Here is a 71,415-nt window from a genome sequence, read left to right as displayed (position 1 = left end):
CAGAATCACCTACTGTTTACCCCAGGGCTTCATATCCACGACTAAGCACTCCAGCCCGTTCCTGCTGCCCATGCTAAGCATGTCTTTAAATTAGCTTCTCTTCCAGACGAGTAACACTGGACTGTGACCAAAGCCCTACCTGTCCTATAGATTTTCTCCTTCCTACAACACCTTTAATAAAATTTGTGTTATCAGAAAGTGATGGGCGCTTGATTTCACATTCCTCTTTCACAGCTGCCTTATTCCTGCTGAAACAGTGGAATGAAATTATGCATGGAAACTCTGCTGAAAATTTTCTTCATGGAAGAAGAAAAAAATGCCCAGCATGCTCAGAATCCAAATCGGAACCAGAAGGGCCCTGACTCCATATACATGTTATCAATATGGTACACATTTGAAAATTGCACAGTACTTATCAAACGTGAGGGTCTTCCCCTGGGAGGAAGAGGATTAAGATGCAACCTTGGGTCAAAAGAGGTTACACAATCAGGCTTTCCCATACCAACACTGAGGATACTAAATTCATGGTGGAGATGCTCACCTGCAGAAATGCAAGGGGAACACTGGAAGAAACTAAAATGATTAAAAAACATAAATTAATTACTTTATGCAGAAGAGCCCCAAAACACAGGTTTGGCAGGAATACTCCTCAGACTCACTTATTTATTCATTCATTTTAGTGGCCATGCTCTACTTTGTGAATTATTCTTGGTAATTCAAGCAGACATTTGAGAAAGTACCCAGTTCCCACATATATTAATATATATTATACAGCTTCAAAAATGAGTTTTTGAACTACATATCCATTCCTGTGTGTGCCTGTCTGTGTACATCTCCAAAGACGACAGCTGAAAAAGGGAATATTTGCTTTTCATCTCTTAATTAGGCTTCCCCTCCCCTCCTCTTTGGCTGCTTAAAGGTTTCTGCTCTCACTGAAGGGCGAGACAACAGAGCCTCTCAGAGCCCCGATTTTTGGCACCACCTCACTCCAACTTTATGCTTGAGGCTACTTCCCCTCTGACTGATTCTTAATTTGAACAAGCTTTCACAGAAGACTGTATCAGAACTGCAGCAAGTTAAGCTTATTAAACCACATGAGTTTTAAAAACTCAGAGCTTGATGTCAGGCAGGCTGTTTCCAAATTGGTATACTTAAGATCCTAATTCGATCATGAGCAAAATATTAAAATGCACTAAAGCTACTTCAGAGTGAATTCCACTTTCCAAAAGAAATTTCTGGACATTGGGAACCCAGGACTCGTGCCAGTTCAGCGGGAGTCAGGCTCCTGGCTGCAATGGGCACTTTTGAGTGTTTTAAGCCCTTAAATTGTAAGCTACAGAGAAAGGTTGTTAAGACGTAAAAGAATTTACTTCACCTATTGTCAAAACCAGTGAAAATACGTGGGTCCTTCTGAAAGGATACTTTCGTTATAGGAGGTTTCTGCTCCACTCAAAGTCTCCTGACACAAAACACCTTTGGCGGATGCTGTGTTAATTGGCACTGAATCTGTAAACTGATGAAACAGCGTGTTCTTTAAACACTATAGAAGAAAATCTCCACCCTCTTCCTCTCCCTTCACTCTTTATAGAGTACTTTTGGTTTTTAAATAATTGACAAATATTTACAATTTCAGTTTCACTTCAGCCACCCCTGGGCATAGAAAACTGCAGTGATCAGAAACGGGGGAAGTGGTGACTAGGATACAATCCACCCTTGGCTTGCCAACCCAATCACCTGCACAGTTTGCAGCGAAGTAGCTGGCTGCTTAGTTGCCCTTACGTCCCCTTGACTTCCAGTGACTTGGTAAGATGACCCACCATGTGCTTTTGCTGGCCTCGATGCCATCCACGACACACAAAGTTTGCAGAGATCTCATGGAATGCTTCTACCTCTGCACTGGCTTCAGACAGCTCCTGTCACATGCATGGCATTACACAAGCACCAATGTGTTTTCTGGATTGCAGCCTGACACAACAGACATTAGTCTGTGTAGCCTGGTACCTGGCTTTAACTCTTTACATCTGGCTACAAGTGCAACTAATCAACTGAAACTGATTTTCCAGAGCTCAGTCTAAATCCACTGCATTGAAGGTGACCTATATTATTTGTGTGTGTGTATAGGTAAGGGCTTTAAGTTTTTTTAAAGTGTCTCAGATATTAGATGTCTGTGTTCAGCTGTCGCCAACATTGCCAGTAATTCCAAAGAATGCCAAGGAGCAGTTCTGACACAGGCAGATTTTACAGGGTTCCTACAGATTTTTCCCCTGCTCCCCTAAATGTCAACAGAGATTACTCATCTGTCTCCACACACGCAATTCTCTGTTACCCATGGGAAAAATCACAACTTGAGCACACCTCCAGTCCACCAGCATCCCTGATAACAGCACGGTGCTCTGATATGCAGCGCGGTTAAGACCCAGGACATCTGCAACAAGCACTAATTTTTTTCCAGAATTAACCTTGCTCCCTCCAAGCTAATGGTTGCTTTTGTATTTTACTCCACACATTTGCTAGTACTAGCATCAAGGACCAAACTTTACTTTCCATCAGTGCTAGCTGGGCACCACTGTAATCATTTAAGTAGAACAATCTGTTCCAAGTGACCAAGAGAGCTAATTTATCAGGAACAGCACAGGCATTTTGGGGAAGGACATAGCTATATATTTATGCGGCTTGTAATATTTGAGTCAAATGGGACATTCTGCTTAATTCAAAGCCACTTTGGGGAAAGGAAGAGAGGAAGCAAGCTTTCCAAAGAGAAATGGCTCCAAACTCTCAAATTTATCATAAATTTATCATAAAGATCTTTTTTCTCCCTCTCCTGTCCTTTTGGTTTTGCTTAAAATAAAGAAAACCCTCAGCATTTGGAGTAGGCTTCACAGGGGGTGGGGGCAGCAAGAGCACATAATAATAAAAAAACAACATCTTGCCTTTATATAGGTCAGGATGCAGCCTGAACTGAAACACTGGTACAGCTCATCTTGCCTCAAACATGGCAATGTAGAATTCAAGGGTAACCAGGGAAAAACCAAGAAGAACCTTCACATACTCAATAAAAACTCAAAACACCACCCATAAGAAGGAATACTTGAAAGATCATAACTTTCTCCCTTGGAGAGCAGATAAGTTAGAAGCAACATGACGGATGCATACAAGCTAATGAACAGAAACGGAAAAGGTAGCTTGGATGCCTCCCTCTCCACAGTCTGAGGAGGGAAAATTAAAACCTGACAAAAAACCAATCATTTTTCACATGATAAGCTGTTATCCTGCTGGAAGTCATCATGGCCGGGGATTTGATGAGATTCAGAAAGGATTTGGCCATTTATGCGGACAGCAAGAACACCTAGCAATTGCAATTAATGCTAATAAAAAAAAAAAAAAAAAAAAAACCACCCTAGAAAGAGTATTAACAATTTTGGGCATTGGGGTGAAAGTCCCTCTCTAACTATGAGGGATCAGGATAAAAAAATGCATGGGAGTGGCAGAGGCAGTTCTTGCCCAAGGTGGGCACGCCAAGGCACAGCGGTAGCCCAGTGACTGCATGGGGGAATCCTGTTCCCATTCTGGCATCTTTTCTTCTGGCTAGCTCCAAATCATCCCTTCTTCCCTTGCATTAGTTTTATAGTTTTCTATGGTTTTCTTGCCCGTAACTCCATCTCCCACTCCTCAAAGCATCTCTGCAATAAACGTTTTCCTCCTTTGTCACCAGTCCTACTCTGGGTAAAAGCACGCAATACACTGTCTACCACAAACTGCAACTCTCATTAACAGACTGAATGCTGAGACCGTAATTCAGTCCAGAGGCTCTACCACTGCCCATAAACTACTTGCTGTCTCCCAGTTTACGATGTCAGCAGGACTCCAGCTGAATTAAGGCTTCTACTGTAAATAACTGACACCAATGTATTATCTTATGCATAATGCATAGAAGATGGCTCTAATCATAAATTCCATATCCTGCCCTTCCTTTACATCACAGATGCGGCCTGGCATCTCTTATGCACTCTGCTTACTGATACATAAACTCCTTCTCCTGAATCATAATGGCAGCAAAACCTTTTCTTGGGTCACTGCTCCTGATAATAGCCATTCGTTCCTTCTTTTCCTCAAAGAGGCTGAAATAAACTTCAGTTCATCCCACTAAAAAACTCACACCAAAATTTAAGGACCATGTTGAACTGATGATCCAGGAACATTGCCTGCATCAGTCCATATTTTTGACACTGGGAAGCAAATGACTTTTGCCTAATGCCCATCTTTTGCCTGTTTGCATTTGGTATCAGCAGAGTGGTTACACAAAATGCAAAGCTACACTGTGGATGCCAAAGTACAAACGTGCAGAGGTGAGTGAAGACTGCAGAGTGCATTTCCAGCCCCGCAGAGCAGTACAGAAACCCCAGGGATACACACAGAGAGGCTGTGGTATAACCCAGCACAGGTTTTACATGTCTTGGAATGGAATATGGAGTTCAAGCTCCAAAGATTCCACAAATGATGCAGTCAAAAACGTGCTGAATGCAAGCTTTGAAATATCCTGGAGAACAGACAATCCCCTCTGTATAAACCCAGTTTTGACCTCAGGCAAAGACTAACTGAGCTCTTTTGTACAAGAAGAAAGAATAAAAGCAAAATAAACTGATATAGATGCACTACTTCAAAGTCATCTTACCTCTCAGCCTTTTAGCCATTATTTCTAGCCAGAAGACTAACTGGAGAAGGAGCATGCATGTATCTATTTCCTGAAACTAAATTATTTCTTTGTTATCTTAAGACAGTGTAAGTCCATTTAGCCTGAATAAACTCATTACACTACCTTGCAATGCTCTAAATCAGTTTAAGCCTTGTGACAAAAAGACCAAGCACCTGAAGAACAAGCCCTGAGATGGCCTTGTAAGGCTGTCACATTCACGTGGACTGAAGATGTAGGAAGACTGAGCGGAAGCATCTTCAATGTTGACTGCTTCAGCAATTTAGGCAATGGACAGGAGGTACCATGGGCACCACGCAGATACTTGGTTTAAACTTTGCTTTTCAGGCATCTTGGATAATGCTTTTCAGGTACAAAATCTGTTTCAGCAAAAGCAGAGAACAGTACCTGAGGGTCTAGAGCTGCATCTTCCCCGACTGCCCTCCCTGCAGCTACAGGAAGGCTTTCTATGAGCTTGCACCTGCCTCCTGCAACGTAGTAATAAATGTAACACACGTTTCAAATGGTGGACACCACTGTCAGCAAGATGTCTCCATCTTTGCTCAACACCTCCTCCTTGGGTACAAATTACTAGCTGCTATTTTCAACAAGCCTCAAACGTTCAGAAAAAACAGATGACAGGAGCATGTTTCACATAGGCCTTCTCCCACTGGCAAAAGCTACACGCAGCGAGCTGCCAGGGGCTGGCCGGTCCCTTCCCTCTGACAGGCTTGAGCTGGCCACTTTCATACTCTTAAAGAAATGGATGGAGTAATAAACCTGGATTTTCCCTGCTTGGTTTTCAGCACACCAAAGTGTTCAGCGCTTCTGAGGCCACTTCAAGACAGGATTTATCCAAGAGATTATCCCATGCCTTCTCTTTGTCAGTTAAGGCCAGTGAGGGGGGGGGGGGGGGGGGGGGGGGGGGGGGAATGAAATTAACAAAACAAAATAGCCAGAAAACTTAAACAGTCTTAGAAAACAGCAATGATTAATTCCTCCAGCTTCCTCCAGCCTGTGCACTTCAGGGTGGCCTTTCCCTTTGGCCACAGAGGTCACCAGTTGCACATCGCTTTCCCAGTGCAAGCCTGGATCTTCTCAAATGATAGCAGATTGGAGTTGCATGCTAACAGCAACAAAAAGCGGCCATGGCACAACACAACTGTCTATTCATTTATTTAAGTGTGGTGGTTTATGGCAGACCACGGCTACCGGTTGGTAACCAAAGACGCCTAAAGCATTATTTTTGATCTACAGAGCCTTCCACGATTTGGAACCTGATTACCTTCAGAAACTACTGCCTCCTCATCTGTTACCATGGCAGCTGCAGTCAGCTGAGATGCTTGGACTGACAAGACCTGATTTACTAAGGTACCAGGGCAATTCCAGGGGGCTGTCTCAGAATTTACTCCTCTGCTCGGGTCTGACAGCATTTTCAGGAAAGGAAAAGGTGGGATAAATTAAGACTGTACAGGCTGGGAAGTACTGTCTTTTTTTACAGTGATACAACAGCTCAGTGCACGCTGCTCCACCCAGCACTTACCGGGTTGGTTTTTTTCTTTTTTATTTCTTCCCCACTCTTAGCAATAGTATATGTGCCCTTGTCCCAGGGTCAAAGTGCAAATGAGATCAGTATAATTTACTTCATTTTAAAATATCTTTCCACATGGTGAGAAAATAGAGTGTTTAATCAAGTCATGAGGCTAGTTTTCTAGCCTTTAGAAGCTAAATCCTGAGAATATGAGTTTCAGTATTCCCTATTAATTTCTACTGGTTACAGAAACTACTGCTTAACTGAAACATTAATATTTTTCCATATAGATGCTTTTCACGTGGCAATCTCAAAGCACCAGACACACTTCCCAGGAAGCGAAAAAAGCTTCCCATTGCAACAACTCAGTCCTTCAAAAATGTACTTCCCATGCCATCTGTGTGATAACGAATTTAGAAAAATGAGTAGTATCTTGGCAGTCTTTGCAAAATGTACTCAGGATGCAGGGGAAGGAGGAGGGGTTCCTACCAAATGGGACATTCAGTATGCAGGTCAGAGGTGATGACAACGTCTAAGCAGGGGGCTTTTTTTCTGAGAAATATGCCATTAATTTTGAAGAGCCTGACACAACTGTGCTGCAATTCAGCTGAAGTCTGCTCATTCAGTCCTACTGACAGGCATGCCATTACAGAACTTCCAGATCTGCAGCTCTCCTTGTCCTGCACATTTCCCCCCACGTACGCCGGGACAAGCTACTTTATAAAAAACTCTGCCAGAACATCCCAAAATTGGTACGATCAAAACCTGTGGCTATTTCTTGAATTATTGCAGTGAATTATCCTATCTGTAAAATACGCACATCCCTGCCTCTTATTTCCCAATGCAAGAGCTGCAAGGATTAACACAGAAACACAGCAAACATTTACTTTCCATACCCAGCCTAGGATTAAAAGCGGAACGACTTTTAGCAGCAGATTTTATCCATATGCTGTACTGAGATAGTTTCAGTACCATTGAGATATGATCTGCAGAAGTGAGGTCTGATCCCCAGTTTGCTGGCTGCCCAGAGAAATTACTTCTCCACTCAGTGGCTTGATTTTCTCATCTCAAAAATAAGCTAGCGATCTCCTTTGTTCTAAAGCTAGCTTTAGAAATACCCTATTGAATGAGGTAAATAGCAACTATGGCATTGTTATTACTTCTACTTACCAGGTGAAAAGCTAGTTGGCTTTGATATATAAAATTACAGACCTTTGTCGTACCTGATCAACCAGGGAAAATTTTCTGACCATGAGCAATCCAAGCACCAGGATCCCACCTGCTCAGTGAGATTGCTTCTGTCCTCCTGCAGATGTAACAGCATCTGCATTGCTCCTGGTACTTCTCTTGGTCCTTAGAAAACGAGCCTAATGGCTTTTGCTGTTGCCTGCAGTGTGTCGGGGGATGGTCTGCAGGTTCTGGCAACCATCCCAAAGTTTGGGCCCTGCAGTGATATTTTCCATGGAAAGGCCAATATATTGGACACTAGGTGATTAAAGTTTAGCCCTAGCTTTGCATCAGATCTGCCTGAATGTTCAATACTGGCACGTACTTGCAAAGTTAAAGATCTCTCAGAAATCTTACCCGTTTTAAAAGAAATCCAGGCTACAGTTTGCAAAAGAAAAAAGAAACACGCTTTGAGATGCTTTGAAAACAAAGCCCTGAATTATTAGTACATAAACTCACATGACAACAAGCAATAATATTTCCCGTTTTTACAGAGTCTTTGATTTAAAGATCTTCAACGGCTTGGCAAACATTAATGCATTAATCCCCCAAATACCCATACGAAGTAGCTATGCATTGCCTTTCTCGTCTCAGCCGCAGAAGGGTTATGTGGCTTCCAGAAGATCTCAAAGGAAATCCATGGTGAAACTGGGAATAAAATACTTCTTTTCCAGCCGAACACACCAGCTGCAAGCTGAAACTAAAGCTAGCCCCTTCCCTTCCTTATTACACGAGAATGAAAACTCACCCACACCAAAAGCTTTGCAGCTGCAGGGATGACATGCCCTTCTGGCTCCATGTTGTACTACTTCCAACCACAAAACAAAAGATAGAAACGAAGTCTGTATCTGTGTGATGGTCACAGAGCAGTCAGGGAAGTTTTAACCCTCTAACAGATTCAGGGCCCATCTGACACCAAGCATCTTTCAACAACTCACTCACCCTCAAGCACCATTTTAAAAGCCGCTATACCCTCTCAAAATCAAAAAAATCCCTTCCAAAACTCTGTGCACGGTACATGCACACCAACTTCGCTTATGGAAATAAAAGTGTACTGATAATACTCAGTATACCCCTTAACTCCATCAAGGCTGTTGCGTTTTTCTAGCAAGCAGCAATCCAATACGTTACTCTGACTTCTGTTAAGCCTTTTATTATTGTTGTCTCATTTAGAGTTGTATTATTGGACCTATAAGAATTCCCATCTCTGTAAATTTGCAGGGATTACTCTAATATCAGATTCTTACTGATGTGCCAGAGTTGTGGACTAATTGCCAAACTCCCAAGACAGACATGCATCTATTCTTGAATAATAGCTTCTACAATTAGCATAGACAGCTTTAGAGCTTGGATCACGTACGATGTCCTTCCCTGATATCGGAGAAACAGTTTTGCCCTGAGCTTGTATCACACCCTATGTTTGTGTAATGCAGTAAATTCTTACCACAAACAAGTTTTCCTATTACAGAAGGAAGGAAGCCAGGACAATTGTGAACCTCTGAGACACAATACCTTGTTCTTACCTGTGGCTTTACATCACTAAACAACAAGGTGAGCGGAGGAAGAACGGGACATAAAGTTAGAGACAACATTTGACCAAAGAGGTAAGCCTGTCAGAAAGGTAGAGTCAGCAAAGCCCAGCAATTTTAACCTGTCCTACACACGACATCAAGAGCTATTAACTCTGCTTAAAAGGATCTGTCTGCAGAAGCTTGCAGCAGCCCCTGCTCCGTGAAACGCCAGGCTCTGTGGCAACAGAGGGAGAGTTTATATTCGCCTGCATTACCTTTAGCATTCACAGGCCCAGTGCTGACTAGAAAACGTTTGATGCCAGGCTGCTGACTTTTCACAAGAGCTGTGGTGAGCTTTCTTTTCAAGCCTCTTCTGCACTAAACCTGAGCAGATTAGCGACACGGGAGGCAGAAAGTTTCTAGCAGCATTTGGCAGAACGCTGAGGCCAAGTGCCCTCCCTCCCTCCTGCCATGTGCTTAGATGACTCCTATTAACTGCCAAGGAAGCAGAAAAATCAGGTTTACAGTAAACATTAGCTGTCTGGGGGTATGGTTCAGTCCGGTTCTTGGGCAAATGGGATCCTTGTCTCTGGGAGGCTACCATAGACGACAGAAACAGCAAAGACGGTTGCTAATACTACTTCACAGTTCCCATTACAGAACACAAAACTCAAACCTCCAACCCAATTGCTTCAGAAAGTGTATTTTTGCTGTTAATTCCTATACATTTTTTTGCGGTAACCATCCTGTATTGTCAAAGAAAGCAAACATTCAACATATGATAGTTGAGGAATATCACGCTTAAAATCACAGAAATGAACTGTCTGGGAGTTCACTCATACAAACCTGGTGTGTTTCTCAAACAGCAATCCTGTACATATGCAGCTAGTCTTAACTCTCGTGTTTTGTTGGAAAGAAGACATTAGGATCTGCTAAGAGCAATATGGTTCTATTAAAATAGAACCTTATCTGAGGGCAAAGGTAGCATTTTCAATCTCACAGCAACTCTATCAACCATGACGATGCAGTACTTCAGGCTTCTGGTGGAGGATTTCACAGTTAATACGAAAATACAGAAGTTTAGTAAAAGCTTTTAAACAAATTTCTTTACCAGATTAGAAAGCACATTTATTGTACCTTGGGTAACTTCCCTGTACATGAGACTCTATGGCATTGATCTACTAAAATTGCATGAATGACAGTGCCTGGTGTCCCCCTAAAAACCAAAACCAACCCACCCACCCCTTGCCCCCAAAGTAACAGCTCACATTCTACTTCACATTGAAGAACTTCTGGACAGATGCAAACATTTCTAGATGTGGCTTTCTGTTTACTGGTATTCACCTTTTTGTTTCTCACATAATCACTTGACCGCTTGCCATTAGAAGGGCAGCTTTTACTTACGGGCACCCCACTGTGGAATCACGGAGTTAACATTTATTTCCTGGATATATGACATAAAGGAAATGGGACACTCTGGAGAAACCGTAGGAATAGCCGAACACTATAATAGAATATAATAGGAGAAAGCAATGGTGCATGCTTTACATCCTGCCATCCTCCCACAAATCAGTTGCTCTGCATGGCTTTTTTTCTACCCTGATAATCTGCAATAAATACTCCAAAGGGAGATTAGAGGTTGGCTGTTTATCTCCTTGTAAGCACATTTCTCGATGCTGTGTCCCTATATGATAATCTTAAACATTTCTACTAGTTCTCCTGTGAGAAGCAAAGATTTTTTGTTGGTTTTGCTATGAAATAAGATACATCAAAGGCCATCTGTGAAATACACAGCACAATTGTATTAATTCATTAATACACTTCTCACTTCCTTGAGTAGCTCTCTATCTTTGCAGTCTTTCACTGAGCTCCTTATTTAATCTCCTAAATAAGTGACCTAATTGTTGGCTTGAAGTCAAGAGGAGCTGATGGCTGCTCACTACTTTGGAAAACAGCTGTCTTTTTCCACGATCCTATGTGCAGACAGCCATCTAAATACAGATGACAGAACTTATAGATTTTGAAAAACACTCTTTTTAACATTTAAACGTGTGCCAACTTGAGTGTTCTAAGTGCAGCCATTTGGTTGAAAATCGTCCTCCTGAGCCTCTGCAGGGCAAAGCAAGAGCAGAGGGTAAAAAGGCAACAGATAACGACAGGATTTTACCTGAGCGATTTAGAACTTCTTTGTCTCTGCTGATTTCAGGAGCTGGAAAATTAAGTAAGTCATCAAAATCTTGTGCTTTTTCTCCCCCTTGCTTTTGACCTCGAACATAATTGCCTCTTGTCATGCCTGCAGGGCATGGGCTTGTAGTTATCACTGTGTGCTTAATCAAATGCTGAAATAGCCTTTAAATTACATGTCTTCTTGGCTGCTAGAGACTTGCTGAGCTCTGTTACATTTAGAGCCACGATGGCAGTAGATGTACTTTTAAAAGAAAAGTGTGGGATGATGGTATTAAATAGGTTTTATATGCAGTTTTCCCAGCAACATCATGTTCTGGCTCAGAATTTTGAGAGTGACATTTCGGTGCATATTTAAGGGCAGTGAAACAAAAGCTGGAAATGTAGAGATAATTATTTTCACAAGCTCTGCAAATGATTTGGTCTGCCCAGGTAAAAATCGGACTTACTGTTCCCAAAGGCAAATACAACATGCTGGCAGAAAAGGTTTCCCACTAATTTGGAGGAATGCTTCTGTGTTTGTAATTCCCCAGTACATAATATTCACACAGTTCACCTTCAGTCGGGGGTGGGGGGTGGCGGAAAATATCAGAAAGCAATAATGAAAAAATCCTTTACCCCCTCTTATTCTGAAGCCTACTCAGGTATGGGTATGAGCTGAAATCCCTTACAGTTCTTGAGTCAACAGGCCTTATGTGACTGTCACTCCCTAAAGAGAAGCAACACGTTTAAGTGATTTTCTAAATCAGGGCCCTGCTTTTCGCTATTAAGATATAAAGTCTCATTAATGCATTCATTTGCAGCATGCTGTATTGGGCCTGGCTGAGCCCCACAGCAGCCTTCCCAGCGCTGTGCTTGTGTTGGTAGCTGGAAAGGTGGTGATAACACACTGGTGTTTCGGCTGCTGCTGAGCAGCGCTCACACAGCATCAAGGCTGGCTCTCCAACCTCCCCACCACCAGCAGGCTGGGGGTGGGCAAGATCTTGGGAGGGGACACAGCCAGGACAGCTGACCCAAAGTGACCAAAGGGATATCCCACACCATATGATACCTGCTCAGATATAAAAGCTAAGAGAAAGGAGGAGGAAGGGGGAGTATTTGTTATTTACAGTGTTTGCCTTCCTGAGCAACCGCTACGCGTACCGAAGCCCTGCTTCCCGGGAGGTGGCTGAACATCACCTGCTGATGGGAAGTAGAGAATATCATCTTTTGGTTTCCTTACCTTCCATACACATAACTTTTGCTGTTGCTTCCACTGAACTGCAGTTACCTTGGCCCACAATTTTTTTCATCTTATTTTCTCCCCCCTATTCTGCTGAGGGGTGATAGAGCAGCTTGGTGGGCACCTGGCGTCCAGCCAAGGTCAACCCACCACACGTGCAAGCACAGCTCAGTGCTTCTTCTCTGTCTCCCTTTTCCTTAATCAAGTTATACCTGGCCTCTGATCTCATCATTATTAGTAGCAAACAAAAACTCAGGTTAAAGATCGTGAGAACAGACATTTGTCCAATGCACAATACTCCCATTCCCCAGTATTTTCACTGCTCACAAATATCAATCCAGTACCGAACAGCTTAAAATCCTCATTGGTCCAAAGTTCTCTGCAAACTCGGGATTGGTATACGAGTATGGAAATACTATTCTCTCCCACCCAATTTTCTCTACATACGCTGACAACAAATTAAACAGGATACAACACTGTGTCTTTTCTAGGGAACAGTTTTCTTCTACTCTCAGCCTGCAGAAGGGTTAAAGGTGCATCCTACAGACGGTGGCTAGTGCCAAGGCATTGCAGCAAATATTTGGAACAGTTCACATCCAGCTCCCCTGGGGAAGAAATGAAGACTGAAGGCAGCCAGCGTGGCCAAACAGCTGGAACCATCAGCAATGCAAAGGTGGAGCTCGACAGTGCCACTCTCCACTCCTGCCTCTCCCTCTGTGACTCAGATGATTGCTTTCTCAGTGATAAAAATGGGGATATTATCTGATCTCCTCCATTAGGGACTCCAAAATCTGCTAGAGAAAGGAAAAAGAGAACTAGATATAATCCTCCGAGAGAGGAGTGTGGCCTCAGCCTGCGTTTCCCCATGAGAATCAAATACCCACATCCCCCCAGGCTATCTTGGATTCCTATTTTATAGAAGATATTAAAAAAAAAAAAAAACCAACAAACAAACAACCCTGTGACTTTCCTTCAGGGACCTCCACCAGCAGTGATTCCCCTTACCCAATAAACACCCACCTACGAACAGACTTCACAAACTGCAAGAGCATCCTTTTACATGGTGGGATGGAGTATACCAGAAAGACAGAAGAGAAACACATGCTGTGCAACACCCCCGCCACGGCAACAAGAGAAAAGCTAAAAACACTCTCACACACTTCCATGTGCATTTTAGGTGGAGGCTGAGGTCAACTATCTTATGGTTCCATAAACTGCTCCATTATAACACTCAAGTGACGCTTGCTAGGGATTTGCTCTCAGGTTATGTGACAGAAAATACAATAGATGTTTGTCACCGTGTTTACATCTGACACCCTCCTCCACAATGAAGAGGAGACACAGGAGAAGGGTGTAGTAAACACAGAGAGAGTTTTCTATAGGGGTTGCCAAACCTACACACAGAAAACATTTTCCAAGGCAATACAGCCGAGGATGCAAACAGGAGCACAATGAAAAGCCTAGCCAAGTCCCAAACAGCACGTCTTTGAAGCAAGCCTCAGCCCCTAGGTACCAGCCTTCTGGAAAATACCTTTTATTTCCATGGAAGATCTCTTCCTTCCACATTTCTAGACACCCTAGAGGGTGATGCAGAAACAACTCTCCCTTTCTAGCACCCACTGGATGTCCAAGAAGCCCAGGAACAGCAGCCAGAGAACTAAGCACCAGACAGCTACATCCTTGGGCACTTCTGCTGCTCATACTTCGTACCACTGATATTCCTCATCTTCTTCCTATGCCCAGCTAGTAAATGCCCTTCTTCTCTCCCCTCACTCTTCCAAAACCCAGATCAAAGTATGGAGAAGCTATTCTCATTAGTAAAAATATTAGATTCTCTTAAACTCTCTAAGTATTACATTAGCTCTTCCTATAGGTGAAAAGAGAAAATAAATCCACAAATAATGGGCAAAGAGGACTGGTGGAAGATCACCAGAAAGAGGGAAGAACAGTGAATTCAATGCATTTGCACCCAAGGATGGGCATTCACAAGGGAAACGGGTCTTTGTGAGGCCTTATGAGGAAAGGACATGAAGTGATAAAGGAGCAAGACCACAGAAACTAGATGGTAACTACGAATGGAGGAGTCTGACAGTAGGAAGTGACTGAGGACATGTAAAGAGAGAGAGGCAAGGTGGCAGACTGCCTCAGGGAGACGTGGCATTGAACCGAACCAGACCTGCAGGAGAAAGCAGTGCAACAGCAGTACTGCCGTTTCTTTCTGGTTCTCCACTCCCAACTTTTGGGACTCACGGGCCGTTGCCTCATCAGTGAGTGATGAGAATTGCAACTAATGTTTCTTTGGACAAGCTCTCGTCTTCACAAATATCCCACTTACAGCAGTAAATGCCTCTGCTGCTAATATTTACACCGTTACAGCATACTGCAAGGCAAGGCATCACCGAGGGCCAGCCTCCATGCTGCTAAAGAGGCAGCGGTTCAGGGTAAGCTGACATACCAGGCCCACTGCTGTTGAAGAGAAAGTAGGTCCTGCTTCTCACCCAGCCAAGCCCTCCTATCTCCAGCCATGGTTCAGCTGCTGGACCTGCACTCAGTTCTGATGCTCACTGCATCCCTTCATGAAGAATGTCAACTTAGCAGTCCACCAAGAAACTAAACTGGGGGGGGGGGGGGGGGGGGGGCGGGGAGGCAGAGGAGAGAGAAAGAGAGATTCTGCTGGACTGGTAGAGTTGAATCAGCTCAGAACAGGTTTGCTAAGGTCACAGAAAGGAAGGAAGATTTTTAGGTGGCAGGAAAGGAAACTGCATTTAAGTGCTTTCCAAAAACACAGGGCCAACCTACCTTCAAATCAGAGGTCAGAAGTACAATCCCAGCCTGACCTGAACGTCACTTAAATGGTTTTAATTAAAGCAGAAGCAATCAGTTGAGAACAACAGACAAATGAAACGCTGTCTCCAACAGAAAGGTTGAATGCAAGTACATTAATATTTAGGCTCCATCATGGGAAAAAGCTATTCCCAAGTATCTTTTCCTTTGCAGTGTATCACCTCATTTGTAATGAGAGGCACGCACAAGAAGATACTTGGATATGACTGCTCTTTAAATTCACAGGCTTCCTTCATGTGAATTAACTTTCCAGTGTAGAAAAATGGTGCACAGATACAGAAAGAGTCCATGGTTAAAGCCCTGTACTGCAGTGCATAAGATGTATAACCAACCGTTAGGCTAAACTTGCCCTCCAACCTAACAGTGGCGTCACTTAAAATATCAGGATTTCAGATACTGGTCCATAACACTGAGATGCTCATGTTCTCGATAAAGGAAGCTTTAGGTGCTGTGCCAGGTGGACCAGTCCTTTTTACAAATTCACACTGCAAATCAGACTGGGGCCTTCAATATGGAAAACCACACCATTTATTACCCACCGCACTCAAAGTCATTGCTGTTACAATAGATACTTAACTGTTTCCCAAACAAAAGAACAAAAACCAATTAAACCCCCCCCAAAAGACCCAAAAAAACAGTGAACTCTGACAAACAACCTTGAAATCTCACATATAATGCAGCACAAATTGTGGTGAGGCCAGCAGAACCTGAGTAACAACAAAACTCACCCCATTTTTAAACTACTCTACTCTAGCTTTTTATTTTAGCCAGTAGTAAGATTAATTTTATGATCACTGGTAAAAAAACTTTTATAAACCACCATAGTAGATATCATCATAGAGGCGGTTAGATAAACGAGTATCAAGGGGTTAGCCTAAGATAAATTAAGGAAAAAGAATCTGTTTACCGTTTTCAGATTTCATATTAAATCATAAGTTCATTTGATATTGCACTTTAGTATCATTTCCATCTAAAACAATAACTTAAATTCTTAGCCTTGCTAAAATAATGCTGATCTGGAATAACTTTTCTGTTACCAGCAGAGATTTTTTAGGTATCTAATCAAAATGGGCTTCATTAGGATTAGTGGTGTCCCCAGATGGACACTGCCCAAACGCACAAACCAAACAAAAAAATCATTTGTATCGCTATAAACTGGGAAGCATCAACCGTGAGCTACAGGAAGCAGGACACGGATAAGCTGGAGGAGACTGAAACCCAAATGCATCCTCAAAAGTTAGAGATTGTCTGCCATGGAGGCTGGCTGAATGCCATAGAGGCCAGACTGACGTCTATCTCACCACAGGAGAAAAAAAAAATATGGGGAAACCAAAAAAGCAAACAACGACACAAACAAAACAAAACCCAAAACAAACCACCAAAACAAAAATACCCCCAAACCCCTCCAAAGTCAGGAAGAGATACAGTTCACTTAGCAGGTTCAGAAATTAGAAATTATTTTATGGCTGACCCAAATCGGACAAGTTGGATGTATTTGGAGTTTTGCTAAGGAGCATAGTGACTACAAAGAATAGACTCCTACTGAGTAACCCCTCCTCAAAGTTAGAATTTCAGTTCCCTGGAGAGCCTAGGAAGGAGAACATGAAAGCTCTTGTAGAAGTATTTGCATTGTTAAAGAAATTATGAACAGCAGAGTGAGGATTACTTTGTGCTGTTTATGGACTTGTTTGCCAGAGTAGTAAATCTGTTTTTAAGCTTGTATTGTCTGGAGTGTGTGAAACCTGAAGAACTGTCCAGAGAAAAAAGCTAGGCAGGCAAAAGAAAAGACTTTCTCCCTAAGTATTACAGCCTGTCATTCAAATAACTGTATAAAAATCTAGGGCGTCACATATTTGTTATTTAAACCACTTGCTTTACATCATCAAATGCCAAGAATTTAGAGTTAATTTTTCAAGAAATTACCCCGACCTTGAAGACTAGCCATCTCCAGCAAGTAGTATGGCTAAACTGTAGATCTTTGAATAAATAATTGTGATTTTTCTTGGTGTTTTGGACATCACAGCTCCTTTGAGTCTCTGCCATAAACAGCAACTGCCCATGACACATACATACATACATATACATATATATATATATATACACACATACTTCTATAAAAGCATGATATATATTAAACAGTCAAAATGGAAAGTGTAGTATTCTACATGACAAGACGAAATTTGGGGTCCCCTACTCAGGCAGGACCTACTCAGCACAACTTAAGGTCGGTCACTTATTTTTAGAAACCAGTGGGTGCTTATCAGCAAGATCTGTGAGTAAACTACAAAGAGAATCCACCCTTCAGCTTCTGGGCAAGGATTTCCATAGCATGACACTTATGAGCTCCATCTCTGAAACAGTGGCATGAGATCTAAGACCCTTTTTGGTGATATGCTGACAAGAATTACAAGTCGGCTGTGGCAAGCCATTCTTTGCAGCCCCCTGAATCATGACTCTCCCAAAAGCCTTTGACATAATTCCCCTCTGACCTCAAAAAATTAAGGATTTCACCTAAAATATACTAGCAGCTAAGAAGAGCTTTTCAGAAGCATATGCAGTCAGCTGAACAGTGGCCAACTTTATCTACACTCCCCACCCCACCCCCCACCCCCCATGTCTTAAAAATAAAAAATAATAGGAGATTTACATCTGGAGAATGACCTGCAACACGCACACTTGCTCCAGGTGGAAACATATTCCAAGTAGAAGCAGGTTTTCTGGGAAGTCACACGCCTGCAGATACACATTCTCCTCAGTGGAAATATAGCAAAACATTAAAACTAATGAACTAAATTAACTCCACAACATGGTCCACTTACTGGGATACACAACTAAAATCCTGAGTGATAAAGTTTCCTATTGTACTTACCTGCTCACAGCAAACACTGCGGTTAATTCTTTTTCCTCCTAATGCAGCCTGTGCAAACGTTGCTTCAGAAACAGTGTGTATGCAGATATGCCTGTATCTATAATACACATACACACACAATACTTCCCTTCTCAAGGTGAGCCACAAAAAATTCTGAAATAATGGTCACCTGTAGGCTCCCAGAAATGCTCTGAACAGATTCACTGCTCCCAGAAGAGTCAGGTGAACAGCTCTGCAAAATAGCTGCAAACTCCTGGGCTTCACACTAGGGAGGTGATGCTTATCCTGCAGCACCACCAGGACTGCCATCCCTAACCCAGCTTGCTTGGGGCTTGGCAGCCTGACCAAACTCGCCTGATTACATTTTTGTCTGCAATAAATGCTCTGAATCCTGCCCTCCACACCCCACAATTTCAGTTTAAAGTAACCAGGGTACACCAGAATACGTTTCCACTTACTTTCCACGCCAGCCTTCAAAAGTGGTTAACAATAGTCTAAAAAAGCATTTTAAAAAGCAGTAATAACACATATGGATATCCACAGAGGCATTGCACCCAGTAAGAAAACAACCCAGTACCAGTTAAAAGGTAACACTGTTTTATGGAAGTCCCTACGGCACTGGATATCATGATTTATTACTTGTCTTGTGGGAAAGCATAGGGCTCCATCACAGACACCCAATGAACCAAAAGAGTGTCAGGCCCACAAAGGACGCTTTAAAAAGAAGAGGAAATACATGCAGATGAGAGACAGGAACTACGGTAACACAGAAAAGGACAGCCATGCAGCACGGTTAACAAACAGATGCAGATACTATACTTGAGGGCATAATGCTCACCAGGTCAATGAAAATATGGTTTAGAAAAAAAAAAGTAAAATCTAACTTACTTCAGGAAACATAAAATCACCTGCAAACAGCTATGATGGGTGGAATACTCTCCCAGCCCCCACCCTTTTTTTTTTTTTAAACACAATCACTAATCTTGTTTCAATTTTCCTTCCTCTGAGAGACAGATGAAAGAAGTAAATCTTTTGCAGATCTCTCTGGCAAAAACCACCAGGACCTAATTGCCCAACAAAACCAGAGAGAGATATCAGGTCTAAAGGCAAAGAAAAGTTCTCAATGTCAGAACCTGATAAAGACTCTCTGACTCCTTCCCCTATAGTTAACAGGGTCAGAACGAGCAGAACTTTTTCAAGCCCCAGGCAAGACAACACTGATGGGACACAGAAGGTTTTCCGTGCAGCTCATTTTCTTCCCTACAGAGTGCTGTGTAAGCAGCCTTCCTTGTGGCACTAGGAGAGAACCCATAACTCTGCAGACACCCAAAGAGCTTGGAGGAGCAGCGAGGACCATGTCAGACTGGTTGGTTGGATTGTTTCTTACCAACTCCTCTATCTGTGTAACGAACTGCTTGTTCGTTAAGATTGCTGGAATCCAGGGCTACTGCCAGCTCCCGGTAACGTGTCTGATGGGCACATGCAGACAGGAGAAAAAGGAAGGAGCAGAAGAGGAGGAGGGGAGGAAAAAAGCAGTAATTAAAAAGGACAGCAAAATAAATCCTATCAAACTGTGATAACCAGATTCTCCAAACAAAACAAAAATCTGCCGTTTCAACAAAAGCAGCTGAGACATCAACACATTTTATCCATTCTGCCAAGGCTTCATTTTGACCTAACAGTGACTCAGAAATAAGAACGGCAGCTGCACGGAAGCCAGCTTATCCCCAGTCCCCAAACTGGAAACACCTCCGATACCTGCCTCCCAGTGTTGATCACAACTACCCGATGATAGCACAAGACAACACTAGACAGCAGTGAACGAGAACTGTGCATTCAATTAGGTCTCGCTAACACTGCCGAAAGCAGAGTCCCAGTAAGTTATCAACAGTAGCAAATAAGAAAGGGGGCGGGGGGGTGGGGGACGGGGACACTGAGAACAACCTCCTTCCGTTTCCTTAATATTTGCGGAAGAAACAGCACTTTCTCCATTCACATATGATGTAGACTACAAGCAAAGCAGTCAAGTCAGCCAGTTTTATTCCCCACGGCAACAAGTCACTACTAAGTAAGAACTGACTATCACAATAATACTCCTTATAGCACCTTTCACTCCAAAGTACCACACAGAGAAAACATCCTTTTCTGGGTAAGGATAGATGCAGACTCCCTCTGCGACAAGCTAATGTCAATGATGCAGGTTGATTTCCCATTCTTTTCCACTAAATCAAGAATACATCTTTCCACGAATACATGCTGTCCGTTCATCCCACTCAGCTTTTCTTCCCACTGCTGAAAGTTTACGTTCTAAACCAGGATTTTTTGCTTCTCAGTGCTTAAATATCATATTGTTCAGTAGGATGACTGCAGACACCGCTGAGATCCAGGAGTGTTTTCTTGAGCTGACTGCTTAAAGCTCCACATCAAATATCAAGAGAATTAATAGGACAAAAGGAATACAAAGGCAAATCAGAGTGAACTCCATTCCGTCTTGCAGGTTTCACTGCATCTATCCGGTACCCCTGGTGATTACTATAGTTACGCTTATTGATAAGAGACGCACGGATATGTAGGAAACAGGAGTTACTTTATGACAACTGAACTGAAACAATGGTAGGAAAATAAGCTACCAAAATGATGCAAGTGAAACGAAAATCAGAGCTTTGCCACAGCAACAGCGGAAGACAATTCTGGGCTACCAAATTTGACTTCCCTGAGCTTCTATCACAATTTGAGCAAGCCTTCCATTTAAATAAACTGCCTGAAAAGAATTGTTTTAAAAAGGCTGGGGGGTTATGTTTGTGCCTGAACACGTTTCTATTGCTTATCGGCATAGTTCCTGCCCTTTCCTCTTCAGAAGCCTGGCAACGTGAAGACGCTAAAGCCTGTAAACGCTTGACTCAAAGGATCCGACTTCCTGCCTAAACCTATTTAAACCCAGTACTGGAACTTGCCAGACTGTACATCCCCGGCGCAAGTTTCATCGCCTGTTGTAAAATGGGTTGGCAGGAATAACTAGACAGCTTCCTCAGGGCAGCTGCTTGCCTGCAGATCAGCAGAGTCATGCCCTTCAGAAACAAGGCCCTAGGGACTACAGCAACGACACGCACAGCGGGAGAAATACAGACCAAGAAAACACTACCTCTCCCTACTGCGCTTGCCCTCAGCAGTTCAGTTAGTTTATCGCCTCGCCCCACACTCCTCCTTTCCTCAAAGCTCAGCTGTCTCGCGGAAGAGGTTCCGACAAGGTTCACTTTTTCACACGTTCAGTTCGACACAAACCAGAAGGGCGCAAGCACTTTACGAGCAATGGCAACGCATGGTATCAACTAGCTCCATGATAATAAAAACAGCAACAAAACTCAAGCAACTGAGAGGGGCTATGTCAGGACAAGGCTCCACCCAAGAAATCGAGGCCAGCGTAAACAGAACCTGAAGCATGCAGTAGGGAGAGCGAGTCACTGCGAGGGACACGAGCACTGCCTCACCTTCCTCCTGTCCAATGAGGGTATGGCTACCCCATTGGAGCGCTTCAGGTCTGACACCGGCACCTTCAGAATGTTCAGAATCTGAAGGAGGTGAAAGAAAAGGGGAAACGGCTCAGAAAAGGACAGAGAGAAAGTGTCAATCGAAGGTAGCCAAAGAAACCGGCATCCTCCGGCTGGCCAGGAGCACGCAGCTCAAAGCAGCAGCTCTGGGCACACCCAGGGCTGCGTGACAGCACCGCACGATCAGACGCGGCTTTGGCACGTACCCTGAGCTCTAGTGTGCACCTTCCAGCAGCGGTAGCTGCTAACTATTGTGGCACGCTTCGTGTGCTGGCGATACAGGCAGCTGCGCCAGTCATCTATTACACCCGCATAACCATTTCCCGGCTCTAGTCACGTTGTTCAGAAAACCAAAGAACAAGGAGGTAGCAAGTGAGCTGGGACAAAGACCGAGGCACTCACGTTCTCTGGAGGCTGCTGGTCATCGCCCGGGGGAGTCTCAGGTCGACCGTCTCCGTTAGTTTTGCGGTTTTCCTTACTTGCTGCAGCTGCTCCAGGGCTCTTCTTCTGCTGATACTCCTTCAGCTGTGAAAAATAATAATAATCTGAAATCCAAACAGAACATGCCTTCTGTGAGAATGATGTCAACCCCCCAGCCCCAGCTCCACTGGGTAAAAAGACCAAGTGTAAGGACAAGAGAAACGCTCTTCAATGAGTTTGTCGCCCGGGGGGCAAGAAAAATAAAAATCAAAACACGTCCAAAAAAAAGGCTAAAGTAAGATCTAATGTGATGCGTTTACGACAAGAGGCTCAGAGCTGCAAACGGTCAACTTTTGTACACAGCTAAGAGTTGCTGGGAAACGACTTGACACTCCATCCTGCAACTAAAAGGAGATGAAAAGAAGTATCTTGGGGTGGGGTTTTTTTAGGGTTCTAACTAAGAGCATTGAGGAAAAACGAGTAAAGGGCAATGAAATCTGAATGTTAAGTGAAACATCAGCACCTGACAGTAAGATCTCCCACTCTGTGAAAGACTTTGAGAAGGAAAATTGCAGTCCTTACAGACAAATGCCATGTTAATACAAGCAGCGTAGTCACTGTGAACTAAGGGGAGAAGCAACCTACAACTCATTTTTCAATCACACCCACTTCACCCCGGAAAAGCTAGTCGGATAAGCCGTTCGCTTGAATTCGGCGAGGTCTTCCGAGCCGAATCGTTTGTGCTCCAGCAGGGTGAAGCCCCCAGGCAAGCGAGCCCCAGGCAGTTCGGTCAACCGCCCGCTTCCCCAGCCCGCAGCCCGCCCTCCGGCCCCCCGCCGGGCCGGGCCGCGCCGGGCCGCGCCGCGCCTCGGCCTCCAGGTGGGGAAAGAAGGATCCGTTATTGGCAGAATTCCAAAATGGAAGCCCGAACCGCTCCAGGACACTTTCCCCTCCCCAGGACTTTCACATACGCCGCCGACGCCGCGGCCGGGGAAATAAGTAACATGAGACCAAAAACCCCCAAAAAAGGGTGTGGGGGAGGCCAGGGGGAGGGAAAACCGCCAAACCGAACCCGGCGGACCCACGGCACCGCCGGCCCGGCCCGCCCCGGCCCCCGCCGCCCCTCACCTTCTCCCTGCCCGCCGCCAGCCCGCTCCGCCTGCTGCCGTCCGCCACGGCCGCCCCGCGCCTGCGCCGCCTTGGCTTCGCCCACCACCGGCGGCAGCAGCCAGGGCCCGCCCAGCCTGCGCTGCCGTCCTGGAGGCCCGGCCCATCGCCGTGCCGCGACGTGCCCGGCCCATCGCCGGGCCCCGCCTCATGGCCGGGCTCCACCGGCTCCGGCACGGCGCCGGGCTGCGGCTCGTGGCCGGGCTCCACCGCCTCGGGCTCGCGGCCGGGCTCCATCGCCTCGAGGTTGCCGGGCCCGGTAGCTCTGCTTTTACTGCAGGGACTGGAGGAGCCGGTGCCACCTTGCAGTGCCTGCTCCCCGTGTTGAGAGCCCGCACCGCCCGCTGCTCGGGTGACAGCCGGCACTGCCCGCTGCTCGGGTGACACCTGACTGGCCCGTCGTGCCCCACCCAAACCTCACCTGCAGCTTCACAGGAGACAGTTTGTTCCCCAGCGCTGACGGCACAGTGGGCCCTGTCGCTGGGAAACTCCACTTCCCAGCGTGCCCCGCGGCGCGCCCGCGCCTGCCGCTCCCGGCCGGCCCCGCGCGCACCCGGCCGGCCCGGCGGGCGGCGGCAGCCCTGGCCGAGCGGGTCCCGCCGAGCGCGGGTCGCAGCGCGCCCGCCCCGCCGCGGCCCGGGCCCGGGCGGTAGGAGCCGGGTCCCCGCGTTACAGATTTGCTAACGGTTAGATTTAACTAACCTTATTTGATTTTATAAAATCATTTCCACAGAACTATAGAGGAATAAGAAATATATTTCAGTGGAACTAGCAGTTGCACAACAAAAGCTGCTATGGAATCCTCCGTACAGCCCTGTACCAAGGCCAAGGACTGAGAGCAACCGAATGAAACAACTCGTAGCTACCTGCCAAGAAATCGTGAACTTTAATAATAGCGGTATAAAGAAATGGTATGGAATGGGGACAATCAGTTACGGGTAAATATATTTACGCAAAGAATGTCGGTCTAGTAATCAGGTCATGGAACCATAGTTTGAAAGAAATGATTAATGAAAGAGCTAGCGAAAGAAGGAGTCCGTTTCTCTAACTTTCTCTGACAAGGGGCCTGTTTATAAGTTATCTAGAGGGAGCGAGTAAAAGAAACAAGCCGAAGGACCAGATGGTCGACAGGGACATCCATTAGCTCGGGCCGATGAGAACACTGCAGACTTGCAAGACCATCACATACCAGGCAAAAGGTGAAAAGTACCCCGTGAGGAAGACCTACGGCCTTCCTCCCAGAGACCACTGCCCACGTCCCGCAGACCCCTGCCCACAATTCTTGGAAGGATTTGCGCAGGCGCGAAGGACTGAGAAGCTGATTAACATACGAAGCGAGAGTCTGTTAATGATTTTGGGGAAATAGTATGTTCATGCATGAATACTTACTGCAGATGCATGACTCAGTCCTGGATGAGGTGTACGGTGTCGAAGCTCGGTGTGCGTTGATCGGGAGAGGACTCACTCACGCACCCGGCCGTCCATAAAGAAGTGTCTGCTTCTCTCCCTCACATCGGTGTCGGGAAGTTTTTCATTCCGAGATTTCGGTACCCCCCGCTGCCCCGCCCCCGCCGCGGGCCGTGCCTGCGCTGAGGCGGCGCGGCCCGGCCCCTGACGCGGCGCCCCCCTGCTCTGCCAGGGCCTCCGGTGGCGGCCGGCGGAGCGGCGCGGCCGGCTGCAGGTCCGCGGTGAGGCCCTGCGCGGGCTGGGGGGAGCGGGCCCTGCTCCAGGGCTGCCCCGGCCGCCGTCTATGGCCCGGCACGGCAGGGCCCGGCACGGCTCGGCACGGCTCGGCAGGGCCCGGCACGGCACGGCACGGCACGGCACGGCAGTGCCCGGCCCGGCACGGCACGGCACGGCACGGCACGGCAGTGCCCGGCCCGGCCCGGCCCGGCACGGCACGGCACGGCCCGGCACGGGCCGGGGTGTGTTTTCTTGGGGGGGAGCTGCCGGCCTCGCCCCCCGGCGCTGCCTCGTCCTGGCAGCGCCTCTGAACACCGAAATTGTGGGGGTTACGGTCTTATTGTCACCTGACGCTGTAAATCTACAAAACGCCGTAGAATATGATGGGGGGCGGGGCAACGTTACAGAAACCCATCAGTCTTTTACCTGAGCTTCCCCCCTCCCTGCCCAGGAGACACGGTGTTTTTTCCTTTCCTTTTTTTCCTCCTCTTTTCTCCATTTCTGATTAGCGCCCCCCAGCACCGCAGCATCTTCCCCTGGGCTGAGGTAGCGTGAAATGTCTCCTGTGCTCTACAGATGCCCCGTCCCGCGTCCTGCCAGCCTAACGGAACGAGCCAAGAAGCCCTGCAGTATGAAATCGAAGAGCTGAAACAGAAAGACCTTGCTCTAGACCAGGAAACTGCACAATTATTGTCCGAGTACGTCCTTGGCGAGCTCAGTGGCCGCTGTGATGCCTCAATTATTTTTGTTTCAAAAAAACCCAGCGGTCTAGGGCTTAGAGCTAAAAGCCGTCCTCTTACGCCACCGTTTTTATCGTGGCGCTGTGCAACGTTGATTACAGCGTTGTCTTGATTTATGGGACCCGTTAAGAGAGAACTCTTTCCACTTTATTTGGTAAAGCAAACCCAGGTTTTACTAGGAGCTCGGATAGGAGGATTTTAACTTTACCCCAGGTGTTGCTGAGGCAATTACCTGTAAACTGGGAATGAACGGTTTTAACCGTCGTGATGCTATGACACATCATGCTACCAGAAGGCCTTGCTCATGTGAGAATTAAAATGGAGATTGTGGCTTGTATGACCTGCCCGGTTTAGCCCCGGATGAAACGGTTTCCTTGTTTCTTCCATCCTGATCAAGGGTTTATTTATTTCCTGTCTGAAGCAAGTGGGTTAAACGTTTGTGTTCAAGAAGCAGAGGTGTTTCCCAGGCAAGCGAAGGGCCTGGAAAGAGACGGGTGCCGCTTACAAGGTAGCGCAACTGCTTTAACTGTGGTTTCTTATGACCTACTGTGGCAGCTGCTTATTAGCAGCTCTTTTGAGGTAAAGTTGCTGCTTGGTTTTTAAAGAGAGGGTATCTCTGTGGGTTATTTGTTGCAAAGGAGTGTTATTTTCTAAGGTCACGTGTAGTACAGAGAATGGAAACGGCAGAGCAACAAAGGCTGTTCCCAAAGCTTTTTTGCTTTACCACCACGCATTTTTTTTTCACTAGCTACAGATTAGAGATACAGATACAAACTGAACTCACCACAGCCTATTCCTGTTTCTACTTTTACAACCTTTTACAAAATAAAAACCAACAAAGAAACAAAACCAAAAACCACAAACAGGGGTGAATTGTAGAGAACAGAGACAGTGGGTTGTTTTGACATTGGTAATGTGCAGCTGAGAACCTGCAGCAAAGAGTCAAATAACTTTGAGGGAGCACGAGAAGAAACCAGCATGAGACACAAAGAAAGGAGGGATGTGATCTCACCTGTGGAAGGCAAGTGACCAGCAGAGAGTAGCCTGTCGCAGCACTCTCCAAAGGAGCCAGCTGCAACCAGGTCTTTTACCATCACACTCTCCAGGGCAGTCCCTCTGCTGCCTTCTAGTCTCGCCTCATCCAGGGCACGCTCACCCTCTCTGCTTCTTCCTCGGCTGCCCAACTGCTTCACAGAACCAGCCACAGCTGCACCTTGTCTACACCAGCCAACCCACCGCCCCTGAAGCCAGCCCACAGCTGTCTGTTATCAATGCTCATTAACCCAGCTTCGTTCCTCTGCAGTAGCCTATAGTGCACAGCGCTAAGGAATGTGTTGTATGAACCTTCCGGGCCGTTCCGCGTCGATTCACAGTCAGTTACAAAAATTGAAGGACATGTCACAGGGCTTACGGCATGAACTTTTGGGAGATGGGTTGCGGAATCTTTTCAAGTCTCGGGGAACCACCAGACGGTTGCAGGAGTTTACAACACGCGGAGGAATATTGTTATTGCTAATTGTAGTTATACTGACCATTATTCCCTGTATGCTGAACTGTACAAGACCCATGATTCAAAAGTAGTTTAACCTCTAATGTTGTTTCTGCTCAAAATAAAGACGGGGGAAGTGTAGAGAGCTTTATGGCCAGTGCTGGAGGCCACGATGCCTGTGAAGGGCCTTGAAGGCTAAAGAAGAGAGAAAGTACGATAAGGTTGGCTGAACGCCCGGAAGGAAGACGGGATATGAAGCAAGGCCAGGGCGGATGCGCGATGCCACATCTCGGCGGCTGGCTGAGAACATGAAACCCACAGAGATAAGAAAGAAGAGAGAAAAAAAGGCAAGAAGTTCAGTGCATTTGCAGCTTAGTAATTAACCAATTATATGTAGCCAAGACGTGTGTGAACAGTATTGATTAACCAATGATAATTTAGTATGGGGCGCGTGAACAGCAAACGAGGATATTATAAGCGTGGGTTCTGGACTAATAAAAGGTCTTCTGGTTGAACTCGGGAGTCCACGTCATCGTCTCCTCAGGCAATGTGCTCCTCCTCCTCGTCTGCCATTGCATGGACCTGCAAGGCCACACCATAAAAGTTAAAACAACGTTCATGGTGCATTCACTCCTGCCTGTGTTTGTCTAGAGCAGCTGTGACGCTGCCCCTGGTGTTACCTGCTCAGAGAACTGCTGCACCTACTGCTGCCACATTCTCCGCACCTCCTTCCGTTTCTCTGCATACTGATGTCTTTCTGCCTGGAGCCGGGGAACTGACCCTGAGAGCTGTTCAAAACAAAACAAAACACAAAGAAAATCATATTGGCTAAATACATTTGGCAGTGACTGCTTCAGGGATAAAGCCTGAAGAAACCAGTGTTAACGCAAAGCTCAGGCTGCATTCTTCTGCCACACAAGTTTCTTTACAGACATGAAGATCTGGATGTCATTTCGTACAAGTCCTGAGCAACCCGGGTTTCCAGGCCTGCCCTTCTCCTCCAGTGCCACCTGCAACTGCTGCTTTGCATCCAGACTCCCTGCCTGATTTGACAACTGCCAAGAAAAATCAAAAAGTCACGGCAAAATGTTAACACGCCACTTCTGCATAGCCTTTCCCCTGATAGCAACCTGCCACATGATCCATGTTGCAACCTTAAAGTGCTCCAACTCACGGTGATGTTCAATTAAAAAAAAAAAAAAAAAAAAAAAAAAGAGGAGGGGGGAAGGAGATTAAAATCAAAAAGCTTAGATTTTAGCCCTGTAAAACAGGCTGAGCTAGACAGCTCCTCCCTACCAATTTTATATTTACTATTTGTTTGATTAAAACCTATTTTCTTAATCTAAAAATCTGGCTCAGAAACTCTGTGCATTTCCAGAGTCTGTATTACACAGCCAGATCAGATGGTATAAAAACCTGTGATTTTAAAAGTTGTCAAACACATCAGGAATTTAAAGCCAATGTCTGGAGCATGTCAGCTGGCACACAGTACTTTTCCCAGAAGAGGAGCAGCTGCCTTTATTTCAAGGGTAACTTAAGCCACTGACTGGGGAGGAAAAAAAAACCAGACCCAAAAACAAACAAAAGAGCAGTTTCTTCCCTCACAGGCTCAGGTTCACACCGGCTTGCTCTCTGAACTGCTAACAGCTGGCTTCCTGAAGTCCCTTCCTAACTGGCTGCTTCTCTTAACTTTCCCCAGCTGACCTTCAAGTTACCATTGTCCAATTCACCTTCTGCAAGGGTGGGTACAAACACCACCCCTATTCAACTGGCTTCTCAGTGAGACCACGAGACAGCTGCGTAACCAAAATGCCAAACAGATACAAAGCAGGAAAAGTCTTCGTATTGTCACGCGCTGTATGTTCAGTCACCCTCTCATATTGCAGAACATTCTTTTTGCAGACCAGCGTCACAACAGCTTTCAGCCTCCTGCTCCAGCTCCTTCAAACAGACCTTCTGTTCCTCAGAGGCCTCGCTGAAGGCCTTTGACCAAGAGGATGCCTTGATGGGGTTTTGTGCCTTCCTTTCAGAACAAGAGTTAAGCCTTGCCCCCACTCTCAGAAGCACAGTCTTACAACGGTCAGTGTGATCTACCCTCACAGCCTGGAAGCAGTATGGGCACCTGTTGGATCCTCCGTTCAGCCATTTCCAGTTTCTGATGCAAATCGTCCATACACAAATCCTTAGCTGAGATCTTGGAAGACAGGAAGTCAATCTCTTCTGACAGCTCTAAATTCTCCTGCTTCACTTCCTCACTACTTTTGCTGAAACAAACCAAAATTAAAGCAGCATCACTGTATGTACTATGGGTCCGGGCAAGTACATGTCATAAATTTACAATCCAGCTAGTCTTAACACTTAGAATCACAGAAACATCACATCCAGTCACGTTTTTTAAGCTGAATATCCAACCTCCCAAGTCACCACCTGTGGTGCATGCCCCTTGTGATGTGTTGTGGCTCTACCGGGAAGAGCAGTGTTACTCTGCAGTAACAAGCAGCAGATGGACTTACCTTTGTTTGTACAGCTCCTCTTTCAGGTCTTCTACCTCCTTCATTAACTGTTTGTTATGCTGGAGAAAAAAGAAATGAATGATTCAGCTGCAGACTTCAGCAAAATACTTCACCTTTAGCACATCAGCTGAACTGGAAAGCATCAGAACTTTGGCAAAATCCTTCAGGACAGGTTGCTTAGAACCTCCTGAATTTGCCAGGAATAAATCTGCTCAGCCTTTTCAAACGCGATGCTACTAACTGAACGTGAGGTCCTTTCTGCAGACTTCTGGATGAATATCAATACTGAAGTGTCTGCCTGATGGAGACCCTCCTGAGACAAGGTCTCGGTGGCGCTTCTGTTGCGTGGAGCTGGCAAGACTAATGAAGTAAGGTGCCGGATCTGAAGACAGCAACTGGACCATATGATTAGTGGTCACAGAAACCTGAATGAAGTTTGCCTTGACCATGGAGAACACAGGGCTTTACAAGGTTAATTAACAATTCAGAATGTTCATTTCTGCCTCTTCTCCGAGCAGGGACTACAGACTTTGCATTAGCGTACTGACAAGCAAATAGCCAAAGGCAGAGCTGCTGGTGAAGCATAAGCAGAGGTGACTCTTACCTTCTCTGCCTGTTCCTGCAGCATAGAGACGAAGGACAAAGTACGTTCCAGCTCCACTACTTTCTGGCGAGATGAACGTAAACGATCAGCAAGGCTCTCGGCTTCTCCTGAACAAGTCAGAACAGAGTGAGTTGAGGCTGGACCACAAAGGGCTTTTTGGAACTGCTAAACAGCACTTTCTACTTTGTCAACAAGCTCTTAAGGCAGCACAGAGCTTTGCAAGTCAGCAGACCTGGTTCCGCCCCTGGCTCTACAGGTGGCTCACTAGCAGCTCTGGGCAGTAAAGCTCTCGGTAACTACCATCCTCACTTTGAGGGAGATGACGAAACTTCCTCTGCAGAATAGGCAATATGTTGGTTGGGATCTTTCTTTCTAATAGAAGTTGTTGCTCAAACTTGGTTCAGAATGAAGGGCTCGGGTAAAACCTACCTTTATGCGATAGCTGTGTGGGAGTGAGGGTGGCGAAAAGGGAACTAAGTTTTAAAAGGATCAGAAGAAAGTCAGAAAGGAACAGCCTGGGGTAGTCACCGGGGCTGAACAGGGCTGACAAGGCTTTAGCGATGCACTAAAGAACCTCAACTGCCATGGGATCAACATGCTCCCACTTGGGGGCAGCTCGGGGGACAGAGGCAGCGATGGTGCCCACTATTGCCCACCGAGGAGTCGGCCACTGCTGTGACCTGGCTGCCAGCAACTGTCATGCCTCTGGCTTGAAATTCACACTTTGACCAACAGCTTGAGCTGGAGTGCCCACAGTCAATTACCTGATTTCTTCCCTGCAGCTTGCTGAGTACGTGCAAGTGCCGCCTGCAACTCAGACTTCTCAGAAGCTACAATTCCAGTAGTCTGGATACGAACCTTTGGGAAAGGAAAATCGGCTCAGCACAAAACTTCTTTGCTTGTAACTGCAACATCACTGTTGCCACAAAAGGCTAACTCAGTAAAGGTAAAGAGCTCGTGCAGTTAAGCACAGTCGGGCTGACTGCCAGTTTTCCTGAAGGAACGCGCTCGTGGCTTCCCGAGTAAAGACTACGAATGGTCAGTAATCCAGAGAACAGCAGAAGGCAGGTAGTGTTACTGTAATGGAGGCTCTGCCTTACCCGTAGCTGTTTCCTCAGCGCGGCTTGCTCTTCAGAAAATTTCTTTTCCAACTCCTTCTTTTCCTGTATAAAGAAATGATGCCTACTTAGCACAAAAAAGTAGATGGGTAACCCTTGTTTTGTGTCAAACTAAAAAAGCAGTGATACATTGGTAGTACTTGCAGCATCGAAACGACAGCAGTCTTTTTAAAGACATACTTCAGCCTTGCGTTATTTGAACGCCTTCACTATTTATCCATCCTAGATTGGCAGTAACAGCACAGCACCATCGCTGCTAGCATAAAAACAGTAGTGCTTGGAAGCAAGCTACTGGCAAGGACTTGTATTCTCCTGCCTCCACCACACTCCTCTAATACCTGAGTATTTAAACGTTCGCTTGTGTCAAAATAAGAACGCTACCTGCCAGGCAGGCCTAACTCATCAAGTCAAGTTATTCAACCCTACGCGACAAATGAAACTGAATCTAACATAAGACAAGACCACACGTGCCTGGGCCACAGCCCACAATACTCTCTACGCCGCCAAGGAAGAGATACTATTTTTCTGCCTATCCAAAACCAGGACACACTTTACCTTCTCCAGCTGATCCACTGCCTCCTGGCTCTGCTCTTTCTGTGGAAGAAAAGTGATGCACCAGTGTCAAGAGAAAATACTCTCACACATCTGAAACACATTTTCACTTCAACAAAGTAGGATACATGCCCAATTCACGCAAACAGAATTTCCACTGTCCTTTCTGTAGAGGACTAGGAAGTTCATCTTAGCTATTAAAAATACGAGATCTGGAGCTGCCTTCACTAATGTACTTCATATGCCAGGCATCTTTCTCATCGCTCAGTAGATTGCCACAGTTGCTCTCCAACACCGCTGCTGAAACCCCTCCATGTCTACATCTGAGCATCTACCAACTTCAGTTAAACTCGCATCCCCACATCTGTGCAACTGACGGCAGTAATCCTGGTGTATTGGGATGATTGCCAGAAATGCTGGGGTTTTTAAAAAAAAAACACCAATAAATAAATAAATAAACAAACCAACCAACCAATAACCCCAAACAAAAACGTAGTCTTTTCCTTTAACTGAGACCTCAGACCTTTATTCCACTGAAGAGCTGGCCTTAAGTCACGCAGAGCTGCACTGGTGTTGGCAGACTTCTGCAGGAGGTGGTATGGGAGGGCTGAAGCCAGACACAAAGAGAAGGGGTAATTCTGTCCTAGCCCATTTCCATCTTAGCGGTGAAGTATTTGGAGATTTGTTGTCCGTAGGTAATGCACCTTTAGATATGAGGTGAAGGAGACAAAGGTGGCAGCTGCCTACCCAGGCCGCCACACAACTGTGCTGCTGCGTTTGCTATTTGCTTGTTGTCTCCCTGACAGCTTCTTCACAGATGCCTCGTAACTAACTACATACGCAGGACTTTTTTGCCTTCCCAAAGAACGAGCATTGTCCAAGCTCTTTCTTTACTACTACTGCTACTACTTCAATGCATTTTGAAAGATGACTACAGACGGAAGAGCGATGAGTGACAGGTTTTGATTCTAGCAATGCCCATGCACAACATAACCAGCAAAAGCAAAGGCAAGACCACCAATGCAGCAAAGGCCCTACACAGCTGCAGGCCGGCGTAAAAGCAGGCAAACAAGGAGAACCTTGGGTGGGCAATGCACTATGCCAAGTTCCTCTGCAGCCCAGCTAAAACACAAAAAGAAACAGAATGGAACAAAAATAACCCAAAGCCCAAAGGAAAACAACAAGGGGGGGTCACGGCGTACACCGGGAAATGCTGAACTTTGCTGCAAAAAGTGTACTTTTACAGAGGAACAAAATGGGGAAAAGCATTTCACACAAGAAAGGCTCTTTTCAGACTGAAACAAGTCCACTTGGCTGCATTTCTTGCAGTGTTAAAGCTGAAGGCTGAAAAGCTGCAGCGGGAATCCATGCAGGCCACAGGACAAAGCAGTTCACTCAGCGTGCCAAGAGAAGCTGAGGATATGATCAGAAACCAGCCCCAGACCCTCTCAGGCCTACTGCTCCCACTCTGCCGATATCGTTAGACCAGCAGCACCACCTGCAGAAACAGCTTTTCACACTGCAGCCAGCACCAGAATTGTGTGTTTCAAGGATTCGGACCAGGCGCAGAAATAGCTGTTTTATCAGGATGCTTATCATCCAGGGAAAGCCTGATGAGATCGGCAGAGCACACTTAAATGGAAACAACAAAACTCCGTTTCTTGTTCCTCAGTTGAGCCAATACATTCACAAGGGGCTCAACGTCTAAGGCCGCTGAACAGGTTTCCCGTGCAGCTCATTTTGTTCCCTACAGAGTGCTGTGTAAGCAGCCTTCCTTGTGGCACTAGGAGAGAACCCATAACTCTGCAGACACCCAAAGAGCTTGGAGGAGCAGCGAGGACCATGTCAGACTGGTTGGTTGGATTGTTTCTTACCAACTCCTCTATCTGTGTAACGAACTGCTTGTTCGTTAAGATTGCTGGAATCCAGGGCTACTGCCAGCTCCCGGTAACGTGTCTGATGGGCACATGCAGACAGGAGAAAAAGGAAGGAGCAGAAGAGGAGGAGGGGAGGAAAAAAGCAGTAATTAAAAAGGACAGCAAAATAAATCCTATCAAACTGTGATAACCAGATTCTCCAAACAAAACAAAAATCTGCCGTTTCCACAAAAGCAGCTGAGACATCAACACATTTTATCCATTCTGCCAAGGCTTCATTTTGACCTAACAGTGACTCAGAAATAAGAACGGCAGCTGCACGGAAGCCAGCTTATCCCCAGTCCCCAAACTGGAAACACCTCCGATACCTGCCTCCCAGTGTTGATCACAACTACCCGATGATAGCACAAGACAACACTAGACAGCAGTGAACGAGAACTGTGCATTCAATTAGGTCTCGCTAACACTGCCGAAAGCAGAGTCCCAGTAAGTTATCAACAGTAGCAAATAAGAAAGGGGGCGGGGGGGACAGGGACACTGAGAACAACCTCCTTCCGTTTCCTTAATATTTGCGGAAGAAACAGCACTTTCTCCATTCACATATGATGTAGACTACAAGCAAAGCAGTCAAGTCAGCCAGTTTTATTCCCCACGGCAACAAGTCACTACTAAGTAAGAACTGACTATCACAATAATACTCCTTATAGCACCTTTCACTCCAAAGTACCACACAGAGAAAACATCCTTTTCTGGGTAAGGATAGATGCAGACTCCCTCTGCGACAAGCTAATGTCAATGATGTGGGTTGATTTCCCATTCTTTTCCACTAAATCAAGAATACATCTTTCCACGAATACATGCTGTCCGTTCATCCCACTCAGCTTTTCTTCCCACTGCTGAAAGTTTACGTTCTAAACCAGGATTTTTTGCTTCTCAGTGCTTAAATATCATATTGTTCAGTAGGATGACTGCAGACACCGCTGGGATCCAAGAGTGTTTTCTTGAGCTGACTGCTTAAAGCTCCACATCAAATATCAAGAGAATTAACAGGACAAAAGGATCAAAACGAGGCTGTACCCGAGAACACGGGGCAGTAACGTCACCCAACTCTTCAAGTTCACACACTAGATTAATGGCAAAGGACGCACCAAGAAGCGAGCGAGGGCAAAGCCAGATGGTGGCCACTCTGCTCTGAAAAGCGCTACCTTCAGGATGTATCTGGGGAAAATGGAGATTGCTGGATGCAGATTAAGATAGAAAAGAACAGGTCAGCAACTACCTGAAAACTTTTTGTTTTTTAGTTTTTGAGTCAAACTCAAACGCTCCCTCTAAAACTTGGTGAGATGTGCGGCACACTATGAACCACAAGTTTAGAAGGACGACATTTACGAACAGGCCAAACTCAGCGTGGCTGGGAGCAGGTGCCAGTGGCCCTCATGGAGCGATGAATCCCATGACTAGAAGAAACCAAACGGAAAAGGGCCAAAAACCTGTTCCTGGACAGCAATGCAAGTTCTCATCCAGCCTTCGTGGGAGGATGAACAGCCTCTGACCACTCCTCTACCCACCGTGAACCGGACAACTTCATTTATCTTGTACAGCATCAGAGCGCCATGAAGACCCGGAGCAGTGCTCTAGCGTTTCATGGCAAATTATTTCATCATCCAGCTCTGCTAAGCCATAATTTAAAAACACTACAAAACAAACGAGATAATAGTTTTCAACATTCAACCCCACCAATGTATCACAGCTCTTTGCAATGCCACCTGCAAGGGTTCCCTCTTACTTCAGTCGCTTCCTTCTTGGCACTTCACAGGAAACAAGAAATCTCTCTCTTGGCATTCCCCGTCTACCTGCTCAGCACTTTTCTCGTGAATCGAGCAGCAAGAATACGGTAATGGTGAAGACATTTAAGGAAAGCAATAAAGTGGAAGACTGCAGAGGGAAACAAACAGAATTTTCTCCGTTTCTTTTTAGCAGGACAGATACTTGTGCTCTCAAGGGAAAACGTATATTAGGTGCTTCTAGGAAGGTCAGGAATTCCCTTACTTCTTCCAGCTACAGGTCACCTCACCCTTATTGGTTCAAACACTCCTCAACATGAAACATCAGATGGACAAGAGGAATACCTTCACCAGTACATGTCAAAAATGTTTCCTTCATTTCTTCCGGTCCAGACATTCTGTTTGCTTAACGCTTCAAGATGCAAAGAACAGTCATGTGCCTTAACCACAAGAACTTCCTCCTTCCTCCACCATCAGTTGTGAAATAAATCAAAAAAAAACAAACAACCAACAACTCAATAAACTACTTGAACAGCTGGATTTGTTGGAAACAGAGAGAATTAGGAACAAGACACTTCTCGGGAAATTATGCATTGTGAGGTTCTAATAACACAACAAAAAAAAGTTAGTAATTCTGCTCAGCTTGGAACGCCATGCTTGATCCATTTGCTTTCACACACGGAGTCCTATTTTGCTGGGCTTTCTGCGTTTCACAGCCAAGAAAGCTGAAGTGGCTGAGATGGGAAGGGTCTGCCTCGCATGAAGACACCAATGGCAGCAGCAGCTCATGCCAACAATCAGCATTCCTGCCCTAGTAGCGTCAAGTGTGCTTCTGAACAGCATTTTCCTGACGCAGGATTTTTACAAGACGGCAACTGGAAAAAGAAATCTGTCATGACATATTGCAATTAAAGATCAGTTTACAAATGATTTCTGAAACCCCAGACACAACGGTCCACATAACAGCCAATCAGATCAAAATGCATCTCTCCGTGCTAAGAAAACGACAGCGGAGAAAAAACTGGGCTCAGAAACTTTGTGCATTTCCAGAGTCTGTATTACACAGCCAGATCAGATGGTATAAAAGCTTGTGATTTTAAAAGTTGTCAAACACGTCAGGAATTTAAAGCCAATGTCTGGAGCATGTCAGTTGGCACACAGTACTTTTCCCAGAAGAGGAGCAGCTGCCTTTATTTCAAGGGTAACTTAAGCCACTGACTGGGGAGGAAAAAAAAAACCAAACCCAAAAATAAACAAAAGAGCAGTTTCTTCCCTCACAGGCTCAGGTTCACACCGGCTTGCTCTCTGAACTGCTAACAGCTGGCTTCCTGAAGTCCCTTCCTAACTGGCTGCTTCTCTTAACTTTCCCCAGCTGACCTTCAAGTTACCATTGTCCAATTCACCTTCTGCAAGGGTGGGTACAAACACCACCCCTATTCAACTGGCTTCTCAGTGAGACCACGAGACAGCTGTGTAACCAAAATGCCAAACAGATACAAAGCAGGAAAAGTCTTCGTATTGTCACGCGCTGTATGTTCAGTCACCCTCTCATATTGCAGAACATTCTTTTCGCAGACCAGCGTCACAACAGCTTTCAGCCTCCTGCTCCAGCTCCTTCAAACAGACCTTCTGTTCCTCAGAGGCCTCGCTGAAGGCCTTTGACCAAGAGGATGCCTTGATGAGGTTTTGTGCCTTCCTTTCAGAACAAGAGTTAAGCCTTGCCCCCACTCTCAGAAGCACAGTCTTACAACGGTCAGTGTGATCTACCCTCACAGCCTGGAAGCAGTATGGGCACCTGTTGGATCCTCCGTTCAGCCATTTCCAGTTTCTGATGCAAATCATCCAGACGCAAATCCTTAGCTGAGATCTTGGAAGACAGGCAGTGAATCTTCTCTGACAGCTCTAAATTCTTCTGATTAATTACCTCATTACTTTTGCTGAAACAAACCAAAATTAAAGCAGCATCACTGTATGTACTATGGGTCCGGGCAAGTACATGTCATAAATTTACAATCCAGCTAGTTGTAACACTTAGAATCACAGAAACATCACATCCAGTCACGTTTTTTAAGCTGAATATCCAACCTCCCAAGTCACCACCTGTGGTGCATGCCCCTTGTGATGTGTTGTGGCTCTACCGGGAAGAGCAGTGTTACTCTGCAGTAACAAGCAGCAGATGGACTTACCTTTGTTCGTACAGCTCCTCTTTCAGGTCTTCTACCTCCTTCATTAACTGTTCGTTATGCTGGAGAAAAAAATAATGAATGATTCAGCTGCAGACTTCAGCAAAATACTTCACCTTTAGCACATCAGCTGAACTGGAAAGCATCAGAACTTTGGCAAAATCCTTCAGGACAGGTTGCTTAGAACCTCCTGAATTTGCCAGGAATAAATCTGCTCAGCCTTTTCAAACGCGATGCTACTAACTGAACGTGAGGTCCTTTCTGCAGACTTCTGGATGAATATCAATACTGAAGTGTCTGCCTGATGGAGACCCTCCTGAGACAAGGTCTCGGTGGCGCTTCTGTTGCGTGGAGCTGGCAAGACTAATGAAGTAAGGTGCCGGATCTGAAGACAGCAACTGGACCATATGATTAGTGGTCACAGAAACCTGAATGAAGTTTGCCTTGACCATGGAGAACACAGGGCTTTACAAGGTTAATTAACAATTCAGAATGTTCATTTCTGCCTCTTCTCCGAGCAGGGACTACAGACTTTGCATTAGTGTACTGACAAGCAAATAGCCAAAGGCAGAGCTGCTGGTGAAGCATAAGCAGAGGTGACTCTTACCTTCTCTGCCTGTTTCTGCTGCAGGGAGACGGAGACCAAAGTACGTTCCAGCTCCACTACCCTCTGGCGGGATGAACGTAAACGATCAGCAAGGCTCTCGGCTTCTCCTGAACAAGTCAGAACAGAGTGAGTTGAGGCTGGATCACAAAGGGCTTTTTGGAACTGCTAAACAGCACTTTCTACTTTGTCAACAAGCTCTTAAGGCAGCACAGAGCTTTGCAAGTCAGCAGACCTGGTTCCGCCCCTGGCTCTACAGGTGGCTCACTAGCAGCTCTGGGCAGTAAAGCTCTCGGTAACTACCATCCTCACTTTGAGGGAGATGATGAAACTTCCTCTGCAGAATAGGCAATATGTTGGTTGGGATCTTTCTTTCTAATAGAAGTTGTTGCTCAAACTTGGTTCAGAATGAAGGGCTCGGGTAAAACCTACCTTTACGCGATAGCTGTGTGGGAGTGAGGGTGGCAAAAAGGGAACTAAGTTTTAAAAGGATCAGAAGAAAGTCAGAAAGGAGCAGCCTGGGGTAGTCACCGGGGCTGAACAGGGCTGACAAGGCTCTAGCGATGCACAAAAGAACCTCAACTGCCATGGGATCAACATGCTCCCACTTGGGGGCAGCTCGGGGGACAGAGGCAGCGATGGTGCCCACTATTGCCCACCGAGGAGTCGGCCACTGCTGTGACCTGGCTGCCAGCAACTGTCATGCCTCTGGCTTGAAATTCACACTTTGACCAACAGCTTGAGCTGGAGTGCCCACAGTCAATTACCTGATTTCTTCCCTGCAGCTTGCTGAGTACGTGCAAGTGCCGCCTGCAACTTAGACTTCTCAGAAGCTACAATTCCAGTAGTCTGGATACGAACCTTTGGGAAAGGAAAATCGGCTCAGCACAAAACTTCTTTGCTTGTAACTGCAACATCACTGTTGCCACAAAAGGCTAACTCAGTAAAGGTAAAGAGCTCGTGCAGTTAAGCACAGTCGGGCTGACTGCCAGTTTTCCTGAAGGAACGCGCTCGTGGCTTCCCGAGTAAAGACTACGAATGGTCAGTAATCCAGAGAACAGCAGAAGGCAGGTAGTGTTACTGTAATGGAGGCTCTGCCTTACCCGTAGCTGTTTCCTCAGCGCGGCTTGCTCTTCAGAAAATTTCTTTTCCAACTCCTTCTTTTCCTGTATAAAGAAATGATGCCTACTTAGCACAAAAAAGTAGATGGGTAACCCTTGTTTTGTGTCAAACTAAAAAAGCAGTGATACATTGGTAGTACTTGCAGCATCGAAACGACAGCAGTCTTTTTAAAGACATACTTCAGCCTTGCGTTATTTGAACGCCTTCACTATTTATCCATCCTAGATTGGCAGTAACAGCACAGCACCATCGCTGCTAGCATAAAAACAGTAGTGCTTGGAAGCAAGCTACTGGCAAGGACTTGTATTCTCCTGCCTCCACCACACTCCTCTAATACCTGAGTATTTAAACGTTCGCTTGTGTCAAAATAAGAACGCTACCTGCCAGGCAGGCCTAACTCATCAAGTCAAGTTATTCAACCCTACGCGACAAATGAAACTGAATCTAACATAAGACAAGACCACACGTGCCTGGGCCACAGCCCACAATACTCTCTACGCCGCCAAGGAAGAGATACTATTTTTCTGCCTATCCAAAACCAGGACACACTTTACCTTCTCCAGCTGATCCACTGCCTCCTGGCTCTGCTCTTTCTGTGGAAGAAAAGTGATGCACCAGTGTCAAGAGAAAATACTCTCACACATCTGAAACACATTTTCACTTCAACAAAGTAGGATACATGCCCAATTCACGCAAACAGAATTTCCACTGTCCTTTCTGTAGAGGACTAGGAAGTTCATCTTAGCTATTAAAAATACGAGATCTGGAGCTGCCTTCACTAATGTACTTCATATGCCAGGCATCTTTTTCATCGCTCAGTAGATTGCCACAGTTGTTCTCCGACACCGCTGCTGAAACCCCTCCATGTCTACATCTGAGCATCTACCAACTTCAGTTAAACTCGCATCCCCACATCTGTGCAACTGACGGCAGTAATCCTGGTGTATTGGGATGATCTCCAGAAATGCTGGGGTTTTTTTAAAAACACCACCAATAAATAAATAAAAAAACCAACCAACCAATAACCCCAAACAAAAACGTAGTCTTTTCCTTTAACTGAGACCTCAGACCTTTATTCCACTGAAGAGCTGGCCTTAAGTCACGCAGAGCCGCACTGGTGTTGGCAGACTTCTGCAGGAGGTGGTATGGGAGGGCTGAAGCCAGACACAAAGAGAAGGGGTAATTCTGTCCTAGCCCATTTCCATCTTAGCGGTGAAGTATTTGGAGATCTGTTGTCCGTAGGTAATGCACCTTTAGATATGAGGTGAAGGAGACAAAGGTGGCAGCTGCCTACCCAGGCCGCCACACAACTGTGCTGCTGCGTTTGCTATTTGCTTGTTGTCTCCCTGACAGCTTCTTCACAGATGCCTCGCAACTAACTACATACGCAGGACTTTTTTGCCTTCCCAAAGAACGAGCATTGTCCAAGCTCTTTCTTTACTACTACTGCTACTACTTCAATGCATTTTGAAAGATGACTACAGACGGAAGAGCGATGAGTGACAGGTTTTGATTCTAGCAATGCCCATGCACAACATAACCAGCAAAAGCAAAGGCAAGACCACCAATGCAGCAAAGGCCCTACACAGCTGCAGGCCGGTGTAAAAGCAGGCAAACAAGGAGAATCTTGGGTGGGCAATGCACTATGCCAAGTTCCTCTGCAGCCCAGCTAAAACACAAAAAGAAACAGAATGGAACAAAAATAACCCAAAGCCCAAAGGAAAACAACAAGGGGGGGTCACGGCGTACACCGGGAAATGCTGAACTTTGCTGCAAAAAGTGTACTTTTACAGAGGAACAAAATGGGGAAAAGCATTTCACACAAGAAAGGCTCTTTTCAGACTGAAACAAGTCCACTTGGCTGCATTTCTTGCAGTGTTAAAGCTGAAGGCTGAAAAGCTGCAGCGGGAATCCATGCAGGCCACAGGACAAAGCAGTTCACTCAGCGTGCCAAGAGAAGCTGAGGATATGATCAGAAACCAGCCCCAGACCCTCTCAGGCCTACTGCTCCCACTCTGCCGATATCGTTAGACCAGCAGCACCACCTGCAGAAACAGCTTTTCACACTGCTGCCAGCACCAGAATTGTGTGTTTCAAGGATTCGGACCAGGCGCAGAAATAGCTGTTTTATCAGGATGCTTATCATCCAGGGAAAGCCTGATGAGATCAGCAGAGCACACTTAAATGGAAACAACAAAACTCCGTTTCTTGTTCCTCAGTTGAGCCAATACATTCACAAGGGGCTCAACGTCTAAGGCCGCTGAACAGGTTTCCCGTGCAGCTCATTTTCTTCCCTACAGAGTGCTGTGTAAGCAGCCTTCCTTGTGGCACTAGGAGAGAACCCATAACTTTGCAGACACCCAAAGAGCTTGGAGGAGCAGCGAGGACCATGTCAGACTGGTTGGTTGGATTGTTTCTTACCAACTCCTCTATCTGTGTAACGAACTGCTTGTTCGTTAAGATTGCTGGAATCCAGGGCTACTGCCAGCTCCCGGTAACGTGTCTGATGGGCACATGCAGACAGGAGAAAAAGGAAGGAGCAGAAGAGGAGGAGGGGAGGAAAAAAGCAGTAATTAAAAAGGACAGCAAAATAAATCCTATCAAACTGTGATAACCAGATTCTCCAAACAAAACAAAAATCTGCCGTTTCCACAAAAGCAGCTGAGACATCAACACATTTTATCCATTCTGCCAAGGCTTCATTTTGACCTAACAGTGACTCAGAAATAAGAACGGCAGCTGCACGGAAGCCAGCTTATCCCCAGTCCCCAAACTGGAAACACCTCCGATACCTGCCTCCCAGTGTTGATCACAACTACCCGATGATAGCACAAGACAACACTAGACAGCAATGAACGAGAACTGTGCATTCAATTAGGTCTCGCTAACACTGCCGAAAGCAGAGTCCCAGTAAGTTATCAACAGTAGCAAATAAGAAAGGGGGCGGGGGGACAGGGACACTGAGAACAACCTCCTTCCATTTCCTTAATATTTGCGGAAGAAACAGCACTTTCTCCATTCACATATGATGTAGACTACAAGCAAAGCAGTCAAGTCAGCCAGTTTTATTCCCCACGGCAACAAGTCACTACTAAGTAAGAACTGACTATCACAATAATACTCCTTATAGCACCTTTCACTCCAAAGTACCACACAGAGAAAACATCCTTTTCTGGGTAAGGATAGATGCAGACTCCCTCTGCGACAAGCTAATGTCAATGATGCAGGTTGATTTCCCATTCTTTTCCACTAAATCAAGAATACATCTTTCCACGAATACATGCTGTCCGTTCATCCCACTCAGCTTTTCTTCCCACTGCTGAAAGTTTACGTTCTAAACCAGGATTTTTTGCTTCTCAGTGCTTAAATATCGTATTGTTCAGTAGGATGACTGCAGACACCGCTGGGATCCAAGAGTGTTTTCTTGAGCTGACTGCTTAAAGCTCCACATCAAATATCAAGAGAATTAATAGGACAAAAGGAATACAAAGGGAAATCAGAGTGAACTCCATTCCGTCTTGCAGGTTTCACTGCATCTATCCGGTACCCCTGGTGATTACTATAGTTACGCTTATTGATAAGAGACGCACGGATATGTAGGAAACAGGAGTTACTTTATGACAACTGAACTGAAACAATGGTAGGAAAATAAGCTACCAAAATGATGCAAGTGAAACGAAAATCAGAGCTTTGCCACAGCAACAGCGGAAGACAATTCTGGGCTACCAAATTTGACTTCCCTGAGCTTCTATCACAATTTGAGCAAGCCTTCCATTTAAATAAACTGCCTGAAAAGAATTGTTTTAAAAAGGCTGGGGTTTTATGTTTGTGCCTGAACACGTTTCTATTGCTTATCGGCATAGTTCCTGCCCTTTCCTCTTCAGAAGCCTGGCAACGTGAAGACGCTAAAGCCTGTAAACGCTTGACTCAAAGGATCCGACTTCCTGCCTAAACCTATTTAAACCCAGTACTGGAACTTGCCAGACTGTACATCCCCGGCGCAAGTTTCATCGCCTGTTGTAAAATGGGTTGGCAGGAATAACTAGACAGCTTCCTCAGGGCAGCTGCTTGCCTGCAGATCAGCAGAGTCATGCCCTTCAGAAACAAGGCCCTAGGGACTACAGCAACGACACGCACAGCGGGAGAAATACAGACCAAGAAAACACTACCTCTCCCTACTGCGCTTGCCCTCAGCAGTTCAGTTAGTTTATCGCCTCGCCCCACACTCCTCCTTTCCTCAAAGCTCAGCTGTCTCGCGGAAGAGGTTTTGGCAAGGTTCACTTTTTCACACGTTCAGTTTGACACAAACCAGAAGGGCGCAAGCACTTTACGAGCAATGGCAACGCATGGTATCAACTAGCTCCATGATAATAAAAACAGCAACAAAACTCAAGCAACTGAGAGGGGCTATGTCAGGACAAGGCTCCACCCAAGAAATCGAGGCCAGCGTAAACAGAACCTGAAGCATGCAGTAGGGAGAGCGAGTCACTGCGAGGGACACGAGCACTGCCTCACCTTCCTCCTGTCCAATGAGGGTATGGCTACCCCATTGGAGCGCTTCAGGTCTGACACCGGCACCTTCAGAATGTTCAGAATCTGAAGGAGGTGAAAGAAAAGGGGAAACGGCTCAGAAAAGGACAGAGAGAAAGTGTCAATCGAAGGTAGCCAAAGAAACCGGCATCCTCCGGCTGGCCAGGAGCACGCAGCTCAAAGCAGCAGCTCTGGGCACACCCAGGGCTGCGTGACAGCACCGCACGATCAGACGCGGCTTTGGCACGTACCCTGAGCTCTAGTGTGCACCTTCCAGCAGCGGTAGCTGCTAACTATTGTGGCACGCTTCGCGTGCTGGCGATACAGGCAGCTGCGCCAGTCATCTATTACACCCGCATAACCATTTCCCGGCTCTAGTCACGTTGTTCAGAAAACCAAAGAACAAGGAGGTAGCAAGTGAGCTGGGACAAAGACCGAGGCACTCACGTTCTCTGGAGGCTGCTGGTCATCGCCCGGGGGAGTCTCAGGTCGACCGTCTCCATTAGTTTTGCGGTTTTCCTTACTTGCTGCAGCTGCTCCAGGGCTCTTCTTCTGCTGATACTCCTTCAGCTGTGAAAAATAATAATAATCTGAAATCCAAACAGAACATGCCTTCTGTGAGAATGATGTCAACCCCCCAGCCCCAGCTCCACTGGGTAAAAAGACCAAGTGTAAGGACAAGAGAAACGCTCTTCAATGAGTTTGTCGCCCGGGGGGCAAGAAAAATAAAAATCAAAACACGTCCAAAAAAAAGGCTAAAGTAAGATCTAATGTGATGCGTTTACGACAAGAGGCTCAGAGCTGCAAACGTTCAACTTTTGTACACAGCTAAGAGTTGCTGGGAAACGACTTGACACTCCATCCTGCAACTAAAAGGAGATGAAAAGAAGTATCTTGGGGTGGGGTTTTTTTAGGGTTCTAACTAAGAGCATTGAGGAAAAACGAGTAAAGGGCAATGAAATCTGAATGTTAAGTGAAACATCAGCACCTGACAGTAAGATCTCCCACTCCGTGAAAGACTTTGAGAAGGAAAATTGCAGTCCTTACAGACAAATGCCATGTTAATACAAGCAGCGTAGTCACTGTGAACTAAGGGGAGAAGCAACCTACAACTCATTTTTCAATCACACCCACTTCACCCCGGAAAAGCTAGTCGGATAAGCCGTTCGCTTGAATTCGGCGAGGTCTTCCGAGCCGAATCGTTTGTGCTCCAGCAGGGTGAAGCCCCCAGGCAAGCGAGCCCCAGGCAGTTCGGTCAACCGCCCGCTTCCCCAGCCCGCAGCCCGCCCTCCGGCCCCCCGCCGGGCCGGGCCGCGCCGGGCCGCGCCGCGCCTCGGCCTCCAGGTGGGGAAAGAAGGACCCGTTATTGGCAGAATTCCAAAATGGAAGCCCGAACCGCTCCAGGACACTTTCCCCTCCCCAGGACTTTCACATACGCCGCCGACGCCGCGGCCGGGGAAATAAGTAACATGAGACCAAAAACCCCCAAAAAAGGGTGTGGGGGAGGCCAGGGGGAGGGAAAACCGCCAAACCGAACCCGGCGGACCCACGGCACCGCCGGCCCGGCCCGCCCCGGCCCCCGCCGCCCCTCACCTTCTCCCTGCCCGCCGCCAGCCCGCTCCGCCTGCTGCCGTCCGCCACGGCCGCCCCGCGCCTGCGCCGCCTTGGCTTCGCCCACCACCGGCGGCAGCAGCCAGGGCCCGCCCAGCCTGCGCTGCCGTCCTGGAGGCCCGGCCCATCGCCGTGCCGCGACGTGCCCGGCCCATCGCCGGGCCCCGCCTCATGGCCGGGCTCCACCGGCTCCGGCACGGCGCCGGGCTGCGGCTCGTGGCCGGGCTCCACCGCCTCGGGCTCGCGGCCGGGCTCCATCGCCTCGAGGTTGCCGGGCCCGGTAGCTCTGCTTTTACTGCAGGGACTGGAGGAGCCGGTGCCACCTTGCAGTGCCTGCTCCCCGTGTTGAGAGCCCGCACCGCCCGCTGCTCGGGTGACAGCCGGCACTGCCCGCTGCTCGGGTGACACCTGACTGGCCCGTCGTGCCCCACCCAAACCTCACCTGCAGCTTCACAGGAGACAGTTTGTTCCCCAGCGCTGACGGCACAGTGGGCCCTGTCGCTGGGAAACTCCACTTCCCAGCGTGCCCCGCGGCGCGCCCGCGCCTGCCGCTCCCGGCCGGCCCCGCGCGCACCCGGCCGGCCCGGCGGGCGGCGGCAGCCCTGGCCGAGCGGGTCCCGCCGAGCGCGGGTCGCAGCGCGCCCGCCCCGCCGCGGCCCGGGCCCGGGCGGTAGGAGCCGGGTCCCCGCGTTACAGATTTGCTAACGGTTAGATTTAACTAACCTTATTTGATTTTATAAAATCATTTCCACAGAACTATAGAGGAATAAGAAATATATTTCAGTGGAACTAGCAGTTGCACAACAAAAGCTGCTATGGAATCCTCCGTACAGCCCTGTACCAAGGCCAAGGACTGAGAGCAACCGAATGAAACAACTCGTAGCTACCTGCCAAGAAATCGTGAACTTTAATAACAGCGGTATAAAGAAATGGTATGGAATGGGGACAATCAGTTACGGGTAAATATATTTACGCAAAGAATGTCGGTCTAGTAATCAGGTCATGGAACCATAGTTTGAAAGAAATGATTAATGAAAGAGCTAGCGAAAGAAGGAGTCCGTTTCTCTAACTTTCTCTGACAAGGGGCCTGTTTATAAGTTATCTAGAGGGAGCGAGTAAAAGAAACAAGCCGAAGGACCAGATGGTCGACAGGGACATCCATTAGCTCGGGCCGATGAGAACACTGCAGACTTGCAAGACCATCACACACCAGGCAAAAGGTGAAAAGTACCCCGTGAGGAAGACCTACGGCCTTCCTCCCAGAGACCACTGCCCACGTCCCGCAGACCCCTGCCCACAATTCTTGGAAGGATTTGCGCAGGCGCGAAGGACTGAGAAGCTGATTAACATACGAAGCGAGAGTCTGTTAATGATTTTGGGGAAATAGTATGTTCATGCATGAATACTTACTGCAGATGCATGACTCAGTCCTGGATGAGGTGTACGGTGTCGAAGCTCGGTGTGCGTTGATCGGGAGAGGACTCACTCACGCACCCGGCCGTCCATAAAGAAGTGTCTGCTTCTCTCCCTCACATCGGTGTCGGGAAGTTTTTCATTCCGAGATTTCGGTACCCCCCGCTGCCCCGCCCCCGCCGCGGGCCGTGCCTGCGCTGAGGCGGCGCGGCCCGGCCCCTGACGCGGCGCCCCCCTGCTCTGCCAGGGCCTCCGGTGGCGGCCGGCGGAGCGGCGCGGCCGGCTGCAGGTCCGCGGTGAGGCCCTGCGCGGGCTGGGGGGAGCGGGCCCTGCTCCAGGGCTGCCCCGGCCGCCGTCTATGGCCCGGCACGGCAGGGCCCGGCACGGCTCGGCACGGCTCGGCAGGGCCCGGCACGGCACGGCACGGCACGGCACGGCAGTGCCCGGCCCGGCCCGGCCCGGCACGGCACGGCCCGGCACGGCACGGCACGGCCCGGCACGGGCCGGGGTGTGTTTTCTTGGGGGGGAGCTGCCGGCCTCGCCCCCCGGCGCTGCCTCGTCCTGGCAGCGCCTCTGAACACCGAAATTGTGGGGGTTACGGTCTTATTGTCACCTGACGCTGTAAATCTACAAAACGCCGTAGAATATGATGGGGGGCGGGGCAACGTTACAGAAACCCATCAGTCTTTTACCTGAGCTTCCCCCCTCCCTGCCCAGGAGACACGGTGTTTTTTCCTTTCCTTTTTTTCCTCCTCTTTTCTCCATTTCTGATTAGCGCCCCCCAGCACCGCAGCATCTTCCCCTGGGCTGAGGTAGCGTGAAATGTCTCCTGTGCTCTACAGATGCCCCGTCCCGTGTCCTGCCAGCCTAACGGAACGAGCCAAGAAGCCCTGCAGTATGAAATCGAAGAGCTGAAACAGAAAGACCTTGCTCTAGACCAGGAAACTGCACAATTATTGTCCGAGTACGTCCTTGGCGAGCTCAGTGGCCGCTGTGATGCCTCAATTATTTTTGTTTCAAAAAAACCCAGCGGTCTAGGGCTTAGAGCTAAAAGCCGTCCTCTTACGCCACCGTTTTTATCGTGGCGCTGTGCAACGTTGATTACAGCGTTGTCTTGATTTATGGGACCCGTTAAGAGAGAACTCTTTCCACTTTATTTGGTAAAGCAAACCCAGGTTTTACTAGGAGCTCGGATAGGAGGATTTTAACTTTACCCCAGGTGTTGCTGAGGCAATTACCTGTAAACTGGGAATGAACGGTTTTAACCGTCGTGATGCTATGACACATCATGCTACCAGAAGGCCTTGCTCATGTGAGAATTAAAATGGAGATTGTGGCTTGTATGACCTGCCCGGTTTAGCCCCGGATGAAACGGTTTCCTTGTTTCTTCCATCCTGATCAAGGGTTTATTTATTTCCTGTCTGAAGCAAGTGGGTTAAACGTTTGTGTTCAAGAAGCAGAGGTGTTTCCCAGGCAAGCGAAGGGCCTGGAAAGAGACGGGTGCCGCTTACAAGGTAGCGCAACTGCTTTAACTGTGGTTTCTTATGACCTACTGTGGCAGCTGCTTATTAGCAGCTCTTTTGAGGTAAAGTTGCTGCTTGGTTTTTAAAGAGAGGGTATCTCTGTGGGTTATTTGTTGCAAAGGAGTGTTATTTTCTAAGGTCACGTGTAGTACAGAGAATGGAAACGGCAGAGCAACAAAGGCTGTTCCCAAAGCTTTTTTGCTTTACCACCACGCATTTTTTTTTTCACTAGCTACAGATTAGAGATACAGATACAAACTGAACTCACCACAGCCTATTCCTGTTTCTACTTGATTCTGAGAATTCAGGTGGGTTGGGGTTTTTTTGTAAGTCGATGTGGCAAAAAAAAACCCCACTCAAAATGAGGGTCTACTCATTTGTAGCTTTCGTGTTTATGACTTGCAGCAACTGTACTTGCTGCCTTCGGATTCTGCTTTAGATAGTGCCAGGCTTGAGCGTCTCAAATCTCCTTGCTGTGCTGGGTCAGTAGGGGCAACACTCGCTGCGCGGCATTTTTGACCTTTTCTGCTTTTATTGCTACAGAGGCTACAGCCTGGAGGAATTGGAGCAGCACATTTCTCTGCTCGCTCCATGAGTACAATGATATTAAAGATGCTGGACAGATGCTGCTGGGCAAACGGGGTAAGGAAGGGGAAAACTGTTGATGAACAACTCAGTCAATGTTTTCGTGTAGGCAGAGAGAGAGAAGGTACTACGCCACGAAGGCAGAGCTTGTTTTAAAGATTCTTGAATTCTAGGGCTTTCATTGCCCAGCCACTTGTGCAGGCACAAACACTTCTGTCGTTATTTTCGCAGGATGTGTTTAGAACCGAACATGCGAAAGAATTGTCATTTACTGCTGTTTTAGTCTGTGTTATGTACTGCCAAAATTTGTTCAGTCTTACCAATTTTTGTCAGTTTTGCTCTTCATATACTTTAAAAGAGTGTTGAGACAAGCAGAGAGCACAGCTGCAAAACCTTAGGTTGGTTCCTTAGCTATGGGAGGTTCTGTGAGATAGTTAGGGGCTACTGGGAGGAAAACACAACTTTTCTGACTCGTCTGATACTTCTGTAATGAAAATAGCGGTCTTTCTTTTCCAGCTGTTATCTGAGGGGTTACTACAAAGCAGCTCTACCCTGAATACATCCGATCTGGAGCTTAGCTCCAGTTCTGGAGCTTAGGTTCCAGTATTGAACCTGAAGATTGCCCCGCCCTGCAAAGCTGACACTTACTGGGCCGTGACGGTTTGGTGTGGTATTGGTTCAGAACTGACAGAAGGTGGCCTCAGACGCGTGTGTGTGGAATTGCAACAGCGCGTGCATGAACAGCCTTATTTCCGAGCAGCTTTACAACGTGAAAGCTGTTGAATCTGTCAGCTGTGTCCTGCTTGTGGGAAAGGGATGTAGGACTTTGGATAATTTTGTCTCCTGTCTGATGGGACAGTATTTTATTTTTTTTTCCGTTTGTTGGAAAGGCCGTAATTCAGGTTGATGTGAAGACTCTTCCCGTGGAGACCTTGCTTCTCTCCAGCATCCAGGGGCTGTTTGGTTACTGAATAATAGAGGAAGCGAGGGCATGCAAACGTGCAATGTCATAGCTGCTTTGAAAGAAAAGAAAAAACCCTCGGAAGCAGCAAGGGAAGAAGGCTGAATTTGTGGTGGCTTGGGGGTTGGTTTTGTTTTATGATCACCTCTGGGTGAGTCTGGGTATTCTGCATTTTTGTACTTAACTGCTCTGGTATCTAGAGGTTCTGTATCATTTCTGTGGTAAATGGCAAAATGTGAAGTTGTATTGAACTGTCCTGTCTGAATAAAGCAGCTGTCACATTTCTCAGTAATCCACTTATTTAAGAGCCTATAAACCAGTGCGTGAACCTGGGAGCAAATTCTTAACCTCTGTTCTGAGACAACTGTAACATCTATTACTCAGATGTTTTCTGAGGACTCTTAATGGTGACGGTGTGGCAGCGCTACCCAGTAATGGGTAGGTGCCGAATTACCTTTACTGCTACAGAGGCTACAGCCTGGAGGAATTGGAGCGGCACATTTTGTTTTTGCGGCTAAAAAAGGAACAGTCAAAAGTAAGGAAGAAGCGAGTGGTGCGGCAGAGCGGTAATAAGGGGAGCAGCAGCGATGATGAAAATGATATCGGCAGACGCGTTACAGAGGGCTGGAGGAGAGTGCACTTGGAAAGTATGAAAGAGGGAGCGCACGCGTTTCCCGTGATATTACAAGATAGGCACCCGGGCCAATATCAGGCATTTCACTGGGAAATGATTAAGGAACTACGGAAAACTGTCACGCGAAATGCACTATATTCTCCTTTTACACAAACTTGGTTAGAGAATGTGATGATGGGTCCGCAGCTAGTGACTCTGCTAGAATGGATCCGTGACAAAGTGCTGGACTTTCCACCTGATGGCACTTTGCAAATTCCTGCCTGGCAAGCGGTCGGCAGGCGATTGTATGATGCTGCCGTGGAGGGGGACTCCGTGGCAGGAATGTGTTTAGCGCCTTGGTGGCAAATTCTGACTCCTCTTCCGCCAAGTGTGGGCTGATTCTACTAACGGTGCTAAACCAGGGGAGGCTGTAAATCCCGCCGACAGCGCGGCTCTTCTCAACACACCGTCAGCGATGGCGACTCCGTCCACACCTCCTGTGCCGCCAAAGCTCCTGTCACTGATTGCAGCGACCCTCACAGCACAGGACCGAGCGCGGGAACAGGACAACTCGGACAATGATTCCATTGACACTGATAAACCTTTTGACCCAGGTCCTATAGACCCGGAAGAGGAGCTAGACCTTTTTCCTCCTCCCCCTGATGCACTGGCTGTATGTTCGGGGAGGGTGAAAGGGGGTCTGAGGGATCGGTGGCAGCAATGCAAGCGGGAAGCGCTTAAGCGAGGGCATTTGGGAGCCGCCATGGCACGTTCAGTATTTTGTCAGCCAAATCAACCTGCAGAGTGGCAGCCTGTGCAATACGAGGCTGTTAAAGGGTTAAGCAAAGCCGTGCGGGAAGGGGGGATTCATAGTCCTTTTGCTGTGTCCCTTCTTGAAGTGATGGCAGAGCCTTATCCACTCACACCACGTGATTATTGGAAGTCATTGCTTTGTGTGGTACGAACTCCGACGCAGTGCATGATGTGGTTATCTGATTTTTGCGAGCTATGTGTAGTGGCCTCGATTGAAAAGCTTAATCGGGGAATTGCTGTGAACTGTGAGCCGCTGGCTGGAGAAAATAATTGTGCCGTCCGATCCTGTGACTCAGGCAAGGTATCCCAGGGACGGCTATTTGCAGATGGAGGAGATGGCTATGAAGGCAGTCCGGGCAGGGGGATACGGGAGTCTGGGCGAGCCTCTAGTGCGTCCTTCGCCACAGTCTTGCAGGCTCCTAGAGAGTCATAGACTAACTTTATTGATCGGCTTCAGAATATTTTGCAACAACAAGTCGAGCAGGAGGAAGCTCAAGGGTTGCTTTTAAAACAACTAGCTGTGATAATGCCAATGAGAATTGCAAACGGGCATCGCAGCCCCTGCACAGTCGCAACCCCAACATGTGTCAAATGGTTATAACCCAGAACTCACAGCAGACTGTAACTCTCAGGTTGAGTTCTGGAATGCAGCGTAACACATTTTTGCTTCTCTAATCTCTTCTGTAAGAACAGTGCACGCTCTTCACGTGCTTCGTAAATAAGGCTGCTAGCTTGCTAAAGAAAGTAATACTACAATACTATTTCTTTCTTTTTTTTCCCTGGCTTACTATTATTAACAGGTGTCGATTCTGTCCGTCGTATGTTGCTACAGAACCGAGTTGCTATTGATCTTTATTATTAGTGCAGGGACAAGGGTGTGAAGACTTTGATAGGATGTGTTACGTCAGTCTGAGTGACCGCTCTGAATCAATCCACAAAAGCATACAAAACTTAAACCAAAGACCTGCAGCAGAGCCAGGGGTGGGAGGCCTTTGGTCTCTTCTCACGGCTGGGAAACTTTGGGCCGTGGATCAAAAGTAGTCCAGGATTTATTATAATCGCCTTAACCCCCGTATTGATGTTTGCCTTCTGTCTCCCACGCCTTTTTGTCCTGTACTCAGCGTTTAGCTGATTGTGACATAAATCAGGTCACGGGCACCCAGCTACACACAACCTTTGCCTTGTCGCAATTCACAAGCAAAAAAGAGGAGGATAGAGAATGTCTGAAGAGATATACAGGAGAGGAAAATGGGGAATGGCTGACCTAACAAGAGATGAGAGAACAGCTAGGTATTGTGAAAGAAAGGAGGAAAGACGAACACGGTTATCTAGTGACAAATAGGTGTCTGCACGCGTGTAGCAGTACATAGCTATGTAACTGCGTGAATGAGCTCTGCCCTGAGCCTGGTGGTACGTGCAGCTGCGGTTTGTGTCCGGGCTCAGAGATGTCGATACGGGCTTCTCTGTTACGGTCAAGTGTCTCTGGTTGCATTAAAAAAAAAAAAAAAAAAAAAAAAAAAGAAAAAAAAAAGGTGACTTTAATAAGACTGCAACCTAATCGAATTCCAAGAAACGTGAGATAAGATGAACTTCTGAATTTTGTTCATAAGTTGTAATGGAGTGCTACCTATATATGAATGCTAGAACATAACTCTGTTTCAGTGTGACCAGAATTTAGCATGCAACTGCATCAGCATATTGACAGAATACCTTTTGAGTTATTTCTTTTTTTTCATAACCTCTAAACTGGGAACAGCTCAAGGTGAAAAGAGACTGTTCAAATCCTCAGCTGTTGCCTCAGAAGGAATAACGTGTTCTTTGTGTACAGGTGAATTTAACACAGCTGACAATTTGTTTTGGGTTAGAAGTCAAGTATCCGTCACACCTTCATCCCCACCACCACAACCTTTAAGGTCGGTGGGAAAAGCATTCTGTACTCCGTTGCAGCGGTGAAGCTTCAGTTGAGCTGCAGTAGTTTGCGTACTTAACTGCAACTCCTTTGGTGAAAATGAAGTTGTCGTACAAGTTAGACTTTAACTCGAGTAACATACCATTTGATACCTTGTAAGCGAGAAAGATTGTGTCCTGACAGCATGCTCTTTCCCACACTTGTGCCTAGAGTGATACTTGAAATCAGTTTGCGTGTTAAGTTTAAACCTAATCACACAGATATCTCAAAGTCCACAAAGATACATCACTGCTTAGGGTATTCTTGCAGTATAGCAGGTGCAAAACCCCTTCCAAAGTAACGATCTAGTGAAGTGTTTTCTTTCAGGAACACCATTTTCTCACTTCTCATAGGTTATACACCATACAACACAATATCTCTCCCTCAAGTCTCTTGTGGCTAAACTGCATTCTGCAAATTTGTGTTAGAAATAGATGCTTGCATTTTCACCTGGTGAAGTTCCCTAAGCTAAAGGATTGTGACCTAGGCATTGCTACGAAGCTCAAAGATCGTGACAACAGCGATGGAGAAGAGTGATTTAACATGTAGTTGATTTATGGTTCATACAGGACTATATCACACTACAAAACCGGTATGAATTCAGAGTTGTGGATGTACTGCATGTTCAGGTAATAGTTTATCTACATTTTTTTTTTTTTTTAAAAAGGTGCCTAAGCTATAAATACCGTATACTACTATCTTTCCCTATTTTTGCAAGCATTTTTTTATTTCCCTGTTTGTGTATAGTTTTATCTATCTATCTCTATGTAAACAACCAACACAAAGCAACCAGAACATTTTGAGAAACTTTTATAGTTAACTTCTGCATTTAATTCCAGTAACAATCTAGAGGTGTCCATTCAGCTGTTTGTTTAGTTCCAAGTCTTCACTCTATGCTTTCAGGTTCTTTGAAAAGCAGCAGTAACAGTTGAGCGGTTATTTAAAGTAAAACTTTGCTCTACACAATTTCCACTTCCATGCCTTAGAATGGAGGCACAGCGGAACACTCGCCCAAGGGCAAGATTTCAAGAGCTTTTAAGTAGGTTTTATCTTTTCACGTTAGCATAGAAAATGTTCCTTAACAGCTTATATATAGAATTTACAAGTTAAACACAATTTCTCATGCTCACTTATTTGATTAGAAGTTCCTGAAAAATATTTTCATAAAACTTCCATAGCTTATTGCACGTTCTTATAAATAACCATAAACCTGTATGTTGACCTCTGCATGAAATGCACCGATAACAAGTTTAACATTTTGTGAACCCGACTGAAATGTACAAACGTACACATAAAATAAGGCCAAAATTGGTAATTAAGTAGTGAGAAAGAAAACAAAAGTAAAAGGGATGACAACTGTAGGACAAGGCCTCAAGGACAAGAGTCCAAGTACTGATAGCCTGATGAATAGAGACTTGTTAGAACTTGTAGGGCACAAGCCCTGGGAACAAAGGAACAAGGTAACTGTGGACCCCTGAGCCGTTACAGTTGAGGAGGCAACCAGACCGACAGAGAAACAAGTAGCCAGATAAGGGAACGGATAGCGCCGATATGTAACGTTGTTAATCAAGAAAGCTGCGTAGAAAGAAACTCCCTAACTTTGGAATAGAAACTGTTGCTATGGCAAGGTAAACTAATAAGTTCCTATTGTTCTAACGGTGTGCCTTAAATACCAACCAATCAGTGTTTTTTACGCTTAAGATTTAACCAATCAGTGTGTAATATGTAGAAGGTAGAAACGTCTATAATTGTAAGAAAATCACTAATAAATGGACAACTTGCTTGCATCAAGCTGCGTCCCGTCTCTTCATTCGCCGCAGACAACTCCATAACATGGTAAAGCAACCTTTTACAAAATAAAAACCAACAAAGAAACAAAACCAAAAACCACAAACAGGGGTGAATTGTAGAGAACAGAGACAGTGGGTTGTTTTGACATTGGTAATGTGCAGCTGAGAACCTGCAGCAAAGAGTCAAATAACTTTGAGGGAGCACGAGAAGAAACCAGCATGAGACACAAAGAAAGGAGGGATGTGATCTCACCTGTGGAAGGCAAGTGACCAGCAGAGAGTAGCCTGTCGCAGCACTCTCCAAAGGAGCCAGCTGCAACCAGGTCTTTTACCATCACACTCTCCAGGGCAGTCCCTCTGCTGCCTTCTAGTCTCGCCTCATCCAGGGCACGCTCACCCTCTCTGCTTCTTCCTCGGCTGCCCAACTGCTTCACAGAACCAGCCACAGCTGCACCTTGTCTACACCAGCCAACCCACCGCCCCTGAAGCCAGCCCACAGCTGTCTGTTATCAATGCTCATTAACCCAGCTTCGTTCCTCTGCAGTAGCCTATAGTGCACAGCGCTAAGGAATGTGTTGTATGAACCTTCCGGGCCGTTCCGCGTCGATTCACAGTCAGTTACAAAAATTGAAGGACATGTCACAGGGCTTACGGCATGAACTTTTGGGAGATGGGTTGCGGAATCTTTTCAAGTCTCGGGGAACCACCAGACGGTTGCAGGAGTTTACAACACGCGGAGGAATATTGTTATTGCTAATTGTAGTTATACTGACCATTATTCCCTGTATGCTGAACTGTACAAGACCCATGATTCAAAAGTAGTTTAACCTCTAATGTTGTTTCTGCTCAAAATAAAGACGGGGGAAGTGTAGAGAGCTTTATGGCCAGTGCTGGAGGCCACGATGCCTGTGAAGGGCCTTGAAGGCTAAAGAAGAGAGAAAGTACGATAAGGTTGGCTGAACGCCCGGAAGGAAGACGGGATATGAAGCAAGGCCAGGGCGGATGCGCGATGCCACATCTCGGCGGCTGGCTGAGAACATGAAACCCACAGAGATAAGAAAGAAGAGAGAAAAAAAGGCAAGAAGTTCAGTGCATTTGCAGCTTAGTAATTAACCAATTATATGTAGCCAAGACGTGTGTGAACAGTATTGATTAACCAATGATAATTTAGTATGGGGCGTGTGAACAGCAAACGAGGATATTATAAGCGTGGGTTCTGGACTAATAAAAGGTCTTCTGGTTGAACTCGGGAGTCCACGTCATCGTCTCCTCAGGCAATGTGCTCCTCCTCCTCGTCTGCCATTGCATGGACCTGCAAGGCCACACCATAAAAGTTAAAACAACGTTCATGGTGCATTCACTCCTGCCTGTGTTTGTCTAGAGCAGCTGTGACGCTGCCCCTGGTGTTACCTGCTCAGAGAACTGCTGCACCTACTGCTGCCACATTCTCCGCACCTCCTTCCGTTTCTCTGCATACTGATGTCTTTCTGCCTGGAGCCGGGGAACTGACCCTGAGAGCTGTTCAAAACAAAACAAAACACAAAGAAAATCATATTGGCTAAATACATTTGGCAGTGACTGCTTCAGGGATAAAGCCTGAAGAAACCAGTGTTAACGCAAAGCTCAGGCTGCATTCTTCTGCCACACAAGTTTCTTTACAGACATGAAGATCTGGATGTCATTTCGTACAAGTCCTGAGCAACCCGGGTTTCCAGGCCTGCCCTTCTCCTCCAGTGCCACCTGCAACTGCTGCTTTGCATCCAGACTCCCTGCCTGATTTGACAACTGCCAAGAAAAATCAAAAAGTCATGGCAAAACGTTAACACGCCACTTCTGCATAGCCTTTCCCCTGATAGCAACCTGCCACATGATCCATGTTGCAACCTTAAAGTGCTCCAACTCACGGTGATGTTCAATTAAAAAAAAAAAAAAAAAAAAAAAAAAAAAAGAGGAGGGGGGAAGGAGATTAAAATCAAAAAGCTTAGATTTTAGCCCTGTAAAACAGGCTGAGCTAGACAGCTCCTCCCTACCAATTTTGTATTTACTATCTGTTAGATTAAAACCTATTTTCTTAATCTAAAAATCTGGCTCAGAAACTTTGTGCATTTCCAGAGTCTGTATTACACAGCCAGATCAGATGGTATAAAAGCTTGTGATTTTAAAAGTTGTCAAACACGTCAGGAATTTAAAGCCAATGTCTGGAGCATGTCAGTTGGCACACAGTACTTTTCCCAGAAGAGGAGCAGCTGCCTTTATTTCAAGGGTAACTTAAGCCACTGACTGGGGAGGAAAAAAAAAACAAACCCAAAAATAAACAAAAGAGCAGTTTCTTCCCTCACAGGCTCAGGTTCACACCGGCTTGCTCTCTGAACTGCTAACAGCTGGCTTCCTGAATTCCCTTCCTAACTGGCTGCTTCTCTTAACTTTCCCCAGCTGACCTTCAAGTTACCATTGTCCAATTCACCTTCTGCAAGGGTGGGTACAAACACCACCCCTATTCAACTGGCTTCTCAGTGAGACCACGAGACAGCTGCGTAACCAAAATGCCAAACAGATACAAAGCAGGAAAAGTCTTCGTATTGTCACGCGCTGTATGTTCAGTCACCCTCTCATATTGCAGAACATTCTTTTCGCAGACCAGCGTCACAACAGCTTTCAGCCTCCTGCTCCAGCTCCTTCAAACAGACCTTCTGTTCCTCAGAGGCCTCGCTGAAGGCCTTTGACCAAGAGGATGCCTTGATGGGGTTTTGTGCCTTCCTTTCAGAACAAGAGTTAAGCCTTGCCCCCACTCTCAGAAGCACAGTCTTACAACGGTCAGTGTGATCTACCCTCACAGCCTGGAAGCAGTATGGGCACCTGTTGGATCCTCCGTTCAGCCATTTCCAGTTTCTTACGCAAATCCTTTATATATAACTGCAAGGCTGAGTCCTCGGAAACCAGGCAGTGAATCTTCTGTGACAGCTGTGAATTCTGCAGCTTCATTTCCTCACTGCTTTTCCTGAAACAAACCAAAATTAAAGCAGCATCACTGTATGTACTACGGGTCTGGGCAAGTACATGTCATAAATTTACAATCCAGCTAGTCATGACACTTAGAATCACAGAAACATCACATCCAGTCACTTTTTTTAAGCTGAATATCCAACCTCCCAAGTCACCACCTGTGGTGCATGCCCCTTGTGATGTGTTGTGGCTCTACCGGGAAGAGCAGTTTTACTATGAAGTAACAAGCAGCAGATGGACTTACCTTTGTTTGCACAGCTCCTCTTTCAGGTGTTTTTGCTGCTTCATTAACTCTTCATTACGCTGCAGAATAAAAGAAATAACTGATTCAGCTGCAGACTTCAGCAAAATACTTCACCTTTAGCACATCAGCTGAACTGGAAAGCATCAGAACTTTGGCAAAATCCTTCACGACAGGTTGCTTAGAACCTCCTGAATTTGCCAGGAATAAATCTGCTCAGCCTTTTCAAACGCGATGCTACTAACTGAACGTGAGGTCCTTTCTGCAGACTTCTGGATGAATATCAATACTGAAGTGTCTGCCTGATGGAGACCCTCCTGAGACAAGGTCTCGGTGGCGCTTCTGTTGCGTGGAGCTGGCAAGACTAATGAAGTAAGGTGCCGGATCTGAAGACAGCAACTGGACCACATGATTAGTGGTCACAGAAACCTGAATGAAGTTTGCCTTGACCATGGAGAACACAGGGCTTTACAAGGTTAATTAACAATTCAGAATGTTCATTTCTGCCTCTTCTCCGAGCAGGGACTACAGACTTTGCATTAGCGTACTGACAAGCAAATAGCCAAAGGCAGAGCTGCTGGTGAAGCATAAGCAGAGGTGACTCTTACCTTCTCTGCCTGTTTTTCCTGCAGAGAGACGTAGGCCAAAGTGCGTTCCAGCTCCAATTCCCTCTCGCGCGATGAACATAAACGATCAGCAAGGCTCTCGGCTTCTCCTGAACAAGTCAGAACAGAGTGAGTTGAGGCTGGACCACAAAGGGCTTTTTGGAACTGCTAAACAGCACTTTCTACTTTGTCAACAAGCTCTTAAGGCAGCACAGAGCTTTGCAAGTCAGCAGACCTGGTTCCGCCCCTGGCTCTACAGGTGGCTCACTAGCAGCTCTGGGCAGTAAAGCTCTCGGTAACTACCATCCTCACTTTGAGGGAGATGATGAAACTTCCCCTGCAGAATAGGCAATATGTTGGTTGGGATCTTTCTTTCTAATAGAAGTTGTTGCTCAAACTTGGTTCAGAATGAAGGGCTCGGGTAAAACCCACCTTTACGCGATAGCTGTGTGGGAGTGAGGGTGGCAAAAAGGGAACTAAGTTTTAAAAGGATCAGAAGAAAGTCAGAAAGGAGCAGCCTGGGGTAGTCACCGGGGCTGAACAGGGCTGACAAGGCTCTAGCGATGCACAAAAGAACCTCAACTGCCATGGGATCAACATGCTCCCACTTGGGGGCAGCTCGGGGGACAGAGGCAGCGATGGTGCCCACTATTGCCCACCGAGGAGTCGGCCACTGCTGTGACCTGGCTGCCAGCAACTGTCATGCCTCTGGCTTGAAATTCACACTTTGACCAACAGCTTGAGCTGGAGTGCCCACAGTCAATTACCTGATTTCTTCCCTGCAGCTTGCTGAGTACGTGCAAGTGCCGCCTGCAACTCAGACTTCTCAGAAGCTACAATTCCAGTAGTCTGGATACGAACCTTTGGGAAAGGAAAATCGGCTCAGCACAAAACTTCTTTGCTTGTAATTGCAACATCACTGTTGCCACAAAAGGCTAACTCAGTAAAGGTAAAGAGCTCGTGCAGTTAAGCACAGTCGGGCTGACTGCCAGTTTTCCTGAAGGAACGCGCTCGTGGCTTCCCGAGTAAAGACTACGAATGGTCAGTAATCCAGAGAACAGCAGAAGGCAGGTAGTGTTACTGTAATGGAGGCTCTGCCTTACCCGTAGCTGTCTCCTCAGCGCGGCTTGCTCTTCAGAAAATTTCTTTTCCAACTCCTTCTTTTCCTGTATAAAGAAATGATGCCTATTTAGCACAAAAACATAGATGGGTAACCCTTGTTTTGTGTCAAACTAAAAAAGCAGTGATACATTGGTAGTACTTGCAGCATCGAAACGACAGCAGTCTTTTTAAAGACATACTTCAGCCTTGCGTTATTTGAACGCCTTCACTATTTATCCATCCTAGATTGGCAGTAACAGCACAGCACCATCGCTGCTAGCATAAAAACAGTAGTGCTTGGAAGCAAGCTACTGGCAAGGACTTGTATTCCCCTGCCTCCACCACACTCCTCTAATACCTGAGTATTTAAACGTTCGCTTGTGTCAAAATAAGAACGCTACCTGCCAGGCAGGCCGAACTCATCAAGTCAAGTTATTCAACCCTACGCTACAAATGAAACTGAATCTAACATAAGACAAGACCACACGTGCCTGGGCCACAGCCCACTATACTCTCTACGCCGCCAAGAAAGAGATACTATTTTTCTGCCTATCCAAACCCAGGACACACTTTACCTTCTCCAGCTGATCCACTGCCTCCTGGCTCTGCTCTTTCTGTGGAAGAAAAGTGATGCACCAGTGTCAAGAGAAAATACTCTCACACATCTGAAACACATTTTCACTTCAACAAAGTAGGATACATGCCCAATTCACGCAAACAGAATTTCCACTGTCCTTTCTGTAGAGGACTAGGAAGTTCATCTTAGCTATTAAAAATACGAGATCTGGAGCTGCCTTCACTAATGTACTTCATATGCCAGGCATCTTTTTCATCGCTCAGTAGATTGCCACAGTTGCTCTCCAACACCGCTGCTGAAACCCCTCCATGTCTACATCTGAGCATCTACCAACCTCAGTTAAACTCGCATCCCCACATCTGTGCAACTGATGGCAGTAATCCTGGTGTATTGGGGTGATCGCCAGAAATGCTGGGGTTTTTTTAAGAACACCACCAATAAATAAATAAATAAAAAACCCAACCAACCAATAACCCCAAACAAAAACGTAGTCTTTTCCTTTAACTGAGACCTCAGACCTTTATTCCACTGAAGAGCTGGCCTTAAGTCACGCAGAGCCGCACTGGTGTTGGCAGACTTCTGCAGGAGGTGGTATGGGAGGGCTGAAGCCAGATACAAAGAGAAGGGGTAATTCTGTCCTAGCCCATTTCCATCTTAGCGGTGAAGTATTTGGAGATTTGTTGTCCGTAGGTAATGCACCTTTAGATATGAGGTGAAGGAGACAAAGGTGGCAGCTGCCTACCCAGGCCGCCACACAACTGTGCTGCTGCGTTTGCTATTTGCTTGTTGTCTCCCTGACAGCTTCTTCACAGATGCCTCGCAACTAACTACATACGCAGGACTTTTTTGCCTTCCCAAAGAATGAGCATTGTCCAAGCTCTTTCTTTACTACTACTGCTACTACTTCAATGCATTTTGAAAGATGACTACAGACGGAAGAGCGATGAGTGACAGGTTTTGATTCTAGCAATGCCCATGCACAACATAACCAGCAAAAGCAAAGGCAAGACCACAAATGCAGCAAAGGCCCTACACAGCTGCAGGCCGGCGTAAAAGCAGGCAAACAAGGAGAGTCTTGGGTGGGCAATGCACTATGCCAAGTTCCTCTGCAGCCCAGCTAAAACACAAAAAGAAACAGAATGGAACAAAAATAACCCAAAGCCCAAAGGAAAACAACAAGGGGGGGGTCACGGCGTACACCGGGAAATGCTGAACTTTGCTGCAAAAAGTGCACTTTTACAGAGGAACAAAATGGGGAAAAGCATTTCACACAAGAAAGGCTCTTTTCAGACTGAAACAAGTCCACTTGGCTGCATTTCTTGCAGTGTTAAAGCTGAAGGCTGAAAAGCTGCAGCGGGAATCCATGCAGGCCACAGGACAAAGCAGTTCACTCAGCGTGCCAAGAGAAGCTGAGGATATGATCAGAAACCAGCCCCAGACCCTCTCAGGCCTACTGCTCCCACTCTGCCGATATCGTTAGACCAGCAGCACCACCTGCAGAAACAGCTTTTCACACTGCTGCCAGCACCAGAATTGTGTGTTTCAAGGATTCGGACCAGGCGCAGAAATAGCTGTTTTATCAGGATGCTTATCATCCAGGGAAAGCCTGATGAGATCAGCAGAGCACACTTAAATGGAACCAACAAAACTCCGTTTCTTGTTCCTCAGTTGAGCCAATACATTCACAAGGGGCTCAACGTCTAAGGCCGCTGAACAGGTTTCCCGTGCAGCTCATTTTGTTCCCTACAGAGTGCTGTGTAAGCAGCCTTCCTTGTGGCACTAGGAGAGAACCCATAACTCTGCAGACACCCAAAGAGCTTGGAGGAGCAGCGAGGACCATGTCAGACTGGTTGGTTGGATTGTTTCTTACCAACTCCTCTATCTGTGTAACGAACTGCTTGTTCGTTAAGATTGCTGGAATCCAGGGCTACTGCCAGCTCCCGGTAACGTGTCTGATGGGCACATGCAGACAGGAGAAAAAGGAAGGAGCAGAAGAGGAGGAGGGGAGGAAAAAAGCAGTAATCAAAAAGGACAGCAAAATAAATCCTATCAAACTGTGATAACCAGATTCTCCAAACAAAACAAAAATCTGCCGTTTCCACAAAAGCAGCTGAGACATCAACACATTTTATCCATTCTGCCAAGGCTTCATTTTGACCTAACAGTGACTCAGAAATAAGAACGGCAGCTGCACGGAAGCCAGCTTATCCCCAGTCCCCAAACTGGAAACACCTCCGATACCTGCCTCCCAGTGTTGATCACAACTACCCGATGATAGCACAAGACAACACTAGACAGCAGTGAACGAGAACTGTGCATTCAATTAGGTCTCGCTAACACTGCCGAAAGCAGAGTCCCAGTAAGTTATCAACAGTAGCAAATAAGAAAGGGGGCGGGGGGGTGGGGGACGGGGACACTGAGAACAACCTCCTTCCGTTTCCTTAATATTTGCGGAAGAAACAGCACTTTCTCCATTCACATATGATGTAGACTACAAGCAAAGCAGTCAAGTCAGCCAGTTTTATTCCCCACGGCAACAAGTCACTACTAAGTAAGAACTGACTATCACAATAATACTCCTTATAGCACCTTTCACTCCAAAGTACCACACAGAGAAAACATCCTTTTCTGGGTAAGGATAGATGCAGACTCCCTCTGCGACAAGCTAATGTCAATGATGCAGGTTGATTTCCCATTCTTTTCCACTAAATCAAGAATACATCTTTCCACGAATACATGCTGTCCGTTCATCCCACTCAGCTTTTCTTCCCACTGCTGAAAGTTTACGTTCTAAACCAGGATTTTTTGCTTCTCAGTGCTTAAATATCATATTGTTCAGTAGGATGACTGCAGACACCGCTGGGATCCAAGAGTGTTTTCTTGAGCTGACTGCTTAAAGCTCCACATCAAATATCAAGAGAATTAATAGGACAAAAGGATCAAAACGAGGCTGTACCCGAGAACACGGGGCAGTAACGTCACCCAACTCTTCAAGCTCACACACTAGATTAATGGCAAAGGACGCACCAAGAAGCGAGCGAGGGCAAAAGCCAGATGGTGGCCACTCTGCTCTGAAAAGCGCTACCTTCAGGATGTATCTGGGGAAAACAGAGATCGCTGGATGCAGATTAAGATAGAAAAGAACAGGTCAGCAACTACCTGAAAACTTTTTGGTTTTAGTTTTTGAGTCAAACTCAAACGCTCCCTCTAAAACTTGGTGAGATGTGCGGCACGCTATGAACCACAAGTTTAGAAGGAGGACATTTACGAACAGGCCAAACTCAGCGTGGCTGGGAGCAGGTGCCAGTGGCCCTCATGGAGCGATGAATCCCATGACTAGAAGAAACTAAACGGAAAAGGGCCAAAAACCTGTTCCTGGACAGCAATGCAAGTTCTCATCCAGCCTTCGTGGGAGGATGAACAGCCTCTGACCACTCCTCTACCCACCGTGAACCAGACAACTTCATTTATCTTGTACAGCATCAGAGCGCCATGAAGACCCAGAGCAGTGCTCTAGCGTTTCATGGCAAATTATTTCATCATCCAGCTCTGCTAAGCCATAATTTAAAAACACTACAAAACAAACGAGATAATCGTTTTCAACATTCAACCCCACCAATGTATCACAGCTCTTTGCAATGCCACCTGCAAGGGTTCCCTCTTACTTCAGTCGCTTCCTTCTTGGCACTTCACAGGAAACAAGAAATCTCTCTCTTGGCATTCCCCGTCTACCTGCTCAGCACTTTTCTCGTGAATCGAGCAGCAAGAATACGGTGATGGTGAAGACATTTAAGGAAAGCAATAAAGTGGAAGACTGCAGAGGGAAACAAACAGAATTTTCTCCGTTTCTTTTTAGCAGGACAGATACTTGTGCTCTCAAGGGAAAACGTATGTTAGGTGCTTCTAGGAAGGTCAGGAATTCCCTTACTTCTTCCAGCTACAGGTCACCTCACCCTTATTGGTTCAAACACTCCTCAACATGAAACATCAGATGGACAAGAGGAATACCTTCACCAGTACATGTCAAAAATGTTTCCTTCATTTCTTCCGGTCCAGACATTCTGTTTGCTTAACGCTTCAAGATGCAAAGAACAGTCATGTGCCTTAACCACAAGAACTTCCTCCTTCCTCCACCATCAGTTGTGAAATAAATCAAAAAAAAAACAACCAACAACTCAATAAACTACTTGAACAGCTGGATTTGTTGGAAACAGAGAGAATTAGGAACAAGACACTTCTCGGGAAATTATGCATTGTGAGGTTCTAATAACACAACAAAAAAAAGTTAGTAATTCTGCTCAGCTTGGAACGCCATGCTTGATCCATTTGCTTTCACACACAGAGTCCTATTTTGCTGGGCTTTCTGCGTTTCACAGCCAAGAAAGCTGAAGTGGCTGAGATGGGAAGGGTCTGCCTCGCATGAAGACACCAATGGCAGCAGAAGCTCATGCCAACAATCAGCATTCCTGCCCTAGTAGCGTCAAGTGTGCTTCTGAACAGCATTTTCCTGACGCAGGATTTTTACAAGACGGCAACTGGAAAAAGAAATCTGTCATGACATATTGCAATTAAAGATCAGTTTACAAATTATTTCTGAAACCCCAGACACAACGGTCCACATAACAGCCAATCAGATCAAAATGCATCTCTCCGTGCTAAGAAAACGACAGCGGAGAAAAAACTGGGCTCAGAAACTTTGTGCATTTCCAGAGTCTGTATTACACAGCCAGATCAGATGGTATAAAAGCTTGTGATTTTAAAAGTTGTCAAACACGTCAGGAATTTAAAGCCAATGTCTGGAGCATGTCAGTTGGCACACAGTACTTTTCCCAGAAGAGGAGCAGCTGCCTTTATTTCAAGGGTAACTTAAGCCACTGACTGGGGAGGAAAAAAAAAACAAACCCAAAAATAAACAAAAGAGCAGTTTCTTCCCTCACAGGCTCAGGTTCACACCGGCTTGCTCTCTGAACTGCTAACAGCTGGCTTCCTGAATTCCCTTCCTAACTGGCTGCTTCTCTTAACTTTCCCCAGCTGACCTTCAAGTTACCATTGTCCAATTCACCTTCTGCAAGGGTGGGTACAAACACCACCCCTATTCAACTGGCTTCTCAGTGAGACCACGAGACAGCTGCGTAACCAAAATGCCAAACAGATACAAAGCAGGAAAAGTCTTCGTATTGTCACGCGCTGTATGTTCAGTCACCCTCTCATATTGCAGAACATTCTTTTCGCAGACCAGCGTCACAACAGCTTTCAGCCTCCTGCTCCAGCTCCTTCAAACAGACCTTCTGTTCCTCAGAGGCCTCGCTGAAGGCCTTTGACCAAGAGGATGCCTTGATGGGGTTTTGTGCCTTCCTTTCAGAACAAGAGTTAAGCCTTGCCCCCACTCTCAGAAGCACAGTCTTACAACGGTCAGTGTGATCTACCCTCACAGCCTGGAAGCAGTATGGGCACCTGTTGGATCCTCCGTTCAGCCATTTCCAGTTTCTTACGCAAATCCTTTATATATATCTGCAAGGCTGAGTCCTGGGAAACCAGGCAGCGAAACTTCCGTGACAGCTTCGAATTCTGCAGCTTCATTTCCTCACTGCTTTTCCTGAAACAAACCAAAATTAAAGCAGCATCACTGTATGTACTACGGGTCTGGGCAAGTACATGTCATAAATTTACAATCCAGCTAGTCGTAACACTTAGAATCACAGAAACATCACATCCAGTCACTTTTTTTAAGCTGAATATCCAACCTCCCAAGTCACCACCTGTGGTGCATGCCCCTTGTGAAGTTTTGTGGCTCTACCGGGAAGAGCAGTGTTACTCTGCAGTAACAAGCAGCAGATGGACTTACCTTTGTTTGTACAGCTCCTCTTTCAGGTCTTCTGCCTCCTTCATTAACTCTTCCTTACGCTGCAGAAAAAAAGAAATGACTGATTCAGCTGCAGACTTCAGCAAAATACTTCACCTTTAGCACATCAGCTGAACTGGAAAGCATCAGAACTTTGGCAAAATCCTTCACGACAGGTTGCTTAGAACCTCCTGAATTTGCCAGGAATAAATCTGCTCAGCCTTTTCAAACGCGATGCTACTAACTGAACGTGAGGTCCTTTCTGCAGACTTCTGGATGAATATCAATGCTGAAGTGTCTGCCTGATGGAGACCCTCCTGAGACAAGGTCTCGGTGGCGCTTCTGTTGCGTGGAGCTGGCAAGACTAATGAAGTAAGGTGCCGGATCTGAAGACAGCAACTGGACCATATGATTAGTGGTCACAGAAACCTGAATGAAGTTTGCCTTGACCATGGAGAACACAGGGCTTTACAAGGTTAATTAACAATTCAGAATGTTCATTTCTGCCTCTTCTCCGAGCAGGGACTACAGACTTTGCATTAGTGTACTGACAAGCAAATAGCCAAAGGCAGAGCTGCTGGTGAAGCATAAGCAGAGGTGACTCTTACCTCCTCTGCCTGTTTCTGCTGCAGAGAGACGTAGGCCAAAGTGCGTTCCAGCTCCAATTCCCTCTCGCGCGATGAACATAAACGATCAGCAAGGCTCTCAGCTTCTCCTGAACAAGTCAGAACAGAGTGAGTTGAGGCTGGACCACAAAGGGCTTTTTGGAACTGCTAAACAGCACTTTCTACTTTGTCAACAAGCTCTTAAGGCAGCACAGAGCTTTGCAAGTCAGCAGACCTGGTTCCGCCCCTGGCTCTACAGGTGGCTCACTAGCAGCTCTGGGCAGTAAAGCTCTCAGTAACTACCATCCTCACTTTGAGGGAGATGACGAAACTTCCTCTGCAGAATAGGCAATATGTTGGTTGGGATCTTTCTTTCTAATAGAAATTGTTGCTCAAACTTGGTTCAGAATGAAGGGCTCGGGTAAAACCCACCTTTACGCGATAGCTGTGTGGGAGTGAGGGTGGCAAAAAGGGAACTAAGTTTTAAAAGGATCAGAAGAAAGTCAGAAAGGAGCAGCCTGGGGTAGTCACCTGGGCTGAACAGGGCTGACAAGGCTTTAGCGATGCACTAAAGAACCTCAACTGCCATGGGATCAACATGCTCCCACTTGGGGGCAGCTCGGGGGACAGAGGCAGCGATGGTGCCCACTATTGCCCACCGAGGAGTCGGCCACTGCTGTGAGCTGGCTGCCAGCAACTGTCATGCCTCTGGCTTGAAATTCACACTTTGACCAACAGCTTGAGCTGGAGTGCCCACAGTCAATTACCTGATTTCTCCCCTGCAGCTTGCTGAGTACGTGCAAGTGCCGCCTGCAACTCAGACTTCTCAGAAGCTACAATTCCAGTAGTCTGGATACGAACCTTTGGGAAAGGAAAATCGGCTCAGCACAAAACTTCTTTGCTTGTAATTGCAACATCACTGTTGCCACAAAAGGCTAACTCAGTAAAGGTAAAGAGCTCGTGCAGTTAAGCACAGTCGGGCTGACTGCCAGTTTTCCTGAAGGAACGCGCTCGTGGCTTCCCGAGTAAAGACTACGAATGGTCAGTAATCCAGAGAACAGCAGAAGGCAGGTAGTGTTACTGTAATGGAGGCTCTGCCTTACCCGTAGCTGTCTCCTCAGCGCGGCTTGCTCTTCAGAAAATTTCTTTTCCAACTCCTTCTTTTCCTGTATAAAGAAATGATGCCTATTTAGCACAAAACCATAGATGGGTAACCCTTGTTTTGTGTCAAACTAAAAAAGCAGTGATACATTGGTAGTACTTGCAGCATCGAAACGACAGCAGTCTTTTTAAAGACATACTTCAGCCTTGCGTTATTTGAACGCCTTCACTATTTATCCATCCTAGATTGGCAGTAACAGCACAGCACCATCGCTGCTAGCATAAAAACAGTAGTGCTTGGAAGCAAGCTACTGGCAAGGACTTGTATTCTCCTGCCTCCACCACACTCCTCTAATACTTGAGTATTTAAACGTTCGCTTGTGTCAAAATAAGAACGCTACCTGCCAAGCAGGCCTAACTCATCAAGTCAAATTATTCAACCCTACGCTACAAATGAAACTGAATCTAACATAAGACAAGACCACACGTGCCTGGGCCACAGCCCACTATACTCTCTACGCCGCCAAGAAAGAGATACTATTTTTCTGCCTATCCAAAACCAGGACACACTTTACCTTCTCCAGCTGATCCACTGCCTCCTGGCTCTGCTCTTTCTGTGGAAGAAAAGTGATGCACCAGTGTCAAGAGAAAATACTCTCATACATCTGAAACACATTTTCACTTCAACAAAGTAGGATACATGCCCAATTCACGCAAACAGAATTTCCACTGTCCTTTCTGTAGAGGACTAGGAAGTTCATCTTAGCTATTAAAAATACGAGATCTGGAGCTGCCTTCACTAATGTACTTCATATGCCAGGCATCTTTTTCATCGCTCAGTAGATTGCCACAGTTGTTCTCCAACACCGCTGCTGAAACCCCTCCATGTCTACATCTGGGCATCTACCAACCTCAGTTAAACTCGCATCCCCACATCTGTGCAACTGATGGCAGTAATCCTGGTGTATTGGGGTGATCGCCAGAAATGCTGGGGTTTTTTTAAGAACACCACCAATAAATAAATAAATAAAAAACCCAACCAACCAATAACCCCAAACAAAAACGTAGTCTTTTCCTTTAACTGAGACCTCAGACCTTTATTCCACTGAAGAGCTGGCCTTAAGTCACGCAGAGCCGCACTGGTGTTGGCAGACTTCTGCAGGAGGTGGTATGGGAGGGCTGAAGCCAGATACCAAGAGAAGGGGTAATTCTGTCCTAGCCCATTTCCATCTTAGCGGTGAAGTATTTGGAGATTTGTTGTCCGTAGGTAATGCACCTTTAGATATGAGGTGAAGGAGACAAAGGTGGCAGCTGCCTACCCAGGCCGCCACACAACTGTGCTGCTGCGTTTGCTATTTGCTTGTTGTCTCCCTGACAGCTTCTTCACAGATGCCTCGCAACTAACTACATACGCAGGACTTTTTTGCCTTCCCAAAGAATGAGCATTGTCCAAGCTCTTTCTTTACTACTACTGCTACTACTTCAATGCATTTTGAAAGATGACTACAGACGGAAGAGCGATGAGTGACAGGTTTTGATTCTAGCAATGCCCATGCACAACATAACCAGCAAAAGCAAAGGCAAGACCACCAATGCAGCAAAGGCCCTACACAGCTGCAGGCCGGCGTAAAAGCAGGCAAACAAGGAGAATCTTGGGTGGGCAATGCACTATGCCAAGTTCCTCTGCAGCCCAGCTAAAACACAAAAAGAAACAGAATGGAACAAAAATAACCCAAAGCCCAAAGGAAAACAACAAGGGGGGGGTCACGGCGTACACCGGGAAATGCTGAACTTTGCTGCAAAAAGTGTACTTTTACAGAGGAACAAAATGGGGAAAAGCATTTCACACAAGAAAGGCTCTTTTCAGACTGAAACAAGTCCACTTGGCTGCATTTCTTGCAGTGTTAAAGCTGAAGGCTGAAAAGCTGCAGCGGGAATCCATGCAGGCCACAGGACAAAGCAGTTCACTCAGCGTGCCAAGAGAAGCTGAGGATATGATCAGAAACCAGCCCCAGACCCTCTCAGGCCTACTGCTCCCACTCTGCCGATATCGTTAGACCAGCAGCACCACCTGCAGAAACAGCTTTTCACACTGCAGCCAGCACCAGAATTGTGTGTTTCAAGGATTCGGACCAGGCGCAGAAATAGCTGTTTTATCAGGATGCTTATCATCCAGGGAAAGCCTGATGAGATCAGCAGAGCACACTTAAATGGAACCAACAAAACTCCGTTTCTTGTTCCTCAGTTGAGCCAATACATTCACAAGGGGCTCAACGTCTAAGGCCGCTGAACAGGTTTTCCGTGCAGCTCATTTTCTTCCCTACAGAGTGCTGTGTAAGCAGCCTTCCTTGTGGCACTAGGAGAGAACCCATAACTCTGCAGACACCCAAAGAGCTTGGAGGAGCAGCGAGGACCATGTCAGACTGGTTGGTTGGATTGTTTCTTACCAACTCCTCTATCTGTGTAACGAACTGCTTGTTCGTTAAGATTGCTGGAATCCAGGGCTACTGCCAGCTCCCGGTAACGTGTCTGATGGGCACATGCAGACAGGAGAAAAAGGAAGGAGCAGAAGAGGAGGAGGGGAGGAAAAAAGCAGTAATTAAAAAGGACAGCAAAATAAATCCTATCAAACTGTGATAACCAGATTCTCCAAACAAAACAAAAATCTGCCGTTTCCACAAAAGCAGCTGAGACATCAACACATTTTATCCATTCTGCCAAGGCTTCATTTTGACCTAACAGTGACTCAGAAATAAGAACGGCAGCTGCACGGAAGCCAGCTTATCCCCAGTCCCCAAACTGGAAACACCTCCGATACCTGCCTCCCAGTGTTGATCACAACTACCCGATGATAGCACAAGACAACACTAGACAGCAGTGAACGAGAACTGTGCATTCAATTAGGTCTCGCTAACACTGCCGAAAGCAGAGTCCCAGTAAGTTATCAACAGTAGCAAATAAGAAAGGGGGCGGGGGGGTGGGGGACGGGGACACTGAGAACAACCTCCTTCCGTTTCCTTAATATTTGCGGAAGAAACAGCACTTTCTCCATTCACATATGATGTAGACTA

At 46.5% G+C, this 71,415-nt stretch overlaps 2 protein-coding genes and 1 long non-coding RNA gene across 3 annotated transcripts; all 3 read right to left on the bottom strand.

Moving 5' to 3' along the window:
* Positions 1-25,092: 25,092 nt before the first annotated feature.
* On the bottom strand, positions 25,093-66,809 carry LOC308069078 (golgin subfamily A member 2-like). The gene is made up of 3 exons (XM_080400824.1): positions 66,642-66,809; positions 29,248-29,389; positions 25,093-27,913 (listed from the first exon to the last, which is right to left on the bottom strand). The coding sequence occupies exons 1-3, from the start codon at positions 66,683-66,685 to the stop codon at positions 27,827-27,829; spliced, it is 273 nt and encodes a 90-aa protein (XP_080256950.1). The 5' UTR covers positions 66,686-66,809; the 3' UTR covers positions 25,093-27,826.
* Positions 34,872-65,471, bottom strand: LOC308069090. Its single transcript, XR_013930286.1, has 2 exons — positions 63,882-65,471; positions 34,872-34,994 (listed from the first exon to the last, which is right to left on the bottom strand). It is a non-coding gene; the product is annotated as an uncharacterized lncRNA (long non-coding RNA).
* LOC308069077 (golgin subfamily A member 2-like) lies at positions 55,309-67,351 on the bottom strand. The gene is made up of 4 exons (XM_080400823.1): positions 67,247-67,351; positions 58,517-58,575; positions 58,126-58,267; positions 55,309-57,054 (listed from the first exon to the last, which is right to left on the bottom strand). The coding sequence occupies exons 2-4, from the start codon at positions 58,558-58,560 to the stop codon at positions 56,893-56,895; spliced, it is 348 nt and encodes a 115-aa protein (XP_080256949.1). The 5' UTR covers positions 58,561-58,575; positions 67,247-67,351; the 3' UTR covers positions 55,309-56,892.
* Positions 67,352-71,415: the final 4,064 nt, after the last annotated feature.

The sequence above is a fragment of the Falco punctatus genome (genome assembly GCF_963210335.1).
Source record: "Falco punctatus genome assembly, chromosome: 9".
NCBI lineage: Eukaryota > Metazoa > Chordata > Aves > Falconiformes > Falconidae > Falco > Falco punctatus.
Note: the sequence above shows the minus strand (reverse complement) of the source record. Positions and strands in the feature narration are given on the sequence as shown.

Excerpts from the sequence above, each read along its gene's own strand:
- LOC308069077 (XM_080400823.1), bottom strand. The coding sequence starts at position 58,560 with ATGAAGCAGCAAAAACACCTGAAAGAGGAGCTGTGCAAACAAAG. Across the intron at positions 58,268-58,516 it reads GAGGAGCTGTGCAAACAAAG|GAAAAGCAGTGAGGAAATGA; the intron begins GTAAGTCCATCT and ends GGTTTGTTTCAG. Across the intron at positions 57,055-58,125 it reads CTGAACGGAGGATCCAACAG|TTGTCAAATCAGGCAGGGAG; the intron begins GTGCCCATACTG and ends TTTTCTTGGCAG.
- LOC308069078 (XM_080400824.1), bottom strand. The coding sequence starts at position 66,685 with ATGAAGGAGGCAGAAGACCTGAAAGAGGAGCTGTACAAACAAAG. Across the intron at positions 29,390-66,641 it reads GAGGAGCTGTACAAACAAAG|CAAAAGTAGTGAGGAAGTGA; the intron begins GTAAGTCCATCT and ends GGTTTGTTTCAG. Across the intron at positions 27,914-29,247 it reads CTGAACGGAGGATCCAACAG|CTCTCAGGGTCAGTTCCCCG; the intron begins GTGCCCATACTG and ends TGTTTTGAACAG.